This window comes from Osmia lignaria, unplaced genomic scaffold, assembly GCF_051020975.1.
Source record: "Osmia lignaria lignaria isolate PbOS001 unplaced genomic scaffold, iyOsmLign1 scaffold0006, whole genome shotgun sequence".
NCBI classification, from domain to species: domain Eukaryota; kingdom Metazoa; phylum Arthropoda; class Insecta; order Hymenoptera; family Megachilidae; genus Osmia; species Osmia lignaria.
Genome location: NW_027478163.1, coordinates 14,608,704 through 14,680,792, shown reverse-complemented (window position 1 = coordinate 14,680,792; position 72,089 = coordinate 14,608,704).

The following is a 72,089-nucleotide window of genomic DNA, read 5'->3' as shown; positions in this document are numbered from 1 at the left end:
AGCTGTGCAGAGGAAGAACAACAAGAAGAAGGAATATCTCGAAATATGTCCGTCAGGCCAGTTCCTTTGAGCTGAATCTGCAAATATCTCGGAAACGAAGCGAGCTATGGCAAAATGTTAAGAGACGTTTTTTGTAGAGAATTATGTTTCCTACAATTTATGTTCTATGATATTTTTTGATCAGAAGCGTAGTTTTCGAGATATATCGAGATATTTAAAAGTTCCGAAGCCGCACGAACATAATAGAGATACAGAAACACCGTGGCCCCTTTCTTTGAGATAACTCTGCACTAGTGCGAGCCGCAAATGCCACTTCCAGCTTAGCTGTGCAGAACAAGAACAACAAGAAGAAGAAATATCTCCAAATATGTCCGTCAGGCACCTTCCCTTGAGATAAATCTGCAAATATCTCGGAAACGAAGCGAGCTATTGCAAAATGTTAAGAGACCTTTTTTGTAGAGAATTGAGTTTCCTACTTTTTATGTTCTATGATATTTTTTGATCAGATGCGTAGTTCTCGAGATATATCAAGATATTTAAAAGTTCCGAAGCCGCACCAACATAATAGAGATACAGAAACACCGTGGCCCCTTTCTTTCAGATAACTATGCACTATTGCGAGCTGCAAATGCCACTTCCAGCTTAGCTGTGCAGAAGCAGAACAACAAGAAGAAGAAATATCCCGAAATATGTCCGTCAGGCCCCTTACCTTGAGATAAATCTGCAAATATCTCGGAAACGAAGCGAGCTATTGCAAAATGTTAAGAGACCTTTTTTGTAGAGAATTGAGTTTCCTACTTTTTATGTTCTATGATATTTTTTGATCAGATGCGTAGTTCTCGAGATATATCAACATATTTAAAAGTTCCGAAGCCGCACCAACATAATGGAGATACAGAAACACCGTGGCCCCTTTCTTTGAGATAACTCTGCACTATTGCGAGCTGCAAATGCCACTTCCAGCTTAGCTGTGCAGAGGAAGAACAACAAGAAGAAGGAATATCTCGAAATATGTCCGTCAGGCCAGTTCCTTTGAGCTGAATCTGCAAATATCTCGGAAACGAAGCGAGCTATGGCAAAATGTTAAGAGACGTTTTTTGTAGAGAATTATGTTTCCTACAATTTATGTTCTATGATATTTTTTGATCAGAAGCGTAGTTTTCGAGATATATCGAGATATTTAAAAGTTCCGAAGCCGCACCAACATAATAGAGATACAGAAACACCGTGGCCCCTTTCTTTCAGATAACTATGCACTATTGCGAGCTGCAAATGCCACTTCCAGCTTAGCTGTGCAGAAGCAGAACAACAAGAAGAAGAAATATCTCGAAATATGTCCGTCAGGCCAGTTCCTTTGAGCTGAATCTGCAAATATCTCGGAAACGAAGCGAGCTATGGCAAAATGTTAAGAGACGTTTTTTGTAGAGAATTATGTTTCCTACAATTTATGTTCTATGATATTTTTTGATCAGAAGCGTAGTTTTCGAGATATATCGAGATATTTAAAAGTTCCGAAGCCGCACGAACATAATAGAGATACAGAAACACCGTGGCCCCTTTCTTTGAGATAACTCTGCACTAGTGCGAGCCGCAAATGCCACTTCCAGCTTAGCTGTGCAGAACAAGAACAACAAGAAGAAGAAATATCTCGAAATATGTCCGTCAGGCACCTTCCCTTGAGATATATCTGCAAATATCTCGGAAACGAAGCGAGCTATTGCAAAATGTTAAGAGACCTTTTTTGTAGAGAATTGAGTTTCCTACTTTTTATGTTCTATGATATTTTTTGATCAGATGCGTAGTTCTCGAGATATATCAAGATATTTAAAAGTTCCGAAGCCGCACCAACATAATAGAGATACAGAAACACCGTGGCCCCTTTCTTTCAGATAACTATGCACTATTGCGAGCTGCAAATGCCACTTCCAGCTTAGCTGTGCAGAAGCAGAACAACAAGAAGAAGAAATATCTCGAAATATGTCCGTCAGGCCCCTTACCTTGAGATAAATCTGCAAATATCTCGGAAACGAAGCGAGCTATTGCAAAATGTTAAGAGACCTTTTTTGTAGAGAATTGAGTTTCCTACTTTTTATGTTCTATGATATTTTTTGATCAGATGCGTAGTTCTCGAGATATATCAACATATTTAAAAGTTCCGAAGCCGCACCAACATAATGGAGATACAGAAACACCGTGGCCCCTTTCTTTGAGATAACTCTGCACTATTGCGAGCTGCAAATGCCACTTCCAGCTTAGCTGTGCAGAGGAAGAACAACAAGAAGAAGGAATATCTCGAAATATGTCCGTCAGGCCAGTTCCTTTGAGCTGAATCTGCAAATATCTCGGAAACGAAGCGAGCTATGGCAAAATGTTAAGAGACGTTTTTTGTAGAGAATTATGTTTCCTACAATTTATGTTCTATGATATTTTTTGATCAGAAGCGTAGTTTTCGAGATATATCGAGATATTTAAAAGTTCCGAAGCCGCACCAACATAATAGAGATACAGAAACACCGTGGCCCCTTTCTTTCAGATAACTATGCACTATTGCGAGCTGCAAATGCCACTTCCAGCTTAGCTGTGCAGAAGCAGAACAACAAGAAGAAGAAATATCTCGAAATATGTCCGTCAGGCCCCTTACCTTGAGATAAATCTGCAAATATCTCGGAAACGAAGCGAGCTATTGCAAAATGTTAAGAGACCTTTTTTGTAGAGAATTGAGTTTCCTACTTTTTATGTTCTATGATATTTTTTGATCAGATGCGTAGTTCTCGAGATATATCAACATATTTAAAAGTTCCGAAGCCGCACCAACATAATAGAGATACAGAAACACCGTGGCCCCTTTCTTTCAGATAACTATGCACTATTGCGAGCTGCAAATGCCACTTCCAGCTTAGCTGTGCAGAAGCAGAACAACAAGAAGAAGAAATATCTCGAAATATGTCCGTCAGGCCCCTTACCTTGAGATAAATCTGCAAATATCTCGGAAACGAAGCGAGCTATTGCAAAATGTTAAGAGACCTTTTTTGTAGAGAATTGAGTTTCCTACTTTTTATGTTCTATGATATTTTTTGATCAGATGCGTAGTTCTCGAGATATATCAACATATTTAAAAGTTCCGAAGCCGCACCAACATAATAGAGATACAGAAACACCGTGGCCCCTTTCTTTCAGATAACTATGCACTATTGCGAGCTGCAAATGCCACTTCCAGCTTAGCTGTGCAGTGGAAGAACAACAAGAAGAAGAAATATCTCGAAATATGTCCGTCAGGCCAGTTCCTTTGAGCTGAATCTGCAAATATCTCGGAAACGAAGCGAGCTATGGCAAAATGTTAAGAGACGTTTTTTGTAGAGAATTATGTTTCCTACAATTTATGTTCTATGATATTTTTTGATCAGAAGCGTAGTTCTCGAGATATATCAAGATATTTAAAAGTTCCGAAGCCGCACCAACATAATAGGGATACAGAAACACCGTGGCCCCGTTCTTTGAGATAACTCTGCACTAGTGCGAGCCGCAAATGCCACTTCCAGCTTAGCTGTGCAGAAGAAGAACAACAAGAAGAAGAAATATCTCGAAATATGTCCGTCAGGCCCCTTCCCTTGAGATAAATCTGCAAATATCTCGGAAACGAAGCGAGCTATGGCAAAATGTTAAGAGACCTTTTTTGTAGAGCATTAAGTTTCCTACTTTTTATGTTCTATGATATTTTTTGATCAGATGCGTAGTTCTCGAGATATATCAAGATATTCAAAAGTTCCGAAGCCGCACCAACATAATAGAGATACAGAAACACCGTGGCCCCTTTCTTTGAGATAACTCTGCACTATTGCGAGCTGCAAATGCCACTTCCAGCTTAGCTGTGCAGAGGAAGAACAACAAGAAGAAGGAATATCTCGAAATATGTCCGTCAGGCCAGTTCCTTTGAGCTGAATCTGCAAATATCTCGGAAACGAAGCGAGCTATGGCAAAATGTTAAGAGACGTTTTTTGTAGAGAATTATGTTTCCTACAATTTATGTTCTATGATATTTTTTGATCAGAAGCGTAGTTTTCGAGATATATCGAGATATTTAAAAGTTCCGAAGCCGCACCAACATAATAGAGATACAGAAACACCGTGGCCCCTTTCTTTGAGATAACTCTGCACTAGTGCGAGCCGCAAATGCCACTTCCAGCTTAGCTGTGCAGAACAAGAACAACAAGAAGAAGAAATATCTCGAAATATGTCCGTCAGGCACCTTCCCTTGAGACAAATCTGCAAATATCTCGGAAACGAAGCGAGCTATTGCAAGATGTTAAGAGACCTTTTATGTAGAGAATTGAGTTTCCTACTTTTTATGTTCTATGATATTTTTTGATCAGATGCGTAGTTCTCGAGATATATCAAGATATTTAAAAGTTCCGAAGCCGCACCAACATAATAGAGATACAGAAACACCGTGGCCCCTTTCTTTCAGATAACTACGCACTATTGCGAGCTGCAAATGCCACTTCCAGCTTAGCTGTGCAGAAGAAGAACAACAAGAAGAAGAAATATCTCGAAATATGTCCGTCAGGCCCCTTACCTTGAGATAAATCTGCAAATATCTCGGAAACGAAGCGTGCTATGGCAAAATGTTAAGAGACCTTTTTTGTAGAGGATTATGTTTCCTCCAATTTATGTTCTATGATATTTTTTGATCGGATGCGTAGTTCTCGAGATATATCAAGATATTTAAAAGTTCCGAAGCCGCACCAACATAATAGGGATACAGAAACACCGTGGCCCCTTTCTTTGAGATAACTCTGCACTATTGCGAGCTGCAAATGCCACTTTCAGCTTAGCTGTACAGAAGAAGAACAACAAGAAGAAGAAATATCTCGAAATATGTCCGTCAGGCCCCTTCCCTTGAGATAAATCAGCAAATATCTCGGAAACGAAGAGAGCTATGGCAAAATGTTAGGAGACCTTTTTTGTAGAGAATTAGGTTTCCTACTTTTTATGTTCTATGATATTTTTTTATCAGATGCGTAGTTCTCGAGATATATCAAGATATTTAAAAGTTCCGAAGCCGCACCAACATAATAGAGATACAGAAACACCGTGGCCCCTTTCGTTGAGATAACTCTGCACTAGTGCGAGCCGCAAATGCCACTTCCAGCTTAGCTGTGCAGAAGAAGAACAACAAGAAGAAGAAATATCTCGAAATATGTCCGTCAGGCCCCTTCCCTTGAGATAAATCTGCAAATATCTCGGAAACGAAGCGAGCTATGGCAAAATGTTAAGAGACCTTTTTTGTAGAGCATTAAGTTTCCTACTTTTTATGTTCTATGATATTTTTTGATCAGATGCGTAGTTCTCGAGATATATCAAGATATTCAAAAGTTCCGAAGCCGCACCAACATAATAGAGATACAGAAACACCGTGGCCCCTTTCTTTGAGATAACTCTGCACTATTGCGAGCTGCAAATGCCACTTCCAGCTTAGCTGTGCAGAGGAAGAACAACAAGAAGAAGGAATATCTCGAAATATGTCCGTCAGGCCAGTTCCTTTGAGCTGAATCTGCAAATATCTCGGAAACGAAGCGAGCTATGGCAAAATGTTAAGAGACGTTTTTTGTAGAGAATTATGTTTCCTACAATTTATGTTCTATGATATTTTTTGATCAGAAGCGTAGTTTTCGAGATATATCGAGATATTTAAAAGTTCCGAAGCCGCACCAACATAATAGAGATACAGAAACACCGTGGCCCCTTTCTTTGAGATAACTCTGCACTAGTGCGAGCCGCAAATGCCACTTCCAGCTTAGCTGTGCAGAACAAGAACAACAAGAAGAAGAAATATCTCGAAATATGTCCGTCAGGCACCTTCCCTTGAGACAAATCTGCAAATATCTCGGAAACGAAGCGAGCTATTGCAAGATGTTAAGAGACCTTTTATGTAGAGAATTGAGTTTCCTACTTTTTATGTTCTATGATATTTTTTGATCAGATGCGTAGTTCTCGAGATATATCAAGATATTTAAAAGTTCCGAAGCCGCACCAACATAATAGAGATACAGAAACACCGTGGCCCCTTTCTTTCAGATAACTACGCACTATTGCGAGCTGCAAATGCCACTTCCAGCTTAGCTGTGCAGAAGAAGAACAACAAGAAGAAGAAATATCTCGAAATATGTCCGTCAGGCCCCTTACCTTGAGATAAATCTGCAAATATCTCGGAAACGAAGCGTGCTATGGCAAAATGTTAAGAGACCTTTTTTGTAGAGAATTATGTTTCCTACAATTTATGTTCTATGATATTTTTTGATCGGATGCGTAGTTCTCGAGATATATCAAGATATTTAAAAGTTCCGAAGCCGCACCAACATAATAGGGATACAGAAACACCGTGGCCCCTTTCTTTGAGATAACTCTGCACTATTGCGAGCTGCAAATGCCACTTTCAGCTTAGCTGTACAGAAGAAGAACAACAAGAAGAAGAAATATCTCGAAATATGTCCGTCAGGCCCCTTCCCTTGAGATAAATCAGCAAATATCTCGGAAACGAAGAGAGCTATGGCAAAATGTTAGGAGACCTTTTTTGTAGAGAATTAGGTTTCCTACTTTTTATGTTCTATGATATTTTTTTATCAGATGCGTAGTTCTCGAGATATATCAAGATATTTAAAAGTTCCGAAGCCGCACCAACATAATAGAGATACAGAAACACCGTGGCCCCTTTCGTTGAGATAACTCTGCACTAGTGCGAGCCGCAAATGCCACTTCCAGCTTAGCTGTGCAGGAGAAGAACAACAAGAAGAAGAAATATCTCGAAATATGTCCGTCAGGCCCCTTCCCTTGAGATAAATCTGCAAATATCTCGGAAACGAAGCGAGCTATGGCAAAATGTTAAGAGACCTTTTTTGTAGAGAATTAAGTTTCCTACTTTTTATGTTCTATGATATTTTTTGATCAGATGCGTAGTTCTCGAGATATATCAAGATATTCAAAAGTTCCGAAGCCGCACCAACATAATAGAGATACAGAAACACCGTGGCCCCTTTCTTTGAGATAACTCTGCACTATTGCGAGCTGCAAATGCCACTTCCAGCTTAGCTGTGCAGAGGAAGAACAACAAGAAGAAGGAATATCTCGAAATATGTCCGTCAGGCCAGTTCCTTTGAGCTGAATCTGCAAATATCTCGGAAACGAAGCGAGCTATGGCAAAATGTTAAGAGACGTTTTTTGTAGAGAATTATGTTTTCTACAATTTATGTTCTATGATATTTTTTGATCAGAAGCGTAGTTTTCGAGATATATCGAGATATTTAAAAGTTCCGAAGCCGCACCAACATAATAGAGATACAGAAACACCGTGGCCCCTTTCTTTGAGATAACTCTGCACTAGTGCGAGCCGCAAATGCCACTTCCAGCTTAGCTGTGCAGAACAAGAACAACAAGAAGAAGAAATATCTCGAAATATGTCCGTCAGGCACCTTACCTTGAGATAAATCTGCAAATATCTCGGAAACGAAGCGAGCTATGGCAAAATGTTAAGAGACCTTTTTTGTAGAGAATTAAGTTTCCTACTTTTTATCTTCTATGATATTTTCTGATCAGATGCGTAGTTCTCGAGATATATCAAGATATTTAAAAGTTCCGAAGCCGCACCAACATAATAGAGATACAGAAACACCGTGGCCCCTTTCTTTGAGATAACTCTGCACTATTGCGAGCTGCAAATGCCACTTTCAGCTTAGCTGTGCAGAAGAAGAACAACAAGAAGAAGAAATATCTCGAAATATGTCCGTCAGGCCCCTTTCCTTGAGATAAATCTGCAAATATCTCGGAAACGAAGCGAGCTATGGCAAAATGTTAAGAGACCTTTTTTGTAGAGAATTATGTTTCCTACAATCTATGTTCTATGATATTTTTTGATCAGAAGCGTAGTTTTCGAGATATATCGAGATATTTAAAAGTTCCGAATCCGCACCAACATAATAGAGATACAGAAACACCGTGGCCCCTTTCTTTGAGATAACTCTGCACTATTGCGAGCTGCAAATGCCACTTCCAGCTTAGCTGTGCAGTGGAAGAACAACAAGAAGAAGAAATATCTCGAAATATGTCCGTCAGGCCAGTTCCTTTGAGCTGAATCTGCAAATATCTCGGAAACGAAGCGAGCTATGGCAAAATGTTAAGAGACGTTTTTTGTAGAGAATTATGTTTCCTACAATTTATGTTCTATGATATTTTTTGATCAGAAGCGTAGTTCTCGAGATATATCAAGATATTTAAAAGTTCCGAAGCCGCACCAACATAATAGGGATACAGAAACACCGTGGCCCCGTTCTTTGAGATAACTCTGCACTAGTGCGAGCCGCAAATGCCACTTCCAGCTTAGCTGTGCAGAAGAAGAACAACAAGAAGAAGAAATATCTCGAAATATGTCCGTCAGGCCCCTTCCCTTGAGATAAATATGCAAATATCTCGGAAACGAAGCGAGCTATGGCAAAATGTTAAGCGACCTTTTTTGTAGAGAATTAAGTTTCCTACTTTTTATGTTCTATGATATTTATTGATCAGATGCGTAGTTCTCGAGATATATCAAGATATTTAAAAGTTCCGAAGCCGCACCAACATAATAGAGATACAGAAACACCGTGGCCCCTTTCTTTGAGATATCTCTGCACTATTGCGAGCTGCAAATGCCACTTCCAGCTTAGCTGCGCAGAAGAAGAACAACAAGAAGAAGAAATATCTCGAAATATGTCCGTCAGGCCCCTTCCCTTGAGATATATCTGCAAATATCTCGGAAACGAAGCGAGCTATGGCAAAATGTTAAGAGACCTTTTTTGTAGAGAATTATGTTTCCTACAATTTATGTTCTATGATATTTTTTGATCAGATGCGTAGTTCTCGAGATATACCAAGATATTTAAAAGTTCCGAAGCCGCACCAACATAATAGAGATACAGAAACACCGTGGCCCCTTTCTTTGAGATAACTCTGCACTATTGCGAGCTGCAAATGCCACTTCCAGCTTAGCTGTGCAGAGGAAGAACAACAAGAAGAAGGAATATCTCGAAATATGTCCGTCAGGCCAGTTCCTTTGAGCTGAATCTGCAAATATCTCGGAAACGAAGCGAGCTATGGCAAAATGTTAAGAGACGTTTTTTGTAGAGAATTATGTTTCCTACAATTTATGTTCTATGATATTTTTTGATCAGAAGCGTAGTTTTCGAGATATATCGAGATATTTAAAAGTTCCGAAGCCGCACGAACATAATAGAGATACAGAAACACCGTGGCCCCTTTCTTTGAGATAACTCTGCACTAGTGCGAGCCGCAAATGCCACTTCCAGCTTAGCTGTGCAGAACAAGAACAACAAGAAGAAGAAATATCTCCAAATATGTCCGTCAGGCACCTTCCCTTGAGTTAAATCTGCAAATATCTCGGAAACGAAGCGAGCTATTGCAAAATGTTAAGAGACCTTTTTTGTAGAGAATTGAGTTTCCTACTTTTTATGTTCTATAATATTTTTTGATCAGATGCGTACTCGAGATATATCAAGATATTTAAAAGTTCCGAAGCCGCACCAACATAATAGAGATACAGAAACACCGTGGCCCCTTTCTTTCAGATAACTATGCACTATTGCGAGCTGCAAATGCCACTTCCAGCTTAGCTGTGCAGAAGCAGAACAACAAGAAGAAGAAATATCTCGAAATATGTCCGTCAGGCCCCTTACCTTGAGATAAATCTGCAAATATCTCGGAAACGAAGCGAGCTATTGCAAAATGTTAAGAGACCTTTTTTGTAGAGAATTGAGTTTCCTACTTTTTATGTTCTATGATATTTTTTGATCAGATGCGTAGTTCTCGAGATATATCAACATATTTAAAAGTTCCGAAGCCGCACCAACATAATGGAGATACAGAAACACCGTGGCCCCTTTCTTTGAGATAACTCTGCACTATTGCGAGCTGCAAATGCCACTTCCAGCTTAGCTGTGCAGAGGAAGAACAACAAGAAGAAGGAATATCTCGAAATATGTCCGTCAGGCCAGTTCCTTTGAGCTGAATCTGCAAATATCTCGGAAACGAAGCGAGCTATGGCAAAATGTTAAGAGACGTTTTTTGTAGAGAATTATGTTTCCTACAATTTATGTTCTATGATATTTTTTGATCAGAAGCGTAGTTTTCGAGATATATCGAGATATTTAAAAGTTCCGAAGCCGCACCAACATAATAGAGATACAGAAACACCGTGGCCCCTTTCTTTCAGATAACTATGCACTATTGCGAGCTGCAAATGCCACTTCCAGCTTAGCTGTGCAGAAGCAGAACAACAAGAAGAAGAAATATCTCGAAATATGTCCGTCAGGCCAGTTCCTTTGAGCTGAATCTGCAAATATCTCGGAAACGAAGCGAGCTATGGCAAAATGTTAAGAGACGTTTTTTGTAGAGAATTATGTTTCCTGCAATTTATGTTCTATGATATTTTTTGATCAGAAGCGTAGTTCTCGAGATATATCAAGATATTTAAAAGTTCCGAAGCCGCACCAACATAATAGGGATACAGAAACACCGTGGCCCCGTTCTTTGAGATAACTCTGCACTAGTGCGAGCCGCAAATGCCACTTCCAGCTTAGCTGTGCAGAAGAAGAACAACAAGAAGAAGAAATATCTCGAAATATGTCCGTCAGGCCCCTTCCCTTGAGATAAATATGCAAACATCTCGGAAACGAAGCGAGCTATGGCAAAATGTTAAGCGACCTTTTTTGTAGAGAATTAAGTTTCCTACTTTTTATGTTCTATGATATTTTTTGATCAGATGCGTAGTTCTCGAGATATATCAAGATATTTAAAAGTTCCGAAGCCGCACCAACATAATAGAGATACAGAAACACCGTGGCCCCTTTCTTTCAGATAACTATGCACTATTGCGAGCTGCAAATGCCACTTCCAGCTTAGCTGTGCAGAAGAAGAACAACAAGAAGAAGAAATATCTCGAAATATGTCCGTCAGGCCCCTTACCTTGAGATAAATCTGCAAATATCTCGGAAACGAAGCGAGCTATTGCAAAATGTTAAGAGACCTTTTTTGTAGAGAATTGAGTTTCCTACTTTTTATGTTCTATGATATTTTTTGATCAGATGCGTAGTTCTCGAGATATATCAACATATTTAAAAGTTCCGAAGCCGCACCAACATAATAGAGATACAGAAACACCGTGGCCCCTTTCTTTCAGATAACTATGCACTATTGCGAGCTGCAAATGCCACTTCCAGCTTAGCTGTGCAGTGGAAGAACAACAAGAAGAAGAAATATCTCGAAATATGTCCGTCAGGCCAGTTCCTTTGAGCTGAATCTGCAAATATCTCGGAAACGAAGCGAGCTATGGCAAAATGTTAAGAGACGTTTTTTGTAGAGAATTATGTTTCCTACAATTTATGTTCTATGATATTTTTTGATCAGAAGCGTAGTTCTCGAGATATATCAAGATATTTAAAAGTTCCGAAGCCGCACCAACATAATAGGGATACAGAAACACCGTGGCCCCGTTCTTTGAGATAACTCTGCACTAGTGCGAGCCGTAAATGCCACTTCCAGCTTAGCTGTGCAGAAGAAGAACAACAAGAAGAAGAAATATCTCGAAATATGTCCGTCAGGCCCCTTCCCTTGAGATAAATATGCAAACATCTCGGAAACGAAGCGAGCTATGGCAAAATGTTAAGCGACCTTTTTTGTAGAGAATTAAGTTTCCTACTTTTTATGTTCTATGATATTTTTTGATCAGATGCGTAGTTCTCGAGATATATCAAGATATTTAAAAGTTCCGAAGCCGCACCAACATAATAGAGATACAGAAACACCGTGGCCCCTTTCTTTGAGATATCTCTGCACTATTGCGAGCTGCAAATGCCACTTCCAGCTTAGCTGCGCAGAAGAAGAACAACAAGAAGAAGAAATATCTCGAAATATGTCCGTCAGGCCCCTTCCCTTGAGATATATCTGCAAATATCTCGGAAACGAAGCGAGCTATGGCAAAATGTTAAGAGACCTTTTTTGTAGAGAATTATGTTTCCTACAATTTATGTTCTATGATATTTTTTGATCCGAAGCGTAGTTTTCGAGATATATCGAGATATTTAAAAGTTCCGAAGCCGCACCAACATAATAGGGATACAGAAACACCGTGGCCCCTTTCTTTGAGATAACTCTGCACTAGTGCGAGCTGCAAATGCCACTTCCAGCTTAGCTGTGCAGAAGAAGAACAACAAGAAGAAGAAATATCTCGAAATATGTCCGTCAGGCCCCTTACCTTGAGATAAATCTGCAAATATCTCGGAAACGAAGCGAGCTATGGCAAAATGTTAAGAGACCTTTTTTGTAGAGAATTAAGTTTCCTACTTTTTATCTTCTATGATATTTTCTGATCAGATGCGTAGTTCTCGAGATATATCGAGATATTTAAAAGTTCCGAAGCCGCACCAACATAATAGAGATACAGAAACACCGTGGCCCCTTTCGTTGAGATAACTCTGCACTAGTGCGAGCCGCAAATGCCACTTCCAGCTTAGCTGTGCAGAAGAAGAACAACAAGAAGAAGAAATATCTCGAAATATGTCCGTCAGGCCCCTTCCCTTGAGGTAAATCTGCAAATATCTCGGAAACGAAGCGAGCTATGGCAAAATGTTAAGAGACCTTTTTTGTAGAGCATTAAGTTTCCTACTTTTTACGTTCTATGATATTTTTTGATCAGATGCGTAGTTCTCGAGATATATCAAGATATTCAAAAGTTCCGAAGCCGCACCAACATAATAGAGATACAGAAACACCGTGGCCCCTTTCTTTGAGATAACTCTGCACTATTGCGAGCTGCAAATGCCACTTCCAGCTTAGCTGTGCAGAGGAAGAACAACAAGAAGAAGGAATATCTCGAAATATGTCCGTCAGGCCAGTTCCTTTGAGCTGAATCTGCAAATATCTCGGAAACGAAGCGAGCTATGGCAAAATGTTAAGAGACGTCTTTTGTAGAGAATTATGTTTCCTACAATTTATGTTCTATGATATTTTTTGATCAGAAGCGTAGTTTTCGAGATATATCGAGATATTTAAAAGTTCCGAAGCCGCACCAACATAATAGAGATACAGAAACACCGTGGCCCCTTTCTTTGAGATAACTCTGCACTAGTGCGAGCCGCAAATGCCACTTCCAGCTTAGCTGTGCAGAACAAGAACAACAAGAAGAAGAAATATCTCGAAATATGTCCGTCAGGCACCTTCCCTTGAGATAAATCTGCAAATATCTCGGAAACGAAGCGAGCTATTGCAAAATGTTAAGAGACCTTTTTTGTAGAGAATTGAGTTTCCTACTTTTTATGTTCTATGATATTTTTTGATCAGATGCGTAGTTCTCGAGATATATCAAGATATTTAAAAGTTCCGAAGCCGCACCAACATAATAGAGATACAGAAACACCGTGGCCCCTTTCTTTGAGATAACTCTGCACTATTGCGAGCTGCAAATGCCACTTCCAGCTTAGCTGCGCAGAAGAAGAACAACAAGAAGAAGAAATATCTCGAAATATGTCCGTCAGGCCCCTTCCCTTGAGATAAATCTGCAAATATCTCGGAAACGAAGCGAGCTATGGCAAAATGTTAAGAGACCTTTTTTGTAGAGAATTGAGTTTCCTACTTTTTATGTTCTATGATATTTTTTGATCAGATGCGTAGTTCTCGAGATATATCAACATATTTAAAAGTTACGAAGCCGCACCAACATAATAGAGATACAGAAACACCGTGGCCCCTTTCTTTCAGATAACTATGCACTATTGCGAGCTGCAAATGCCACTTCCAGCTTAGCTGTGCAGAAGAAGAACAACAAGAAGAAGAAATATCTCGAAATATGTCCGTCAGGCCCCTTACCTTGAGATAAATCTGCAAATATCTCGGAAACGAAGCGAGCTATGGCAAAATGTTAAGAGACCTTTTTTGTAGAGAATTAAGTTTCCTACTTTTTATCTTCTATGATATTTTCTGATCAGATGCGTAGTTCTCGAGATATATCGAGATATTTAAAAGTTCCGAAGCCGCACCAACATAATAGAGATACAGAAACACCGTGGCCCCTTTCGTTGAGATAACTCTGCACTAGTGCGAGCCGCAAATGCCACTTCCAGCTTAGCTGTGCAGAAGAAGAACAACAAGAAGAAGAAATATCTCGAAATATGTCCGTCAGGCCCCTTCCCTTGAGATAAATCTGCAAATATCTCGGAAACGAAGCGAGCTATGGCAAAATGTTAAGAGACCTTTTTTGTAGAGCATTAAGTTTCCTACTTTTTATGTTCTATGATATTTTTTGATCAGATGCGTAGTTCTCGAGATATATCAAGATATTCAAAAGTTCCGAAGCCGCACCAACATAATAGAGATACAGAAACACCGTGGCCCCTTTCTTTGAGATAACTCTGCACTAGTGCGAGCCGCAAATGCCACTTCCAGCTTAGCTGTGCAGAACAAGAACAACAAGAAGAAGAAATATCTCGAAATATGTCCGTCAGGCACCTTCCCTTGAGATAAATCTGCAAATATCTCGGAAACGAAGCGAGCTATTGCAAAATGTTAAGAGACCTTTTTTGTAGAGAATTGAGTTTCCTACTTTTTATGTTCTATGATATTTTTTGATCAGATGCGTAGTTCTCGAGATATATCAAGATATTTAAAAGTTCCGAAGCCGCACCAACATAATAGAGATACAGAAACACCGTGGCCCCTTTCTTTGAGATAACTCTGCACTAGTGCGAGCCGCAAATGCCACTTCCAGCTTAGCTGTGCAGAACAAGAACAACAAGAAGAAGAAATATCTCGAAATATGTCCGTCAGGCCCCTTACCTTGAGATAAATCTGCAAATATCTCGGAAACGAAGCGAGCTATGGCAAAATGTTAAGAGACCTTTTTTGTAGAGAATTAAGTTTCCTACTTTTTATCTTCTATGATATTTTCTGATCAGATGCGTAGTTCTCGAGATATATCGAGATATTTAAAAGTTCCGAAGCCGCACCAACATAATAGAGATACAGAAACACCGTGGCCCCTTTCGTTGAGATAACTCTGCACTAGTGCGAGCCGCAAATGCCACTTCCAGCTTAGCTGTGCAGAAGAAGAACAACAAGAAGAAGAAATATCTCGAAATATGTCCGTCAGGCCCCTTCCCTTGAGATAAATCTGCAAATATCTCGGAAACGAAGCGAGCTATGGCAAAATGTTAAGAGACCTTTTTTGTAGAGCATTAAGTTTCCTACTTTTTATGTTCTATGATATTTTTTGATCAGATGCGTAGTTCTCGAGATATATCAAGATATTCAAAAGTTCCGAAGCCGCACCAACATAATAGAGATACAGAAACACCGTGGCCCCTTTCTTTGAGATAACTCTGCACTATTGCGAGCTGCAAATGCCACTTCCAGCTTAGCTGTGCAGAGGAAGAACAACAAGAAGACGGAATATCTCGAAATATGTCCGTCAGGCCAGTTCCTTTGAGCTGAATCTGCAAATATCTCGGAAACGAAGCGAGCTATGGCAAAATGTTAAGAGACGTTTTTTGTAGAGAATTATGTTTCCTACAATTTATGTTCTATGATATTTTTTGATCAGATGCGTAGTTCTCGAGATATACCAAGATATTTAAAAGTTCCGAAGCCGCACCAACATAATAGAGATACAGAAACACCGTGGCCCCTTTCTTTGAGATAACTCTGCACTATTGCGAGCTGCAAATGCCACTTCCAGCTTAGCTGTGCAGAGGAAGAACAACAAGAAGAAGGAATATCTCGAAATATGTCCGTCAGGCCAGTTCCTTTGAGCTGAATCTGCAAATATCTCGGAAACGAAGCGAGCTATGGCAAAATGTTAAGAGACGTCTTTTGTAGAGAATTATGTTTCCTACAATTTATGTTCTATGATATTTTTTGATCAGAAGCGTAGTTTTCGAGATATATCGAGATATTTAAAAGTTCCGAAGCCGCACCAACATAATAGAGATACAGAAACACCGTGGCCCCTTTCTTTGAGATAACTCTGCACTAGTGCGAGCCGCAAATGCCACTTCCAGCTTAGCTGTGCAGAACAAGAACAACAAGAAGAAGAAATATCTCGAAATATGTCCGTCAGGCACCTTCCCTTGAGATAAATCTGCAAATATCTCGGAAACGAAGCGAGCTATTGCAAAATGTTAAGAGACCTTTTTTGTAGAGAATTGAGTTTCCTACTTTTTATGTTCTATGATATTTTTTGATCAGATGCGTAGTTCTCGAGATATATCAAGATATTTAAAAGTTCCGAAGCCGCACCAACATAATAGAGATACAGAAACACCGTGGCCCCTTTCTTTGAGATAACTCTGCACTATTGCGAGCTGCAAATGCCACTTCCAGCTTAGCTGCGCAGAAGAAGAACAACAAGAAGAAGAAATATCTCGAAATATGTCCGTCAGGCCCCTTCCCTTGAGATATATCTGCAAATATCTCGGAAACGAAGCGAGCTATGGCAAAATGTTAAGACACCTTTTTTGTAGAGAATTATGTTTCCTACAATTTATGTTCTATGATATTTTTTGATCCGAAGCGTAGTTTTCGAGATATATCGAGATATTTAAAAGTTCCGAAGCCGCACCAACATAACAGGGATACAGAAACACCGTGGCCCCTTTCTTTGAGATAACTCTGCACTAGTGCGAGCCGCAAATGCCACTTCCAGCTTAGCTGTGCAGAACAAGAACAACAAGAAGAAGAAATATCTCGAAATATGTCCGTCAGGCCCCTTCCCTTGAGATAAATCTGCAAATATCTCGGAAACGAAGCGAGCTATGGCAAAATGTTAAGAGACCTTTTTTGTAGAGAATTGAGTTTCCTACTTTTTATGTTCTATGATATTTTTTGATCAGATGCGTAGTTCTCGAGATATATCAACATATTTAAAAGTTACGAAGCCGCACCAACATAATAGAGATACAGAAACACCGTGGCCCCTTTCTTTGAGATAACTCTGCACTATTGCGAGCTGCAAATGCCACTTCCAGCTTAGCTGTGCAGAGGGAGAACAACAAGAAGAAGGAATATCTCGAAATATGTCCGTCAGGCCAGTTCCTTTGAGCTGAATCTGCAAATATCTCGGAAACGAAGCGAGCTATGGCAAAATGTTAAGAGACGTCTTTTGTAGAGAATTATGTTTCCTACAATTTATGTTCTATGATATTTTTTGATCAGAAGCGTAGTTTTCGAGATATATCGAGATATTTAAAAGTTCCGAAGCCGCACCAACATAATAGAGATACAGAAACACCGTGGCCCCTTTCTTTGAGATAACTCTGCACTAGCGCGAGCCGCAAATGCCACTTCCAGCTTAGCTGTGCAGAACAAGAACAACAAGAAGAAGAAATATCTCGAAATATGTCCGTCAGGCACCTTCCCTTGAGATAAATCTGCAAATATCTCGGAAACGAAGCGAGCTATTGCAAAATGTTAAGAGACCTTTTTTGTAGAGAATTGAGTTTCCTACTTTTTATGTTCTATGATATTTTTTGATCAGATGCGTAGTTCTCGAGATATATCAAGATATTTAAAAGTTCCGAAGCCGCACCAACATAATAGAGATACAGAAACACCGTGGCCCCTTTCTTTGAGATAACTCTGCACTAGTGCGAGCCGCAAATGCCACTTCCAGCTTAGCTGTGCAGAACAAGAACAACAAGAAGAAGAAATATCTCGAAATATGTCCGTCAGGCCCCTTACCTTGAGATAAATCTGCAAATATCTCGGAAACGAAGCGAGCTATGGCAAAATGTTAAGAGACCTTTTTTGTAGAGAATTAAGTTTCCTACTTTTTATCTTCTATGATATTTTCTGATCAGATGCGTAGTTCTCGAGATATATCGAGATATTTAAAAGTTCCGAAGCCGCACCAACATAATAGAGATACAGAAACACCGTGGCCCCTTTCGTTGAGATAACTCTGCACTAGTGCGAGCCGCAAATGCCACTTCCAGCTTAGCTGTGCAGAAGAAGAACAACAAGAAGAAGAAATATCTCGAAATATGTCCGTCAGGCCCCTTCCCTTGAGATAAATCTGCAAATATCTCGGAAACGAAGCGAGCTATGGCAAAATGTTAAGAGACCTTTTTTGTAGAGCATTAAGTTTCCTACTTTTTATGTTCTATGATATTTTTTGATCAGATGCGTAGTTCTCGAGATATATCAAGATATTCAAAAGTTCCGAAGCCGCACCAACATAATAGAGATACAGAAACACCGTGGCCCCTTTCTTTGAGATAACTCTGCACTATTGCGAGCTGCAAATGCCACTTCCAGCTTAGCTGTGCAGAGGAAGAACAACAAGAAGAAGGAATATCTCGAAATATGTCCGTCAGGCCAGTTCCTTTGAGCTGAATCTGCAAATATCTCGGAAACGAAGCGAGCTATGGCAAAATGTTAAGAGACGTTTTTTGTAGAGAATTATGTTTCCTACAATTTATGTTCTATGATATTTTTTGATCAGATGCGTAGTTCTCGAGATATACCAAGATATTTAAAAGTTCCGAAGCCGCACCAACATAATAGAGATACAGAAACACCGTGGCCCCTTTCTTTGAGATAACTCTGCACTATTGCGAGCTGCAAATGCCACTTCCAGCTTAGCTGTGCAGAGGAAGAACAACAAGAAGAAGGAATATCTCGAAATATGTCCGTCAGGCCAGTTCCTTTGAGCTGAATCTGCAAATATCTCGGAAACGAAGCGAGCTATGGCAAAATGTTAAGAGACGTCTTTTGTAGAGAATTATGTTTCCTACAATTTATGTTCTATGATATTTTTTGATCAGAAGCGTAGTTTTCGAGATATATCGAGATATTTAAAAGTTCCGAAGCCGCACCAACATAATAGAGATACAGAAACACCGTGGCCCCTTTCTTTGAGATAACTCTGCACTAGTGCGAGCCGCAAATGCCACTTCCAGCTTAGCTGTGCAGAACAAGAACAACAAGAAGAAGAAATATCTCGAAATATGTCCGTCAGGCACCTTCCCTTGAGATAAATCTGCAAATATCTCGGAAACGAAGCGAGCTATTGCAAAATGTTAAGAGACCTTTTTTGTAGAGAATTGAGTTTCCTACTTTTTATGTTCTATGATATTTTTTGATCAGATGCGTAGTTCTCGAGATATATCAAGATATTTAAAAGTTCCGAAGCCGCACCAACATAATAGAGATACAGAAACACCGTGGCCCCTTTCTTTGAGATAACTCTGCACTATTGCGAGCTGCAAATGCCACTTCCAGCTTAGCTGCGCAGAAGAAGAACAACAAGAAGAAGAAATATCTCGAAATATGTCCGTCAGGCCCCTTCCCTTGAGATATATCTGCAAATATCTCGGAAACGAAGCGAGCTATGGCAAAATGTTAAGACACCTTTTTTGTAGAGAATTATGTTTCCTACAATTTATGTTCTATGATATTTTTTGATCCGAAGCGTAGTTTTCGAGATATATCGAGATATTTAAAAGTTCCGAAGCCGCACCAACATAATAGGGATACAGAAACACCGTGGCCCCTTTCTTTGAGATAACTCTGCACTAGTGCGAGCCGCAAATGCCACTTCCAGCTTAGCTGTGCAGAACAAGAACAACAAGAAGAAGAAATATCTCGAAATATGTCCGTCAGGCCCCTTCCCTTGAGATAAATCTGCAAATATCTCGGAAACGAAGCGAGCTATGGCAAAATGTTAAGAGACCTTTTTTGTAGAGAATTGAGTTTCCTACTTTTTATGTTCTATGATATTTTTTGATCAGATGCGTAGTTCTCGAGATATATCAACATATTTAAAAGTTACGAAGCCGCACCAACATAATAGAGATACAGAAACACCGTGGCCCCTTTCTTTGAGATAACTCTGCACTATTGCGAGCTGCAAATACCACTTCCAGCTTAGCTGTGCAGAGGAAGAACAACAAGAAGAAGGAATATCTCGAAATATGTCCGTCAGGCCAGTTCCTTTGAGCTGAATCTGCAAATATCTCGGAAACGAAGCGAGCTATGGCAAAATGTTAAGAGACGTCTTTTGTAGAGAATTATGTTTCCTACAATTTATGTTCTATGATATTTTTTGATCAGAAGCGTAGTTTTCGAGATATATCGAGATATTTAAAAGTTCCGAAGCCGCACCAACATAATAGAGATACAGAAACACCGTGGCCCCTTTCTTTGAGATAACTCTGCACTAGTGCGAGCCGCAAATGCCACTTCCAGCTTAGCTGTGCAGAACAAGAACAACAAGAAGAAGAAATATCTCGAAATATGTCCGTCAGGCACCTTCCCTTGAGATAAATCTGCAAATATCTCGGAAACGAAGCGAGCTATTGCAAAATGTTAAGAGACCTTTTTTGTAGAGAATTGAGTTTCCTACTTTTTATGTTCTATGATATTTTTTGATCAGATGCGTAGTTCTCGAGATATATCAAGATATTTAAAAGTTCCGAAGCCGCACCAACATAATAGAGATACAGAAACACCGTGGCCCCTTTCTTTCAGATAACTATGCACTATTGCGAGCTGCAAATGCCACTTCCAGCTTAGCTGTGCAGAAGCAGAACAACAAGAAGAAGAAATATCTCGAAATATGTCCGTCAGGCCCCTTACCTTGAGATAAATCTGCAAATATCTCGGAAACGAAGCGAGCTATTGCAAAATGTTAAGAGACCTTTTTTGTAGAGAATTGAGTTTCCTACTTTTTATGTTCTATAATATTTTTTGATCAGATGCGTAGTTCTCGAGATATATCAACATATTTAAAAGTTCCGAAGCCGCACCAACATAATAGAGATACAGAAACACCGTGGCCCCTTTCTTTGAGATAACTCTGCACTAGTGCGAGCCGCAGATGCCACTTTCAGCTTAGCTCTGCAGAAGAAGAACAACAAGAAGAAGAAATATCTCGAAATATGTCCGTCAGGCCCCTTCCCTTGAGATAAATCTGCAAATATCTCGGAAACGAAGCGAGCTATGGCAAAATGTCAAGAGACCTTTTTTGTAGAGAATTATGTTTCCTACAATTTATGTTCTATGATATTTTTTGATCAGAAGCGTAGTTCTCGAGATATATCAAGATATTTAAAAGTTCCGAAGCCGCACCAACATAATAGAGATACAGAAACACCGTGGCCCCTTTCTTTGAGATATCTCTGCACTATTGCGAGCTGCAAATGCCACTTCCAGCTTAGCTGCGCAGAAGAAGAACAACAAGAAGAAGAAATATCTCGAAATATGTCCGTCAGGCCCCTTCCCTTGAGATATATCTGCAAATATCTCGGAAACGAAGCGAGCTATGGCAAAATGTTAAGAGACCTTTTTTGTAGAGAATTATGTTTCCTACAATTTATATTCTATGATATTTTTTGATCCGAAGCGTAGTTTTCGAGATATATCGAGATATTTAAAAGTTCCGAAGCCGCACCAACATAATAGGGATACAGAAACACCGTGGCCCCTTTCTTTGAGATAACTCTGCACTAGTGCGAGCCGCAAATGCCACTTCCAGCTTAGCTGTGCAGAAGAAGAACAACAAGAAGAAGAAATATCTCGAAATATGTCCGTCAGGCCCCTTCCCTTGAGATAAATCTGCAAATATCTCGGAAACGAAGCGAGGTATGGCAAAATGTTAAGAGACCTTTTTTGTAGAGAATTGAGTTTCCTACTTTTTATCTTCTATGATATTTTTTGCTCAGATGCGTAGTTCTCGAGATATATCAAGATATTTAAAAGTTCCGAAGCCGCACCAACATAATAGAGATACAGAAACACCGTGGCCCCTTTCTTTCAGATAACTATGCACTATTGCGAGCTGCAAATGCCACTTCCAGCTTAGCTGTGCAGAAGAAGAACAACAAGAAGAAGAAATATCTCGAAATATGTCCGTCAGGCCCCTTACCTTGAGATAAATCTGCAAATATCTCGGAAACGAAGCGAGCTATTGCAAAATGTTAAGAGACCTTTTTTGTAGAGAATTGAGTTTCCTACTTTTTATGTTCTATGATATTTTTTGATCAGATGCGTAGTTCTCGAGATATATCAACATATTTAAAAGTTCCGAAGCCGCACCAACATAATAGAGATACAGAAACACCGTGGCCCCTTTCTTTCAGATAACTATGCACTATTGCGAGCTGCAAATGCCACTTCCAGCTTAGCTGTGCAGAAGAAGAACAACAAGAAGAAGAAATATCTCGAAATATGTCCGTCAGGCCCCTTACCTTGAGATAAATCTGCAAATATCTCGGAAATGAAGCGAGCTATGGCAAAATGTTAAGAGACCTTTTTTGTAGAGAATTATGTTTCCTACAATTTATGTTCTATGATATTTTTTCATCAGAAGCGTAGTTTTCGAGATATATCGAGATATTTAAAAGTTCCGAAGCCGCACCAACATAATAGAGATACAGAAACACTGTGGCCCCTTTCGTTGAGATAACTCTGCACTAGTGCGAGCCGCAAATGCCACTTCCAGCTTAGCTGTGCAGAAGAAGATCAACAAGAAGAAGAAATATCTCGAAATATGTCCGTCAGGCCCCTTCCCTTGAGATAAATCTGCAAATATCTCGGAAACGAAGCGAGCTATGGCAAAATGTTAAGAGACCTTTTTTGTAGAGAATTAAGTTTCCTACTTTTGGTGTTCTATGATATTTTTTGATCAGATGCGTAGTTCTCGAGATATATCAAGATATTTAAAAGTTCCGAAGCCGCACCAACATAATAGAGATACAGAAACACCGTGGCCCCTTTCTTTGAGATAACTCTGCACTATTGCGAGCTGCAAATGCCACTTCCAGCTTAGTTGTGCAGAGGAAGAACAACAAGAAGAAGAAATATCTCGAAATATGTCCGTCAGGCCCCCTCCCTTGAGATAAATCTGCAAATATCTCGGAAACGAAGCGAGCTATGGCAAAATGTTAAGAGACCTTTTTTGTAGAGAATTAAGTTTCCTACTTTTTATGTTCTATGATATTTTTCGATCAGAGGAGTAGTTCTCGAGATATATCAAGATATTTAAAAGTTCCGAAGCCGCACCAACATAATAGAGATACAGAAACACCGTGGCCCCTTTCTTTGAGATAACTCTGCACTAGTGCGAGCCGCAAATGCCACTTCCAGCTTAGCTGTGCAGAAGAAGAACAACAAGAAGAAGAAATATCTCGAAATATGTCCGTCAGGCCCCTTCCCTTGAGATAAATCTGCAAATATCTCGGAAACGAAGCGAGCTATGGCAAAATGTTAAGAGACCTTTTTTGTAGAGAATTAAGTTTCCTACTCTTTATGTTCTATGATATTTTTTGATCAGATGCGTAGTTCTCGAGATATATCAAGATATTTAAAAGTTCCGAAGCCGCACCAACATAATAGAGGTACAGAAACACCGTGGCCTCTTTCTTTGAGATAACTCTGCACTATTGCGAGCTGCAAATGCCACTTCGAGCTTAGCTGTGCAGAAGAAGAACAACAAGAAGAAGAAATATCTCGAAATATGTCCGTCAGACCCCTTCCCTTGAGATGAATCTGCAAATATCTCGGAAACGAAGCGAGCTATGGCAAAATGTTAAGAGACCTTTTTTGTAGAGAATTAAGTTTCCTACTTTTTATGTTCTATGATATTTTTTGATCAGATGCGTAGTTCTCGAGATATATCAAGATATTTAAAAGTTCCGAAGCCGCACCAACATAATACAGATACAGAAACACCGTGGCCCCTTTCTTTGAGATAACTCTGCACTAGTGCGAGCTGGAAATGCCACTTCCAGTTTAGCTGTGCAGAAGAAGAACAACAAGAAGAAGAAATATCTCGAAATATGTCCGTTAAGCCCCTTCCCTTGAGATAAATCTGCAAATATCTCGGAAACGAAGCGAGCTATGGCAAAATGTTAAGAGACGTTTTTTGTAGAGAATTATGTTTCCTACAATTCATGTTCTATGATATTTTTTGATCAGAAGCGTAGTTCTCGAGATATATCAAGATATTTAAAAGTTCCGAAGCCGCACCAACATAATAGAGATACAGAAACACCGTGGCCCCTTTCTTTGAGATAACTCTGCACTAGTGCGAGCCGCAAATGCCACTTCCAGCTTAGCTGTGCAGAACAAGAACAACAAGAAGAAGAAATATCTCGAAATATGTCCGTCAGGCACCTTCCCTTGAGATAAATCTGCAAATATCTCGGAAACGAAGCGAGCTATTGCAAAATGTTAAGAGACCTTTTTTGTAGAGAATTGAGTTTCCTACTTTTTATGTTCTATGATATTTTTTGATCAGATGCGTAGTTCTCGAGATATATCAAGATATTTAAAAGTTCCGAAGCCGCACCAACATAATAGAGATACAGAAACACCGTGGCCCCTTTCTTTGAGATAACTCTGCACTAGTGCGAGCCGCCAATGCCACTTCCAGCTTAGCTGTGCAGAAGAAGAACAACAAGAAGAAGAAATATCTCGAAATATGTCCGTCAGGCCCCTTACCTTGAGATAAATCTGCAAATATCTCGGAAACGAAGCGAGCTATTGCAAAATGTTAAGAGACCTTTTTTGTAGAGAATTGAGTTTCCTACTTTTTATGTTCTATGATATTTTTTGATCAGATGCGTAGTTCTCGAGATATATCGAGATATTTAAAAGTTCCGAAGCCGCACCAACATAATAGAGATACAGAAACACCGTGGCCCCTTTCTTTCAGATAACTATGCACTATTGCGAGCTGCAAATGCCACTTCCAGCTTAGCTGTGCAGAGGAAGAACAACAAGAAGAAGAAATATCTCGAAATATGTCCGTCAGGCCCCTTCCCTTGAGATAAATCTGCAAATATCTCGGAAACGAAGCGAGCTATGGCAAAATGTTAAGAGACCTTTTTTGTAGAGAATTAAGTTTCCTACTTTTTATGTTCTATGATATTTTTCGATCAGAGGAGTAGTTCTCGAGATATATCAAGATATTTAAAAGTTCCGAAGCCGCACCAACATAATAGAGATACAGAAACACCGTGGCCCCTTTCTTTGAGATAACTCTGCACTAGTGCGAGCCGCAAATGCCACTTCCAGCTTAGCTGTGCAGAAGAAGAACAACAAGAAGAAGAAATATCTCGAAATATGTCCGTCAGGCCCCTTCCCTTGAGATAAATCTGCAAATATCTCGGAAACGAAGCGAGCTATGGCAAAATGTTAAGAGACCTTTTTTGTAGAGAATTAAGTTTCCTACTCTTTATGTTCTATGATATTTTTTGATCAGATGCGTAGTTCTCGAGATATATCAAGATATTTAAAAGTTCCGAAGCCGCACCAACATAATAGAGGTACAGAAACACCGTGGCCTCTTTCTTTGAGATAACTCTGCACTATTGCGAGCTGCAAATGCCACTTCGAGCTTAGCTGTGCAGAAGAAGAACAACAAGAAGAAGAAATATCTCGAAATATGTCCGTCAGACCCCTTCCCTTGAGATGAATCTGCAAATATCTCGGAAACGAAGCGAGCTATGGCAAAATGTTAAGAGACGTTTTTTGTAGAGAATTATGTTTCCTACAATTCATGTTCTATGATATTTTTTGATCAGAAGCGTAGTTCTCGAGATATATCAAGATATTTAAAAGTTCCGAAGCCGCACCAACATAATAGAGATACAGAAACACCGTGGCCCCTTTCTTTGAGATAACTCTGCACTAGTGCGAGCCGCAAATGCCACTTCCAGCTTAGCTGTGCAGAACAAGAACAACAAGAAGAAGAAATATCTCGAAATATGTCCGTCAGGCACCTTCCCTTGAGATAAATCTGCAAATATCTCGGAAACGAAGCGAGCTATTGCAAAATGTTAAGAGACCTTTTTTGTAGAGAATTGAGTTTCCTACTTTTTATGGTCTATGATATTTTTTGATCAGATGCGTAGTTCTCGAGATATATCAAGATATTTAAAAGTTCCGAAGCCGCACCAACATAATAGAGATACAGAAACACCGTGGCCCCTTTCTTTCAGATAACTATGCACTATTGCGAGCTGCAAATGCCACTTCCAGCTTAGCTGTGCAGAAGAAGAACAACAAGAAGAAGAAATATCTCGAAATATGTCCGTCAGGCCCCTTACCTTGAGATAAATCTGCAAATATCTCGGAAACGAAGCGAGCTATTGCAAAATGTTAAGAGACCTTTTTTGTAGAGAATTGAGTTTCCTACTTTTTATGTTCTATGATATTTTTTGATCAGATGCGTAGTTCTCGAGATATATCGAGATATTTAAAAGTTCCGAAGCCGCACCAACATAATAGAGATACAGAAACACCGTGGCCCCTTTCTTTCAGATAACTATGCACTATTGCGAGCTGCAAATGCCACTTCCAGCTTAGCTGTGCAGAAGAAGAACAACAAGAAGAAGAAATATCTCGAAATATGTCCGTCAGGCCCCTTACCTTGAGATAAATCTGCAAATATCTCGGAAATGAAGCGAGCTATGGCAAAATGTTAAGAGACCTTTTTTGTAGAGAATTATGTTTCCTACAATTTATGTTCTATGATATTTTTTCATCAGAAGCGTAGTTTTCGAGATATATCGAGATATTTAAAAGTTCCGAAGCCGCACCAACATAATAGAGATACAGAAACACTGTGGCCCCTTTCGTTGAGATAACTCTGCACTAGTGCGAGCCGCAAATGCCACTTCCAGCTTAGCTGTGCAGAAGAAGATCAACAAGAAGAAGAAATATCTCGAAATATGTCCGTCAGGCCCCTTCCCTTGAGATAAATCTGCAAATATCTCGGAAACGAAGCGAGCTATGGCAAAATGTTAAGAGACCTTTTTTGTAGAGAATTAAGTTTCCTACTTTTGGTGTTCTATGATATTTTTTGATCAGATGCGTAGTTCTCGAGATATATCAAGATATTTAAAAGTTCCGAAGCCGCACCAACATAATAGAGATACAGAAACACCGTGGCCCCTTTCTTTGAGATAACTCTGCACTATTGCGAGCTGCAAATGCCACTTCCAGCTTAGCTGTGCAGAGGAAGAACAACAAGAAGAAGAAATATCTGGAAATATGTCCGTCAGGCCCCTTCCCTTGAGATAAATCTGCAAATATCTCGGAAACGAAGCGAGCTATGGCAAAATGTTAAGAGACCTTTTTTGTAGAGAATTAAGTTTCCTACTTTTTATGTTCTATGATATTTTTCGATCAGAGGAGTAGTTCTCGAGATATATCAAGATATTTAAAAGTTCCGAAGCCGCACCAACATAATAGAGATACAGAAACACCGTGGCCCCTTTCTTTGAGATAACTCTGCACTATTGCGAGCTGCAAATGCCACTTCGAGCTTAGCTGTGCAGAAGAAGAACAACAAGAAGAAGAAATATCTCGAAATATGTCCGTCAGACCCCTTCCCTTGAGATGAATCTGCAAATATCTCGGAAACGAAGCGAGCTATGGCAAAATGTTAAGAGACCTTTTTTGTAGAGAATTAAGTTTCCTACTTTTTATGTTCTATGATATTTTTTGATCAGAAGCGTAGTTTTCGAGATATATCGAGATATTTAAAAGTTCCGAAGCCGCACCAACATAATAGAGATACAGAAACACCGTGGCCCCTTTCTTTGAGATAACTCTGCACTAGTGCGAGCTGCAAATGCCACTTCCAGCTTAGCTGTGCAGAAGAAGAACAACAAGAAGAAGAAATATCTCGAAATATGTCCGTCAGGCTCCTTCCCTTGAGATAAATCTGCAAATGTCTCGGAAACGAAGCGAGCTATGGCAAAATATTAAGAGACCTTTTTTGTAGAGAATTAAGTTTCCTACTTTTTATGTTCTATGATATTTTTTGATCAGATGCGTAGTTTTCGAGATATATCGAGATATTTAAAAGTTCCGAAGCCGCACCAACATAATAGAGATACAGAAACACCGTGGCCCCTTTCTTTGGGATAACTCTGCACTATTGCGAGCTGCAAATGCCACTTCCAGCTTAGCTGTGCAGAACAAGAACAACAAGAAGAAGAAATATCTCGAAATATGTCCGTCAGGCCACTTCCCTTGAGATAAATCTGCAAATATCTCGGAAACGAAGCGAGCTATGGCAAAATGTTAAGAGACCTTTTTTGTAGAGAATTGAGTTTCCTACTTTTTATGTTCTATGATATTTTTTGATCAGAAGCGTAGTTTTCGAGATATATCGAGATATTTAAAAGTTCCGAAGCCGCACCAACATAATAGAGATACAGAAACACCGTGGCCCCTTTCTTTGGGATAACTCTGCACTATTGCGAGCTGCAAATGCCACTTCCAGCTTAGCTGTGCAGAACAAGGACAACAAGAAGAAGAAATATCTCGAAATATGTCCGTCAGGCCCCTTCCCTTGAGATATATCTGCAAATATCTCGGAAACGAAGCGAGCTATGGCAAAATGTTAAGAGACCTTTTTTGTAGAGAATTATGTTTCCTACAATTTATGTTCTATGATATTTTTTGATCAGAAGCGTAGTTTTCGAGATATATCGAGATATTTAAAAGTTCCGAAGCCGCACCAACATAATAGAGATACAGAAACACCGTGGCCCCTTTCTTTGAGATAACTCTGCACTAGTGAGAGCCGCAAATGCCACTTCCAGCTTAGCTGTGCAGAAGAAGAACAACAAGAAGAAGAAATATCTCGAAATATGTCCGTCAGGCCCCTTCCCTTGAGATAAATCTGCAAATATCTCGGAAACGAAGCGAGCTATGGCAAAATGTTAAGAGACCTTTTTTGTAGAGAATTAAGTTTCCTACTTTTTATGTTCTATGATATTTTTTGATCAGAATTGTAGTTTTCGAGATATATCGAGATATTTAAAAGTTCCGAAGCCGCACCAACATAATAGAGATACAGAAACACCGTGGCCCCTTTCTTTGAGATAACTCTGCACTATTGCGACCTGCAAATGCCACTTCCAGCTCAGCTGTGCAGAAGAAGAACAACAAGAAGAAGAAATATCTCGAAATATGTCCGTCAGGGCCCTTCCCTTGAGATAAATCTGCAAATATCTCGGAAACGAAGCGAGCTATGGCAAAATGTTAAGAGACCTTTTTTGTAGTGAATTAAGTTTCCTACTTTTTATGTTCTATGATATTTTTTGATCAGATGCGTAGTTCTCGAGATATATCAAGATATTTAAAAGTTCCGAAGCCGCACCAACATAATAGAGATACAGAAACACCGTGGCCCCTTTCTTTGAGATAACTCTGCACTATTACGAGCTGGAAATGCCACTTCCAGTTTAGCTGTGCAGAAGAAGAACAACAAGAAGAAGAAATATCTCGAAATATGTCCGTTAGGCCCCTTCCCTTGAGATAAATCTGCAAATATCTCGGAAACGAAGCGAGCTATGGCAAAATGTTAAGAGACCTTTTTTGTAGAGAATTATGTTTCCTACAATTTAGGTTCTATGATATTTTTTGATCAGAAGCGTAGTTTTCGAGATGTATCGAGATATTTAAAAGTTCCGAAGCCGCACCAACATAATAGAGATACAGAAACACCGTGGCCCCTTTCTTTGAGATAACTCTGCACTATTGCGAGCTGTAAATGCCACTTCCAGCTTAGCTGTGCAGAAGAAGAACAACAAGAAGAAGAAATATCTCGAAATATGTCCGTCAGGCCCCTTCCCTTGAGATATATCTGCAAATATCTCGGAAACGAAGCGAGCTATGGCAAAATGTTAAGAGACCTTTTTTGTAGAGAATTATGTTTCCTACAATTTATGTTCTATGATATTTTTTGATCAGAAGCGTAGTTTTCGAGATATATCGAGATATTTAAAAGTTCCGAAGCCGCACCAACATAATAGAGATACAGAAACACCGTGGCCCCTTTCTTTGAGATAACTCTGCACTATTGCGAGCTGCAAATGCCACTTCCAACTTAGCTGTGCAGAGGAAGAACAACAAGAAGAAGAAATATCTCGAAATATGTCCGTCAGGCCAGTTCCTTTGAGCTGAATCTGCAAATATCTCGGAAACGAAGCGAGCTATGGCAAAATGTTAAGAGACGTTTTTTATAGAGAATTATGTTTCCTACAATTTATGTTCTATGATATTTTTTGATCAGAAGCGTAGTTTTCGAGATATATCGAGATATTTAAAAGTTCCGAAGCCGCACCAACATAATAGGGATACAGAAACACCGTGGCCCCTTTCTTTGAGATAACTCTGCACTAGTGCGAGCCGCAAATGCCACTTCCAGCTTAGCTGTGCAGAAGAAGAACAACAAGAAGAAGAAATATCTCGAAATATGTCCGTCAGGCCCCTTCCCTTGAGATATATCTGCAAATATCTCGGAAACGAAGCGAGCTATGGCAAAATGTTAAGAGACCTTTTTTGTAGAGAATTATGTTTCCTACAATTTATGTTCTATGATATTTTTTGATCAGAAGCGTAGTTTTCGAGATATATCGAGATATTTAAAAGTTCCGAAGCCGCACCAACATAATAGAGATACAGAAACACCGTGGCCCCTTTCTTTGAGATAACTCTGCACTAGTGCGAGCCGCAAATGCCACTTCCAGCTTAGCTGTGCAGAAGAAGAACAACAAGAAGAAGAAATATCTCGAAATATGTCCGTCAGGCCCCTTCCCTTGAGATAAATCTGCAAATATCTCGGAAACGAAGCGAGCTATGGCAAAATGTTAAGAGACCTTTTTTGTAGAGAATTAAGTTTCCTACTTTTTATGTTCTATGATATTTTTTGATCAGATGCGTAGTTCTCGAGATATATCAAGATATTTAAAAGTTCCGAAGCCGCACCAACATAATAGAGATACAGAAACACCGTGGCCCCTTTCTTTGAGATAACTCTGCACTATTGCGAGCTGTAAATGCCACTTCCAGCTTAGCTGTGCAGAAGAAGAATAACAAGAAGAAGAAATATCTCGAAATATGTCCGTCAGGCCCCTTCCCTTGAGATATATCTGCAAATATCTCGGAAACGAAGCGAGCTATGGCAAAATGTTAAGAGACCTTTTTTGTAGAGAATTATGTTTCCTACAATTTATGTTCTATGATATTTTTTGATCAGAAGCGTAGTTTTCGAGATATATCGAGATATTTAAAAGTTCCGAAGCCGCACCAACATAATAGGGATACAGAAACACCGTGGCCCCTTTCTTTGAGATAACTCTGCACTAGTGCGAGCCGCAAATGCCACTTCCAGCTTAGCTGTGCAGAAGAAGAACAACAAGAAGAAGAAATATCTCGAAATATGTCCGTCAGGCCCCTTCCCTTGAGATATATCTGCAAATATCTCGGAAACGAAGCGAGCTATGGCAAAATGTTAAGAGACCTTTTTTGTAGAGAATTATGTTTCCTACAATTTATGTTCTATGATATTTTTTCACCAGAAGCGTAGTTTTCGAGATATATCGAGATATTTAAAAGTTCCGAAGCCGCACCAACATAATAGAGATACAGAAACACCGTGGCCCCTTTCTTTGAGATAACTCTGCACTAGTGCGAGCCGCAAATGCCACTTCCAGCTTAGCTGTGCAGAAGAAGAACAACAAGAAGAAGAAATATCTCGAAATATGTCCGTCAGGCCCCTTCCCTTGAGATATATCTGCAAATATCTCGGAAACGAAGCGAGCTATGGCAAAATGTTAAGAGACCTTTTTTGTAGAGAATTATGTTTCCTACAATTTAGGTTCTATGATATTTTTTGATCAGAAGCGTAGTTTTCGAGATATATCGAGATATTTAAAAGTTCCGAAGCCGCACCAACATAATAGGGATACAGAAACACCGTGGCCCCTTTCTTTGAGATAACTCTGCACTAGTGCGAGCCGCAAATGCCACTTCCAGCTTAGCTGTGCAGAAGAAGAACAACAAGAAGAAGAAATATCTCGAAATATGTCCGTCAGGCCCCTTCCCTTGAGATAAATCTGCACATATCTCGGAAACGAAGCGAGCTATGGCAAAATGTTAAGAGACCTTTGTTGTAGAGAATTATGTTTCCTACAATTTAGGTTCTATGATATTTTTTGATCAGAAGCGTAGTTTTCGAGATGTATCGAGATATTTAAAAGTTCCGAAGCCGCACCAACATAATAGAGATACAGAAACACCGTGGCCCCTTTCTTTGAGATAACTCTGCACTATTGCGAGCCGCAAATGCCACTTCCAGCTTAGCTGTGCAGAAGAAGAACAACAAGAAGAAGAAATATCTCGAAATATGTCCGTCAGGCCCCTTCCCTTGAGATATATCTGCAAATCTCTCGGAAACGAAGCGAGCTATGGCAAAATGTTAAGAGACCTTTTTTGTAGAGAATTATGTTTCCTACAATTTATGTTCTATGATATTTTTTGATCAGAAGCGTAGTTTTCGAGATATATCGAGATATTTAAAAGTTCCGAAGGCGCACCAACATAATAGAGATACAGAAACACCGTGGCCCCTTTCTTTGAGATAACTCTGCACTATTGCGAGCCGCAAATGCCACTTCCAGCTTAGCTGTGCAGAAGAAGAACAACAAGAAGAAGAAATATCTCGAAATATGTCCGTCAGGCCCCTTCCCTTGAGATATATCTGCAAATCTCTCGGAAACGAAGCGAGCTATGGCAAAATGTTAAGAGACCTTTTTTGTAGAGAATTATGTTTCCTACAATTTATGTTCTATGATATTTTTTGATCAGAAGCGTAGTTTTCGAGATATATCGAGATATTTAAAAGTTCCGAAGCCGCACCAACATAATAGAGATACAGAAACACCGTGGCCCCTTTCTTTGAGATAACTCTGCACTAGTGCGAGCCGCAAATGCCACTTCCAGCTTAGCTGTGCAGAGGAAGAACAACAAGAAGAAGAAATATCTCGAAATATGTCCGTCAGGCCAGTTCCTTTGAGCTGAATCTGCAAATATCTCGGAAACGAAGCGAGCTATGGCAAAATGTTAAGAGACCTTTTTTGTAGAGAATTAAGTTTCCTACTTTTTATGTTCTATGATATTTTTTGATCAGATGCGTAGTTCTCGAGATATATCAAGATATTTAAAAGTTCCGAACCCGCACCAACATAATAGAGATACAGAAACACCGTGGCCCCTTTCTTTGAGATAACTCTGCACTATTGCGAGCTGCAAATGCCACTTCCAGCTTAGCTGTGCAGAGGAAGAACAACAAGAAGAAGAAATATCTCGAAATATGTCCGTCAGGCCAGTTCCTTTGAGCTGAATCTGCAAATAGCTCGGAAACGAAGCGAGCTATGGCAAAATGTTAAGAGACGTTTTTTATAGAGAATTATGTTTCCTACAATTTATGTTCTATGATATTTTTTTATCAGAAGCGTAGTTTTCGAGATATATCGAGATATTTAAAAGTTCCGAAGCCGCACCAACATAATAGGGATACAGAAACACCGTGGCCCCTTTCTTTGAGATAACTCTGCACTAGTGCGAGCCGCAAATGCCACTTCCAGCTTAGCTGTGCAGAAGAAGAACAACAAGAAGAAGAAATATCTCGAAATATGTCCGTCAGGCCCCTTCCCTTGAGATAAATCTGCAAATATCTCGGAAACGAAGAGAGCTATGGCAAAATGTTAAGAGACCTTTTTTGTAGAGAATTAAGTTTCCTACAATTTATGTTCTATGATATTTTTTGATCAGAAGCGTAGTTTTCGAGATATATCGAGATATTTAAAAGTTCCGAAGCCGCAACAACATAATAGAGATACAGAAACACCGTGGCCCCTTTCTTTGAGATAACTCTGCACTAGTGCGAGCCGCAAATGCCACTTCCAGCTTAGCTGTGCAGAAGAAGAACAACAAGAAGAAGAAATATCTCGAAATATGTCCGACAGGCCCCTTCCCTTGAGATAAATCTGCAAATATCTCGGAAACGAAGCGAGCTATGGCAAAATGTTAAGAGACCTTTTTTGTAGAGAATTAAGTTTCCTACTTTTTATGTTCTATGATATTTTTTGATCAGATGCGTAGTTCTCGAGATATATCAAGATATTTAAAAGTTCCGAAGCCGCACCAACATAATAGAGATACAGAAACACCGTGGCCCCTTTCTTTGAGATAACTCTGCACTATTGCGAGCTGCAAATGCCACTTCCAGCTTAGCTGTGCAGAGGAAGAACAACAAGAAGAAGAAATATCTCGAAATATGTCCGTCAGGCCAGTTCCTTTGAGCTGAATCTGCAAATATCTCGGAAACGAAGCGAGCTATGGCAAAATGTTAAGAGACGTTTTTTGTAGAGAATTATGTTTCCTACAATTTATGTTCTATGATATTTTTTGATCCGAAGCGTAGTTTTCGAGATATATCGCGATATTTAAAAGTTCCGAAGCCGCACCAACATAATAGGGATACAGAAACACCGTGGCCCCTTTCTTTGAGATAACTCTGCACTAGTGCGAGCCGCAAATGCCACTTCCAGCTTAGCTGTGCAGAAGAAGAACAACAAGAAGAAGAAATATCTCGAAATATGTCCGTCAGGCCCCTTCCCTTGAGATAAATCTGCTAATATCTCGGAAACGAAGCGAGCTATGGCAAAATGTTAAGAGACCTTTTTTGTAGAGAATTAAGTTTCCTACTTTTTATGTTCTATGATATTTTTTGATCAGATGCGTAGTTCTCGAAATATATCAAGATATTTAAAAGTTCCGAAGCCGCACCAACATAATAGAGATACAGAAACACCGTGGCCCCTTTCTTTGAGATAACTCTGCACTATTGCGAGCTGCAAATGCCACTTCCAGCTTAGCTGTGCAGAAGAAGAACAACAAGAAGAAGAAATATCTCGAAATATGTCCGTCAGGCCCCTTCCCTTGAGATATATCTGCAAATATCTCGGAAACGAAGCGAGCTATGGCAAAATGTTAAGAGACCTTTTTTGTAGAGAATTATGTTTCCTACAATTTATGTTCTATGATATTTTTTGATCAGAAGCGTAGTTTTCGAGATATATCGAGATATTTAAAAGCTACGAAGCCGCACCAACATAATAGAGATACAGAAACACCGTGGCCCCTTTCTTTGAGATAACTCTGCACTATTGCGAGCTGTAAATGCCACGTCCAGCTTAGCTGTGCAGAAGAAGAACAACAAGAAGAAGAAATATCTCGAAATATGTCCGTCAGGCCCCTTCCCTCGAGATAAATCTGCAAATATCTCGGAAACGAAGAGAGCTATGGCAAAATGTTAAGAGACCTTTTTTGTAGAGAATTAAGTTTCCTACTTTTTATGTTCTATGATATTTTTTGATCGGATGCGTAGCTCTCGAGATATATCAAGATATTTAAAAGTTCCGAAGCCGCACCAACATAATAGAGATACAGAAACACCGTGGCCCCTTTCTTTGAGATAACTCTGCACTATTGCGAGCTGCAAATGCCACTTCCAGCTTAGCTGTGCAGAAGAAGAACAACAAGAAGAAGAAATATCTCGAAATATGTCCGTCAGGCCCCTTCCCTTGAGATATATCTGCAAATATCTCGGAAACGAAGCGAGCTATGGCAAAATGTTAAGAGACCTTTTTTGTAGAGAATTATGTTTCCTACTTTTTATGTTCTATGATATTTTTTGATCAGATGCGTAGTTCTCGAGATATATCAAGATATTTAAAAGCTCCGAACCCGCACCAACATAATAGAGATACAGAAACACCGTGGCCCCTTTCTTTGAGATAACTCTGCACTATTGCGCGCTGCAAATGCCACTTCCAGCTTAGCTGTGCAGAAGAAGAACAACAAGAAGAAGAAATATCTCGAAATATGTCCGTCAGGCCCCTTCCCTTGAGATAAATCTGCAAATATCTCGGAAACGAAGCGAGCTATGGCAAAATGTTAAGAGACCTTTTTTGCAGAGAATAATGTTTCCTACAATTTACCTTCTATGATATTTTTTGATCAGAAGCGTAGTTTTCGAGATATATCGAGATATTTAAAAGTTCCGAAGCCGCACCAACATAATAGAGATACAGAAACACCGTGGCCCCTTTCTTTGAGATAACTCTGCACTATTGCGACGTGCAAATGCTACTTCCAGCTCAGCTGTGCAGAAGAAGAACAACAAGAAGAAGAAATATCTCGAAATATGTCCGTCAGGCCCCTTCCCTTGAGATAAATCTGCAAATATCTCGGAAACGAAGCGAGCTATGGCAAAATGTTAAGAGACCTTTTTTGTAGAGAATTAAGTTTCCTACTTTTTATGTTCTGTGATATTTTTTGATCAGATGCGTAGTTCTCGAGATATATCAAGATATTTAAAAGTTCCGAAGCGGCACCAACATAATAGAGATACAGAAACACCGTGGCCCCTTTCTTTGAGATAACTCTGCACTATTGCGAGCTGCAAATGCCACTTCCAGCTTAGCTGTGCAGAAGAAGAACAACAAGAAGAAGAAATATCTCGAAATATGTCCGTCAGGCCCCTTCCCTTGAGATAAATCTGCAAATATCTCGGAAACGAAGCGAGCTATGGCAAAATGTTTAGAGACCTTTCTTGTAGAGAATTAAGTTTCCTACTTTTTATGTAGTATGATATTTTTTGATCAGATGCGTAGTTCTCGAGATATATCAAGATATTTAAAAGTTCCGAAGCCGCACCAACATAATAGAGATACAGAAACACCGTGGCCCCTTTCTTTGAGATAACTCTGCACTATTGCGACCTGCAAATGCCACTTCCAGCTTAGCTGTGCAGAGGAAGAACAACAAGAAGAAGAAATATCTCGAAATATGTCCGTCAGGCCCCTTCCCTTGAGATAAATCTGCAAATATCTCGGAAACGAAGCGAGCTATGGCAAAATGTTTAGAGACCTTTCTTGTAGAGAATTAAGTTTCCTACTTTTTATGTAGTATGATATTTTTTGATCAGATGCGTAGTTCTCGAGATATATCAAGATATTTAAAAGTTCCGAAGCCGCACCAATATAATAGAGATACAGAAACACCGTGGCCCCTTTCTTTGAGATAACTCTGCACTATTGCGCGCTGCAAATGCCACTTCCAGCTTAGCTGTGCAGAAGAAGAACAACAAGAAGAAGAAATATCTCGAAATATGTCCGACAGGCCCCTTCCCTTGAGATAAATCTGCAAATATCTCGGAAACGAAGCGAGCTATGGCGAAATGTTAAGAGACCTTTTTTGTAGAGAATAATGTTTCCTACAATTTACGTTCTATGATATTTTTTGATCAGAAGCGTAGTTTTCAAGATATATCGAGATATTTAAAAGTTCCGAAGCCGCACCAACATAATAGAGATACAGAAACACCGTGGCCCCTTTCTTTGAGATAACTCTGCACTATTGCGACCTGCAAATGCCACTTCCAGCTCAGCTGTGCAGAAGAAGAACAACAAGAAGAAGAAATATCTCGAAATATGTCCGTCAGGCCCCTTCCCTTGAAATAAATCTGCAAATATCTCGGAAACGAAGCGAGCTATGGCAAAATGTTAAGAGACCTTTTTTGTAGAGAATTAAGTTTCCTACTTTTTATGTTCTATGACATTTTTTGATCAGATGCGTAGTTCTCGAGATATATCAAGATATTTAAAAGTTCCGAAGCCGCACCAACATAATAGAGATACAGAAACACCGTGGCCCCTTTCTTTGAGATAACTCTGCACTATTGCGCGCTGCAAATGCCACTTCCAGCTTAGCTGTGCAGAAGAAGACCAACAAGAAGAAGAAATATCTCGAAATATGTCCGTCAGGCCCCTTCCCTTGAGATAAATCTGCAAATATCTCGGAAACGAAGCGAGCTATGGCAAAATGTTAAGAGACCTTTTTTGTAGAGAATTCAGTTTCCTACTTTTTATGTTCTATGATATTTTTCGATCAGAGGCGTAGTTCTCGAGATATATCGAGATATTTAAAAGTTCCGAAGCCGCACCAACATAATAGAGATACAGAAACACCGTGGCCCCTTTCTTTGAGATAACTCTGCACTAGTGCGAGCCGCAAATGCCACTTCCAGCTTAGCTGTGCAGAAGAAGAACAGGAAGAAGAAGAAATATCTCGAAATATGTCCGTCAGGCCCCTTCCCTTGAGATAAATATGCAAATATCTCGGAAACGAAGCGAGCTATGGCAAAATGTTAAGAGACCTTTTTTGTAGAGAATTAAGTTTGCTACTTTTTATGTTCTATGATATTTTTTGATCAGATGCGTAGTTCTCGAGATATATCAAGATATTTAAAAGTTCCGAAGCCGCACCAACATAATAGAGATACAGAAACACCGTGGCCCCTTTCTTTGAGATAACTCTGCACTATTGCGACCTGCAAATGCCACTTCCAGCTTAGCTGTGCAGAGGAAGAACAACAAGAAGAAGAAATATCTCGAAATATGTCCGTCAGGCCAGTTCCTTTGAGCTGAATCTGCAAATATCTCGGAAACGAAGCGAGCTATGGCAAAATGTTAAGAGACGTTTTTTGTAGAGAATTATGTTTCCTACAATTTATGTTCTATGATATTTTTTGATCAGAAGCGTAGTTTTCAAGATATATCGAGATATTTAAAAGTTCCGAAGACGCACCAACATAATAGAGATACAGAAACACCGTGGCCCCTTTCTTTGAGATAACTGTGCACTAGTGCGAGCCGCAAATGCCACTTCCAGCTTAGCTGTGCAGAAGAAGAACAACAAGAAGAAGAAATATCTCGAAATATGTCCGTCAGGCCCCTTCCCTTGAGATATATCTGCAAATATCTCGGAAACGAAGCGAGCTACGGCAAAATGTTAAGAGACCTCTTTTGTAGAGAATTAAGTTTCCTACTTTTCATGTTCTATGATATTTCTTGATCAGATGCGTAGTTCTCGAGATATATCAAGATATTTAAAAGTTCCGAAGCCGCACCAACATAAAAGAGATACAGAAACACCGTGGCCCCTTTCTTTGAGATAAGTCTGCACTAGTGCGAGCCGCAAATGCCACTTCCAGCTTAGCTTGCAGAAGAAGAACAACAAGAAGAAGAAATATCTCGAAATATGTCCGTCAGGCCCCTCCCCTTGAGATAAATCTGCAAATATCTCGGAAACGAAGCGAGCTATGGCAAAATGTTAAGAGACCTTTTTTGTAGAGAATTAAGTTTCCTGCTTTTTATGTTCTATGATATTTTTTGATCAGATGCGTAGTTCTCGAGATATATCAAGATATTTAAAAGTTCCGAAGCCGCACCAACATAATAGAGATACAGAAACACCGTGGCCCCTTTCTTTGAGATAACTCTGCACTATTGCGACCTGCAAATGCCACTTCCAGCTTAGCTGTGCAGAGGAAGAACAAAAAGAAGAAGAAATATCTCGAAATATGTCCGTCAGGCCAGTTCCTTTGAGCTGAATCTGCAAATATCTCGGAAACGAAGCGAGCTATGGCAAAATGTTAAGAGACGTTTTTTGTAGAGAATTATGTTTCCTACAATTTATGTTCTATGATATTTTTTGATCAGAAGCGTAGTTTTCGAGATGTATCGAGATATTTAAAAGTTCCGAAGCCGCACCAACATAATAGAGATACAGAAACACCGTGGCCCCTTTCTTTGAGATAACTCTGCACTATTGCGAGCCGCAAATGCCACTTCCAGCTTAGCTGTGCAGAAGAAGAACAACAAGAAGAAGAAATATCTCGAAATATGTCCGTCAGGCCCCTTCCCTTGAGATAAATCTGCAAATATCTCGGAAACGAAGAGAGCTATGGCAAAATGTTAAGAGACCTTTTTTGTAGAGAATTAAGTTTCCTACAATTTATGTTCTATGATATTTTTTGATCAGAAGCGTAGTTTTCGAGATATATCGAGATATTTAAAAGTTCCGAAGCCGCAACAACATAATAGAGATACAGAAACACCGTGGCCCCTTTCTTTGAGATAACTCTGCACTAGTGCGAGCCGCAAGTGCCACTTCCAGCTTAGCTGTGCAGAAGAAGAACAACAAGAAGACGAAGTATCTCGAAATATGTCCGACAGGCCCCTTCCCTTGAGATAAATCTGCAAATATCTCGGAAACGAAGCGAGCTATGGCAAAATGTTAAGAGACCTTTTTTGTAGAGAATTAAGTTTCCTACTTTTTATGTTCTATGATATTTTTTGATCAGATGCGTAGTTCTCGAGATATATCAAGATATTTAAAAGTTCCGAAGCCGCACCAACATAATAGAGATACAGAAACACCGTGGCCCCTTTCTTTGAGATAACTCTGCACTATTGCGAGCTGCAAATGCCACTCCCAGCTTAGCTGTGCAGAGGAAGAACAACAAGAAGAAGAAATATCTCGAAATATGTCCGTCAGGCCAGTTCCTTTGAGCTGAATCTGCAAATATCTCGGAAACGAAGCGAGCTATGGCAAAATGTTAAGAGACGTTTTTTGTAGAGAATTATGTTTCCTACAATTTATGTTCTATGATATTTTTTGATCCGAAGCGTAGTTTTCGAGATATATCGAGATATTTAAAAGTTCCGAAGCCGCACCAACATAATAGGGATACAGAAACACCGTGGCCCCTTTCTTTGAGATAACTCTGCACTAGTGCGAGCCGCAAATGCCACTTCCAGCTTAGCTGTGCAGAAGAAGAACAACAAGAAGAAGAAATATCTCGAAATATGTCCGTCAGGCCCCTTCCCTTGAGATAAATCTGCTAATATCTCGGAAACGAAGCGAGCTATGGCAAAATGTTAAGAGACCTTTTTTGTAGTGAATTAAGTTTCCTACTTTTTATGTTCTATGATATTTTTTGATCAGATGCGTAGTTCTCGAAATATATCAAGATATTTAAAAGTTCCGAAGCCGCACCAACATAATAGAGATACAGAAACACCGTGGCCCCTTTCTTTGAGATAACTCTGCACTATTGCGAGCTGCAAATGCCACTTCCAGCTTAGCTGTGCAGAAGAAGAACAACAAGAAGAAGAAATATCTCGAAATATGTCCGTCAGGCCCCTTCCCTTGAGATATATCTGCAAATATCTCGGAAACGAAGCGAGCTATGGCAAAATGTTAAGAGACCTTTTTTGTAGAGAATTATGTTTCCTACAATTTATGTTCTATGATATTTTTTGATCAGAAGCGTAGTTTTCGAGATATATCGAGATATTTAAAAGTTACGAACCCGCACCAACATAATAGAGATACAGAAACACCGTGGCCCCTTTCTTTGAGATAACTCTGCACTATTGCGCGCTGCAAATGCCACTTCCAGCTTAGCTGTGCAGCAGAAGAACAACAAGAAGAAGAAATATCTCGAAATATGTCCGTCAGGCCCCTTCCCTTGAGATAAATCTGCAAATATCTCGGAAACGAAGCGAGCTATGGCAAAATGTTAAGAGACCTTTTTTGTAGAGAATAATGTTTCCTACAATTTACGTTCTATGATATTTTTTGATCAGAAGCGTAGTTTTCGAGATATATCGAGATATTTAAAAGTTCCGAAGCCGCACCGACATAATAGAGATACAGAAACACCGTGGCCCCTTTCTTTGAGATAACTCTGCACTATTGCGACGTGCAAATGCCACTTCCAGCTCAGCTGTGCAGAAGAAGAACAACAAGAAGAAGAAATATCTCGAAATATGTCCGTCAGACCCCTTCCCTTGAGATAAATCTGCAAATATCTCGGAAACGAAGCGAGCTATGGCAAAATGTTAAGAGACCTTTTTTGTAGAGAATTAAGTTTCCTACTTTTTATGTTCTGTGATATTTTTTGATCAGATGCGTAGTTCTCGAGATATATCAAGATATTTAAAAGTTCCGAAGCCGCACCAACATAATAGAGATACAGAAACACCGTGGCCCCTTTCTTTGAGATAACTCTGCACTATTGCGAGCTGCAAATGCCACTTCCAGCTTAGCTGTGCAGAAGAAGAACAACAAGAAGAAGAAATATCTCGAAATATGTCCGTCAGGCCCCTTCCCTTGAGATAAATCTGCAAATATCTCGGAAACGAAGCGAGCTATGGCAAAATGTTAAGAGACCTTTTTTGTAGAGAATTAAGTTTCCTACTTTTTATGTTCTATGACATTTTTTGATCAGATGCGTAGTTCTCGAGATATATCAAGATATTTAAAAGTTCCGAAGCCGCACCAACATAATAGAGATACAGAAACACCGTGGCCCCTTTCTTTGAGATAACTCTGCACTATTGCGAGCTGCAAATGCCACTTCCAGCTTAGCTGTGCAGAAGAAGAACAACAAGAAGAAGAAATATCTCGAAATATGTCCGTCAGGCCCCTTCCCTTGAGATAAATCTGCAAATATCTCGGAAACGAAGCGAGCTATGGCAAAATGTTAAGAGACCTTTTTTGTAGAGAATTAAGTTTCCTACTTTTTATGTTCTATGACATTTTTTGATCAGATGCGTAGTTCTCGAGATATATCAAGATATTTAAAAGTTCCGAAGCCGCACCAACATAATAGAGATACAGAAACACCGTGGCCCCTTTCTTTGAGATAACTCTGCACTATTGCGCGCTGCAAATGCCACTTCCAGCTTAGCTGTGCAGAAGAAGACCAACAAGAAGAAGAAATATCTCGAAATATGTCCGTCAGGCCCCTTCCCTTGAGATAAATCTGCAAATATCTCGGAAACGAAGCGAGCTATGGCAAAATGTTAAGAGACCTTTTTTGTAGAGAATTCAGTTTCCTACTTTTTATGTTCTATGATATTTTTCGATCAGAGGCGTAGTTCTCGAGATATATCGAGATATTTAAAAGTTCCGAAGCCGCACCAACATAATAGAGATACAGAAACACCGTGGCCCCTTTCTTTGAGATAACTCTGCACTAGTGCGAGCCGCAAATGCCACTTCCAGCTTAGCTGTGCAGAAGAAGAACAAGAAGAAGAAGAAATATCTCGAAATATGTCCGTCAGGCCCCTTCCCTTGAGATAAATATGCAAATATCTCGGAAACGAAGCGAGCTATGGCAAAATGTTAAGAGACCTTTTTTGTAGAGAATTAAGTTTCCTGCTTTTTATGTTCTATGATATTTTTTGATCAGATGCGTAGTTCTCGAGATATATCAAGATATTTAAAAGTTCCGAAGCCGCACCAACATAATAGAGATACAGAAACACCGTGGCCCCTTTCTTTGAGATAACTCTGCACTATTGCGAGCTGCAAATGCCACTTCCAGCTTAGCTGTGCAGAGGAAGAACAAAAAGAAGAAGAAATATCTCGAAATATGTTCGTCAGGCCAGTTCCTTTGAGCTGAATCTGCAAATATCTCGGAAACGAAGCGAGCTATGGCAAAATGTTAAGAGACGTTTTTTGTAGAGAATTATGTTTCCTACAATTTATGTTCTATGATATTTTTTGATCAGAAGCGTAGTTCTCGAGATATATCGAGATATTTAAAAGTTCCGAAGCCGCACCAACATAATAGGGATACAGAAACACCGTGGCCCCTTTCTTTGAGATAACTCTGCACTAGGGCGAGCCGCAAATGCCACTTCCAGCTTAGCTGTGCAGAAGAAGAACAACAAGAAGAAGAAATATCTCGAAATATGTCCGTCAGGCCCCTTCCCTTGAGATAAATCTGCAAATATCTCGGAAACGAAGAGAGCTATGGCAAAATGTTAAGAGACCTTTTTTGTAGAGAATTAAGTTTCCTACTTTTCATGTTCTATGATATTTTTTGATCAGATGCGTAGTTCTCGAGATATATCAAGATATTTAAAAGTTCCGAAGCCGCACCAACATAATAGAGATACAGAAACACCGTGACCCCTCTCTTTGAGATAACTCTGCACTATTGCGAGCTGGAAATGCCACTTCCAGTTTAGCTGTGCAGAAGAAGAACAACAAGAAGAAGAAATATCTCGAAATATGTCCGTTAGGCCCCTTCCCGTAAGATAAATCTGCAAATATCTCGGAAACGAAGCGAGCTATGGCAAAATGTTAAGAGACCTTTTTTGTAGAGAATTATGTTTCCTACAATTTATGTTCTATGATATTTTTTGATCAGAAGCGTAGTTCTCGGGATATATCGAGATATTTAAAAGTTCCGAAGCCGCACCAACATAATAGGGATACAGAAACACCGTGGCCCCTTTCTTTGAGATAACTCTGCACTAGTGCGAGCCGCAAATGCCAGTTCCAGCTTAGCTGTGCAGAAGAAGAACAACAAGAAGAAGAAATATCTCGAAATATGTCCATCAGGACCCTTCCCTTGAGATAAATCTGCAAATGTCTCGGAAACGAAGCGAGCTATGGCAAAATGTTAAGAGACCTTTTTTGTAGAGAATTATGTTTCCTACAATTTATGTTCTATGATATTTTTTGATCAGAAGCGTAGTTTTCGAGATATATCGAGATATTTAAAAGTTCCGAAGCCGCACCGACATAATAGAGATACAGAAACACCGTGGCCCCTTTCTTTGAGATAACTCTGCACTATTGCGACGTGCAAATGCCACTTCCAGCTCAGCTGTGCAGAAGAAGAACAACAAGAAGAAGAAATATCTCGAAATATGTCCGTCAGACCCCTTCCCTTGAGATAAATCTGCAAATATCTCGGAAACGAAGCGAGCTATGGCAAAATGTTAAGAGACCTTTTTTGTAGAGAATTAAGTTTCCTACTTTTTATGTTCTGTGATATTTTTTGATCAGATGCGTAGTTCTCGAGATATATCAAGATATTTAAAAGTTCCGAAGCCGCACCAACATAATAGAGATACAGAAACACCGTGGCCCCTTTCTTTGAGATAACTCTGCACTATTGCGAGCTGCAAATGCCACTTCCAGCTTAGCTGTGCAGAAGAAGAACAACAAGAAGAAGAAATATCTCGAAATATGTCCGTCAGGCCCCTTCCCTTGAGATAAATCTGCAAATATCTCGGAAACGAAGCGAGCTATGGCAAAATGTTAAGAGACCTTTTTTGTAGAGAATTAAGTTTCCTACTTTTTATGTTCTATGACATTTTTTGATCAGATGCGTAGTTCTCGAGATATATCAAGATATTTAAAAGTTCCGAAGCCGCACCAACATAATAGAGATACAGAAACACCGTGGCCCCTTTCTTTGAGATAACTCTGCACTATTGCGAGCTGCAAATGCCACTTCCAGCTTAGCTGTGCAGAAGAAGAACAACAAGAAGAAGAAATATCTCGAAATATGTCCGTCAGGCCCCTTCCCTTGAGATAAATCTGCAAATATCTCGGAAACGAAGCGAGCTATGGCAAAATGTTAAGAGACCTTTTTTGTAGAGAATTAAGTTTCCTACTTTTTATGTTCTATGACATTTTTTGATCAGATGCGTAGTTCTCGAGATATATCAAGATATTTAAAAGTTCCGAAGCCGCACCAACATAATAGAGATACAGAAACACCGTGGCCCCTTTCTTTGAGATAACTCTGCACTATTGCGCGCTGCAAATGCCACTTCCAGCTTAGCTGTGCAGAAGAAGACCAACAAGAAGAAGAAATATCTCGAAATATGTCCGTCAGGCCCCTTCCCTTGAGATAAATCTGCAAATATCTCGGAAACGAAGCGAGCTATGGCAAAATGTTAAGAGACCTTTTTTGTAGAGAATTCAGTTTCCTACTTTTTATGTTCTATGATATTTTTCGATCAGAGGCGTAGTTCTCGAGATATATCGAGATATTTAAAAGTTCCGAAGCCGCACCAACATAATAGAGATACAGAAACACCGTGGCCCCTTTCTTTGAGATAACTCTGCACTAGTGCGAGCCGCAAATGCCACTTCCAGCTTAGCTGTGCAGAAGAAGAACAAGAAGAAGAAGAAATATCTCGAAATATGTCCGTCAGGCCCCTTCCCTTGAGATAAATATGCAAATATCTCGGAAACGAAGCGAGCTATGGCAAAATGTTAAGAGACCTTTTTTGTAGAGAATTAAGTTTCCTGCTTTTTATGTTCTATGATATTTTTTGATCAGATGCGTAGTTCTCGAGATATATCAAGATATTTAAAAGTTCCGAAGCCGCACCAACATAATAGAGATACAGAAACACCGTGGCCCCTTTCTTTGAGATAACTCTGCACTATTGCGAGCTGCAAATGCCACTTCCAGCTTAGCTGTGCAGAGGAAGAACAAAAAGAAGAAGAAATATCTCGAAATATGTTCGTCAGGCCAGTTCCTTTGAGCTGAATCTGCAAATATCTCGGAAACGAAGCGAGCTATGGCAAAATGTTAAGAGACGTTTTTTGTAGAGAATTATGTTTCCTACAATTTATGTTCTATGATATTTTTTGATCAGAAGCGTAGTTCTCGAGATATATCGAGATATTTAAAAGTTCCGAAGCCGCACCAACATAATAGGGATACAGAAACACCGTGGCCCCTTTCTTTGAGATAACTCTGCACTAGGGCGAGCCGCAAATGCCACTTCCAGCTTAGCTGTGCAGAAGAAGAACAACAAGAAGAAGAAATATCTCGAAATATGTCCGTCAGGCCCCTTCCCTTGAGATAAATCTGCAAATATCTCGGAAACGAAGAGAGCTATGGCAAAATGTTAAGAGACCTTTTTTGTAGAGAATTAAGTTTCCTACTTTTCATGTTCTATGATATTTTTTGATCAGATGCGTAGTTCTCGAGATATATCAAGATATTTAAAAGTTCCGAAGCCGCACCAACATAATAGAGATACAGAAACACCGTGACCCCTCTCTTTGAGATAACTCTGCACTATTGCGAGCTGGAAATGCCACTTCCAGTTTAGCTGTGCAGAAGAAGAACAACAAGAAGAAGAAATATCTCGAAATATGTCCGTTAGGCCCCTTCCCGTAAGATAAATCTGCAAATATCTCGGAAACGAAGCGAGCTATGGCAAAATGTTAAGAGACCTTTTTTGTAGAGAATTATGTTTCCTACAATTTATGTTCTATGATATTTTTTGATCAGAAGCGTAGTTCTCGGGATATATCGAGATATTTAAAAGTTCCGAAGCCGCACCAACATAATAGGGATACAGAAACACCGTGGCCCCTTTCTTTGAGATAACTCTGCACTAGTGCGAGCCGCAAATGCCAGTTCCAGCTTAGCTGTGCAGAAGAAGAACAACAAGAAGAAGAAATATCTCGAAATATGCCCGTCAGGCCCCTTCCCTTGAGATATATCTGCAAATATCTCGGAAAGGAAGCGACCTATGGCAAAATGTTAAGAGACCTTTTTTGTCGAGAATTATGTTTCCTACAATTTATGTTCTATGATATTTTTTGATCAGAAGCGTAGTGGTCGAGATATATCGAGATATTTAAAAGTTCCGAAGCCGCACCAACATAATAGAGATACAGAAACACCGTGGCCCCTTTCTTTGAGATAACTCTGCACTATTGCGAGCTGGAAATGCCACTTCCAGTTTAGCTGTGCAGAAGAAGAACAACAAGAAGAAGAAATATCTCGAAATATGTCCGTTAGGCCCCTTCCCTTGAGATAAATCTGCAAATATCTCGGAAACGAAGCGAGCTATGGCAAAATGTTAAGAGACCTTTTTTGTAGAGAATTAAGTTTCCTACTCTTTATGTTCTATGATATTTTTTGATCAGATGCGTAGTGGTCGAGATATATCGAGATATTTAAAAGTTCCGAAGCCGCACCAACATAATAGAGATACAGAAACACCGTGGCCCCTTTCTTTGAGATAACTCTGCACTATTGCGAGCTGGAAATGCCACTTCCAGTTTAGCTGTGCAGAAGAAGAACAACAAGAAGAAGAAATATCTCGAAATATGTCCGTTAGGCCCCTTCCCTTGAGATAAATCTGCAAATATCTCGGAAACGAAGCGAGCTATGGCAAAATGTTAAGAGACCTTTTTTGTAGAGAATTAAGTTTCCTACTTTTTATGTTCTATGATATTTTTTGATCAGATGCGTAGTTCTCGAGATATATCAAGATATTTAAAAGTTCCGAAGCTGCACCAACATAATAGAGATACAGAAACACCGTGGCCCCTTTCTTTGAGATAACTCTGCACTATTGCGCGCTGCAAATGCCACTTCCAAGTTAGCTGTGCAGAAGAAGAACAACAAGAAGTAGAAATATCTCGAAATATGTCCGTCAGGCCCCTTCCCTTGAGATAAATCTGCAAATATCTCGTAAACGAAGCGAGCTATGGCAAAATGTTAAGAGACCTTTTTTGTAGAGAATTAAGTTTCCTACTTTTTATGTTCTATGATATTTTTTGATCAGATGCGTAGTTCTCGAGATATATCAAGATATTTAAAAGTTCCGAAGCCGCACCAACATAATAGAGATACAGAAACACCGTGGCCCCTCTCTTTGAGATAACTCTGCACTATTCCGAGCTGTAAATGCCACTTCCAGCTTAGCTGTGCAGAAGAAGAACAACAAGAAGAAGAAATATCTCGAAATATGTCCGTCAGGCCCCTTCCCTTGAGATATATCTGCAAATATCTCGGAAAGGAAGCGAGCTATGGCAAAATGTTAAGAGACCTTTTTTGTAGAGAATTATGTTTCCTACAATTTATGTTCTATGATATTTTTTGATCAGAAGCGTAGTTCTCGAGATATATCGAGATATTTAAAAGTTCCGAAGCCGCACCAACATAATAGGGATACAGAAACACCGTGGCCCCTTTCTTTGAGATAACTCTGCACTAGTGCGAGCCGCAAATGCCACCTCCAGCTTAGCTGTGCAGAAGAAGAACAACAAGAAGAAGAAATATCTCGAAATATGTCCGTCAGGCCCCTTCCCTTGAGATAAATCTGCAAATATCTCGGAAACAAAGCGAGCTATGGCAGAATGTTAAGAGACGTTTTTTGTAGAGAATTATGTTTCCTACAATTTATGTTCTATGATATTTTTTGATCAGAAGCGTAGTTTTCGATATATATCGGGATATTTAAAAGTTCCGAAGCCGCACCAACATAATAGAGATACAGAAACACCGTGGCCCCTTTCTTTGAGATAACTGTGCACTAGTGCGAGCCACAAATGCCACTTCCAGCTTAGCTGTGCAGAAGAAGAACAACAAGAAGAAGAAATATCTCGAAATATGTCCGTCAGGCCCCTTCCCTTGAGATAAATCTGCAAATATCTCGGAAACGAAGCGAGCTATGGCAAAATGTTAAGAGACGTTTTTTGTAGAGAATTATGTTTCCTACAATTTATGTTCTATGATATTTTTTGATCAGAAGCGTAGTTTTCGATATATATCGAGATATTTAAAAGTTCCGAAGCCGCACCAACATAATAGAGATACAGAAACACCGTGGCCCCTTTCTTTGAGATAACTGTGCACTAGTGCGAGCCACAAATGCCACTTCCAGCTTAGCTGTGCAGAAGAAGAACAACAAGAAGAAGAAATATCTCGAAATATGTCCGTCAGGCCCCTTCCCTTTAGATAAATCTGCAAATATCTCGGAAACCAAGCGAGCTATGGCAAAATGTTCAGAGACCTTATTTGTAGAGAATTAAGTTTCCTACTTTTTATGTTCTACGATATTTTTTGATCAGATGCGTAGTTCTCGAGATATATCAAGATATTTAAAAGTTCCGAAGCCGCACCAACATAATAGAGATACAGAAACACCGTGGCCCCTTTCTTTGAGATAACTCTGCACTATTGCGAGCTGCAAATGCCACTTCCAGCTTAGCTGTGCAGAAGAAGAACAACAAGAAGAAGAAATATCTCGAAATATGTCCGTCAGGCCCCTTCCCTTGAGATAAATCTGCAAATATCTCGGAAACGAAGCGAGCTATGGCAAAATGTTAAGAGACCTTTTTTGTACAGAATTAAGTTTCCTACTTTTTATGTTGTATGATATTTTTCGATCAGAGGCGTAGTTCTCGAGATATATCAAGATATTTAAAAGTTCCGAAGCCGCACCAACATAATAGAGATACAGAAACACCGTGGCCCCTTTCTTTGAGATAACTCTGCACTATTGCGAGCTGGAAATGCCACTTCCAGTTTAGCTGTGCAGAAGAAGAACAACAAGAAGAAGAAATATCTCGAAATATGTCCGTCAGGACCCCTCCCTTGAGATAAATCTGCAAATATCTCGGAAACGAAGCGAGCTATTGCAAAACGTTAAGAGACCTTTTTTGTAAGGAATTAGGTTTCCTACTTTTTATGTACTATGATATTTTTTGATCAGATGCGTAGTTCTCGAGATATATCAAGATATTTAAAAGCTCCGAAGCTGCACCAACATAATAGAGGTACAGAAACACCGTGGCCCCTTTCTTTGAGATAACTCTGCACTATTGCGAGCTGCAAATGCCACTTCCAGCTTAGCTGTGCAGAAGAAGAACAACAAGAAGAAGAAGTATCTCGAAATATGTCCGTCAGGCCCCTTCCCTTTAGATAAATCTGCAAATATCTCGGAAACCAAGCGAGCTATGGCAAAATGTTCAGAGACCTTATTTGTAGAGAATTAAGTTTCCTACTTTTTATGTTCTACGATATTTTTTGATCAGATGCGTAGTTCTCGAGATATATCAAGATATTTAAAAGTTCCGAAGCCGCACCAACATAATAGAGATACAGAAACACCGTGGCCCCTTTCTTTGAGATAACTCTGCACTATTGCGAGCTGCAAATGCCACTTCCAGCTTAGCTGTGCAGAAGAAGAACAACAAGAAGAAGAAATATCTCGAAATATGTGCGTCAGGCCCCTTCCCTTGAGATATATCTGCAAATATCTCGGAAACGAAGCGAGCTATGGCAAAATGTTAAGAGACCTTTTTTGTACAGAATTAAGTTTCCTACTTTTTATGTTGTATGATATTTTTCGATCAGAGGCGTAGTTCTCGAGATATATCAAGATATTTAAAAGTTCCGAAGCCGCACCAACATAATAGAGATACAGAAACACCGTGGCCCCTTTCTTTGAGATAACTCTGCACTATTGCGAGCTGGAAATGCCACTTCCAGTTTAGCTGTGCAGAAGAAGAACAACAAGAAGAAGAAATATCTCGAAATATGTCCGTCAGGACCCCTCCCTTGAGATAAATCTGCAAATATCTCGGAAACGAAGCGAGCTATTGCAAAACGTTAAGAGACCTTTTTTGTAAGGAATTAGGTTTCCTACTTTTTATGTACTATGATATTTTTTGATCAGATGCGTAGTTCTCGAGATATATCAAGATATTTAAAAGCTCCGAAGCTGCACCAACATAATAGAGGTACAGAAACACCGTGGCCCCTTTCTTTGAGATAACTCTGCACTATTGCGAGCTGCAAATGCCACTTCCAGCTTAGCTGTGCAGAAGAAGAACAACAAGAATAAGAAATATTTCGAAATATGTCCGTCAGGCCCCTTCCCTTGAGATAAATCTGCAAATATCTCGGAAACGAAGCGAGCTATGGCAAAATGTTAAGAGACCTTTTTTGTACAGAATTATCTTTCCTACAATTTACGTTCTCCGATATTTTTTGATCAGAAGCGTAGTTTTCGAGATATATCGAGATATTTAAAAGTTCCGAAGCCGCACCAACATAATAGAGATACAGAAACACCGTGGCCCCTTTCTTTGAGATAACTCTGCACTATTGCGAGCTGCAAATGCCACTTCCAGCTTAGCTGTGCAGAGGAAGAACAACAAGAAGAAGAAATATCTCGAAATATGTCCGTCAGGCCCCTTCCCTTGAGATAAATCTGCAAATATCTCGGAAACGAAGCGAGCTATGGCAAAATGTTAAGAGACGTTTTTTGTAGAGAATTATGTTTCCTACAATTTATGTTCTATGATATTTTTTGATCAGAAGCGTAGTTTTCGATATATATCGAGATATTTAAAAGTTCCGAAGCCGCACCAACATAATAGAGATACAGAAACACCGTGGCCCCTTTCTTTGAGATAACTGTGCACTAGTGCGAGCCACAAATGCCACTTCCAGCTTAGCTGTGCAGAAGAAGAACAACAAGAAGAAGAAATATCTCGAAATATGTCCGTCAGGCCCCTTCCCTTGAGATAAATCTGCAAATATCTCGGAAACGAAGCGAGCTATGGCAAAATGTTAAGAGACCTCTTTTGTAGAGAATTAAGTTTCCTACTTTTTATGTTCTATGATATTTTTCGATCAGATGCGTAGTTTTCGAGATATATCGAGATATTTAAAAGTTCCGAAGCCGCACCAACATAATAGAGATACAGAAACACCGTGGCCCCTTTCTTTGAGATAACTCTGCACTATTGCGAGCTGCAAATGCCACTTCCAGCTTAGCTGTGCAGAGGAAGAACAACAAGAAGAAGAAATATCTCGGAATATGTCCGTCAGGCCCCTTCCCTTGAGATAAATCTGCAAATATCTCGGAAACCAAGCGAGCTATGGCAAAATGTTAAGAGACCTTATTTGTAGAGAATTAAGTTTCCTACTTTTTATGTTCTACGATATTTTTTGATCAGATGCGTAGTTCTCGAGATATATCAAGATATTTAAAAGTTCCGAAGCCGCACCAACATAATAGAGATACAGAAACACCGTGGCCCCTTTCTTTGAGATAACTCTGCACTATTGCGAGCTGCAAATGCCACTTCCAGCTTAGCTGTGCAGAAGAAGAACAACAAGAAGAAGAAATATCTCGAAATATGTCCGTCAGGCCCCTTCCCTTGAGATAAATCTGCAAATATCTCAGAAACGAAGCGAGCTATGGCAAAATGTTAAGAGACCTTTTTTGTACAGAATTAAGTTTCCTACTTTTTATGTTGTATGATATTTTTCGATCAGAGGCGTAGTTCTCGAGATATATCAAGATATTTAAAAGTTCCGAAGCCGCACCAACATAATAGAGATACAGAAACACCGTGGCCCCTTTCCTTGAGATAACTCTGCACGATTGCGAGCTGGAAATGCCACTTCCAGTTTAGCTGTGCAGAAGAAGAACAACAAGAAGAAGAAATATCTCGAAATATGTCCATCAGGACCCTTCCCTTGAGATAAATCTGCAAATATCTCGGAAACGAAGCGAGCTATGGCAAAATGTTAAGAGACCTTTTTTGTAGAGAATTATGTTTCCTACAATTTATGTTCTATGACATTTTTTGATCAGAAGCGTAGTTTTCGAGATATATCGAGATATTTAAAAGTTCTGAAGCCGCACCAACATAATAGAGATACAGAAACAGCGTGGCCCCTTTCTTTGGGATAACTCTGCACTATTGCGAGCTGGAAATGCCACTTCCAGTTTAGCTGTGCAGAAGAAGAACAACAAGAAGAAGAAATATCTCGAAATATGTCCGTCAGGACCCCTCCCTTGAGATAAATCTGCAAATATCTCGGAAACGAAGCGAGCTATTGCAAAACGTTAAGAGACCTTTTTTGTAAGGAATTAGGTTTCCTACTTTTTATGTACTATGATATTTTTTGATCAGATGCGTAGTTCTCGAGATATATCAAGATATTTAAAAGTTCCGAAGCCGCACCAACATAATAGAGATACAGAAACACCGTGGCCCCTTTCTTTGAGATAACTCTGCACGATTGCGAGCTGGAAATGCCACTTCCAGTTTAGCTGTGCAGAAGAAGAACAACAAGAAGAAGAAATATCTCGAAATATGTCCATCAGGACCCTTCCCTTGAGATAAATCTGCAAATGTCTCGGAAACGAAGCGAGCTATGGCAAAATGTTAAGAGACCTTTTTTGTAGAGAATTATGTTTCCTACAATTTATGTTCTATGACATTTTTTGATCAGAAGCGTAGTTTTCGAGATATATCGAGATATTTAAAAGTTCCGAAGCCGCACCAACATAATAGAGATACAGAAACACCGTGGCCCCTTTCTTTGAGATAACTGTGCACTAGTGCGAGCCGCAAATGCCACTTCCAGCTTAGCTGTGCAGAAGAAGAACAACAAGAAGAAGAAATATCTCGAAATATGTCCGTTAGTCCCCTTCCCTTGAGATAAATCTGCAAATATCTCGGAAACGAAGCGAGCTATGGCAAAATGTTAAGAGACCTTTTTTGTAGAGAATTAAGTTTCCTACTTTTTATGTTCTATGATATTTTTTGATCAGATGCGTAGTTCTCGAGATATATCAAGATATTTAAAAGTTCCGAAGCCGCACCAACATAATAGAGATACAGAAACACCGTGGCCCCTTTCTTTGAGATAACTCTGCACTATTGCGCGCTGCAAATGCCACTTCCAGTTTAGCTGTGCAGAAGAAGAACAACAAGAAGAAGAAATATCTCGAAATATGTCCGTTAGTCCCCTTCCCTTGAGATAAATCTGCAAATATCTCGGAAACGAAGCGAGCTATGGCAAAATGTTAAGAGACCTTTTTTGTAGAGAATTAAGTTTCCTACTTTTTATGTTCTATGATATTTTTTGATCAGATGCGTAGTTCTCGAGATATATCAAGATATTTAAAAGTTCCGAAGCCGCACCAACATAATAGAGATACAGAAACACCGTGGCCCCTTTCTTTGAGATAACTCTGCACTATTGCGCGCTGCAAATGCCACTTCCAGCTTAGCTGTGCAGAAGAAGAACAACAAGAAGAAGAAATATCTCGAAATATGTCCGTCAGGCCCCTTCCCTTGAGATATATCTGCAAATATCTCGGAAAGGAAGCGAGCTATGGCAAAATGTTAAGAGACCTTTTTTGTCGAGAATTAAGTTTCCTACTTTTTATGTTCTATGATATTTTTTGATCAGATGCGTAGTTCTCGAGATATATCAAGATATTTAAAAGTTCCGAAGCCGCACCAACATAATAGAGATACAGAAACACCGTGGCCCCTTTCTTTGAGATAACTCTGCACTATTGCGCGCTGCAAATGCCACTTCCAGTTTAGCTGTGCAGAAGAAGAACAACAAGAAGAAGAAATATCTCGAAATATGTCCGTTAGTCCCCTTCCCTTGAGATAAATCTGCAAATATCTCGGAAACGAAGCGAGCTATGGCAAAATGTTAAGAGACCTTTTTTGTAGAGAATTAAGTTTCCTACTTTTTATGTTCTATGATATTTTTTGATCAGATGCGTAGTTCTCGAGATATATCAAGATATTTAAAAGTTCCGAAGCCGCACCAACATAATAGAGATACAGAAACACCGTGGCCCCTTTCTTTGAGATAACTCTGCACTATTGCGCGCTGCAAATGCCACTTCCAGCTTAGCTGTGCAGAAGAAGAACAACAAGAAGAAGAAATATCTCGAAATATGTCCGTCAGGCCCCTTCCCTTGAGATATATCTGCAAATATCTCGGAAAGGAAGCGAGCTATGGCAAAATGTTAAGAGACCTTTTTTGTCGAGAATTACGTTTCCTACAATTTATGTTCTATGATATTTTTTGATCAGAAGCGTAGTGGTCGAGATATATCGAGATATTTAAAAGTTCCGAAGCCGCACCAACATAATAGAGATACAGAAACACCGTGGCCCCTTTCTTTGAGATAACTCTGCACTATTGCGAGCTGGAAATGCCACTTCCAGCTTAGCTGTGCAGAAGAAGAACAACAAGAAGAAGAAATATCTCGAAATATGTCCGTCAGGCCCCTTCCCTTGAGATATATCTGCAAATATCTCGGAAACGAAGCGAGCTATGGCAAAATGTTAAGAGACCTTTTTTGTAGAGAATTATGTTTCCTACAATTTATGTTCTATGATATTTTTTGATCAGAAGCGTAGTTCTCGAGATATATCGAGATATTTAAAAGTTCCGAAGCCGCACCAACATAATAGGGATACAGAAACACCGTGGCCCCTTTCTTTGAGATAACTCTGCACTAATGCGAGCCGCAAATGCCACTTCCAGCTTAGCTGTGCAGAAGAAGAACAACAAGAAGAAGAAATATCTCGAAATATGTCCATCAGGCCCCTTCCCTTGAGATATATCTGCAAATATCTCGGAAAGGAAGCGAGCTATGGCAAAATGTTAAGAGACCTTTTTTGTCGAGAATTATGTTTCCTACAATTTATGTTCTATGATATTTTTTGATCAGAAGCGTAGTGGTCGAGATATATCGAGATATTTAAAAGTTCCGAAGCCGCACCAACATAATAGAGATACAGAAACACCGTGGCCCCTTTCTTTGAGATAACTCTGCACTATTGCGAGCTGGAAATGCCACTTCCAGTTTAGCTGTGCAGAAGAAGAACAACAAGAAGAAGAAATATCTCGAAATATGTCCGTTAGGCCCCTTCCCTTGAGATAAATCTGCAAATATCTCGGAAACGAAGCGAGCTATGGCAAAATGTTAAGAGACCTTTTTTGTAGAGAATTAAGTTTTCTACTTTTTATGTTCTATGATATTTTTTGATCAGATGCGTAGTTCTCGAGATATATCAAGATATTTAAAAGTTCCGAAGCCGCACCAACATAATAGAGATACAGAAACACCGTGGCCCCTTTCTTTGAGATAACTCTGCACTATTGCGCGCTGCAAATGCCACTTCCAAGTTAGCTGTGCAGAAGAAGAACAACAAGAAGTAGAAATATCTCGAAATATGTCCGTCAGGCCCCTTCCCTTGAGATAAATCTGCAAATATCTCGGAAACGAAGCGAGCTATGGCAAAATGTTAAGAGACCTTTTTTGTAGAGAATTAAGTTTCCTACTTTTTATGTTCTATGATATTTTTTGATCAGATGCGTAGTTCTCGAGATATATCAAGATATTTAAAAGTTCCGAAGCCGCACCAACATAATAGAGATACAGAAACACCGTGGCCCCTCTCTTTGAGATAACTCTGCACTATTCCGAGCTGTAAATGCCACTTCCAGCTTAGCTGTACAGAAGAAGAACAACAAGAAGAAGAAATATCTCGAAATATGTCCGTCAGGCCCCTTCCCTTGAGATATATCTGCAAATATCTCGGAAAGGAAGCGAGCTATGGCAAAATGTTAAGAGACCTTTTTTGTAGAGAATTATGTTTCCTACAATTTATGTTCTATGATATTTTTTGATCAGAAGCGTAGTTCTCGAGATATATCGAGATATTTAAAAGTTCCGAAGCCGCACCAACATAATAGAGATACAGAAACACCGTGGTCCCTTTCTTTGAGATAACTCTGCACCATTGCGACCTGCAAATGCCACTTCCAGCTTAGCTGTGCAGAAGAGGAACAACAAGAAGAAGAAATATCTCGGAATATGTCCGTCAGGCCCCTTCCGTTGAGATAAATCTGCAAATATCTCGGAAACCAAGCGAGCTATGGCAAAATGTTAAGAGACCTTATTTGTAGAGAATTAAGTTTCCTACTTTTTATGTTCTACGATATTTTTTGATCAGATGCGTAGTTCTCGAGATATATCAAGATATTTAAAAGTTCCGAAGCCGCACCAACATAATAGAGATACAGAAACACCGTGGCCCCTTTCTTTGAGATAACTCTGCACTATTGCGAGCTGCAAATGCCACTTCCAGCTTAGCTGTGCAGAAGAAGAACGACAAGAAGAAGAAATATCTCGAAATATGTCCGTCAGGCCCCTTCCCTTGAGATAAATCTGCAAATATCTCGGAAACGAAGCGAGCTATGGCAAAATGTTAAGAGACCTTTTTTGTACAGAATTAAGTTTCCTACTTTTTATGTTGTATGATATTTTTCGATCAGAGGCGTAGTTCTCGAGATATATCAAGATATTTAAAAGTTCCGAAGCCGCACCAACATAATAGAGATACAGAAACACCGTGGCCCCTTTCTTTGAGATATCTCTGCACGATTGCGAGCTGGAAATGCCACTTCCAGTTTAGCTGTGCAGAAGAAGAACAACAAGAAGAAGAAATATCTCGAAATATGTCCATCAGGACCCTTCCCTTGAGATAAATCTGCAAATATCTCGGAAACGAAGCGAGCTATGGCAAAATGTTAAGAGACCTTTTTTGTAGAGAATTATGTTTCCTACAATTTATGTTCTATGACATTTTTTGATCAGAAGCGTAGTTTGCGAGATATATCGAGATATTTAAAAGTTCTGAAGCCGCACCAACATAATAGAGATACAGAAACAGCGTGGCCCCTTTCTTTGGGATAACTCTGCACTATTGCGAGCTGCAAATGCCACTTCCAGCTTAGCTGTGCAGAAGAAGAACAACAAGAATAAGAAATATTTCGAAATATGTCCGTCAGGCCCCTTCCCTTGAGATAAATCTGCAAATATCTCGGAAACGAAGCGAGCTATGGCAAAATGTTAAGAGACCTTTTTTGTACAGAATTATCTTTCCTACAATTTACGTTCTCCGATATTTTTTGATCAGAAGCGTAGTTTTCGAGATATATCGAGATATTTAAAAGTTCCGAAGCCGCACCAACATAATAGAGATACAGAAACACCGTGGCCCCTTTCTTTGAGATAACTCTGCACTATTGCGACCTGCAAATGCCACTTCCAGCTTAGCTGTGCAGAAGAAGAACAACAAGAAGAAGAAATATCTCGAAATATGTCCGTCAGGCCCCTTCCCTTGAGATAAATCTGCAAATATCTCGGAAACGAAGCGAGCTATGGCAAAATGTTAAGAGACCTTTTTTGTAGAGAATTAAGTTTCCTACTTTTTATGTTGTATGATATTTTTCGATCAGAGGCGTAGTTCTGGAGATATATCAAGATATTTAAAAGTTCCGAAGCCGCACCAACATAATAGAGATACAGAAACACCGTGGCCCCTTTCTTTGAGATAACTCTGCACGATTGCGAGCTGGAAATGCCACTTCCAGTTTAGCTGTGCAGAAGAAGAACAACAAGAAGAAGAAATATCTCGAAATATGTCCATCAGGACCCTTCCCTTGAGATAAATCTGCAAATGTCTCGGAAACGAAGCGAGCTATGGCAAAATGTTAAGAGACCTTTTTTGTAGAGAATTATGTTTCCTACAATTTATGTTCTATGACATTTTTTGATCAGAAGCGTAGTTTTCGAGATATATCGAGATATTTAAAAGTTCCGAAGCCGCACCAACATAATAGAGATACAGAAACAGCGTGGCCCCTTTCTTTGGGATAACTCTGCACTATTGCGAGCTGGAAATGCCACTTCCAGTTTAGCTGTGCAGAAGAAGAACAACAAGAAGAAGAAATATCTCGAAATATGTCCGTCAGGCCCCTTCCCTTGAGATAAATCTGCATATATCTCGGAAACCAAGCGAGCTATGGCAAAATGTTGAGAGACCTTTTTTGTAGAGAATTAAGTTTTCTACTTTTTATGTTCTATGATATTTTTTGATCAGATGCGTAGTTCTCGAGATATATCAAGATATTTAAAAGTTCCGAAGCCGCACCAACATAATAGAGATACAGAAACACCGTGGCCCCTTTCTTTGAGATAACTCGGCACTACTGCGAGCTGGAAATGCCACTTCCAGTTTAGCTGTGCAGAAGAAGAACAACAAGAAGAAGAAATATCTCGAAATATGTCCGTCAGGCCCCTTCCCTTGAGATAAATCTGCAAGTATCTTGGAAACGAAGCGAGCTATGGCAAAATGTTGAGAGACCTTTTTTGTAGAGAATTAAGTTTCCTACTTTTTATGTTCTATGATATTTTTTGATCGGATGCGTAGCTCTCGAGATATATCAAGATATTTAAAAGTTCCGAAGCCGCACCAACATAATAGAGATACAGAAACACCGTGGCCCCTTTCTTTGAGATAACTCTGCACTATTGCGAGCTGCAAATGCCACTTCCAGCTTAGCTGTGCAGAAGAAGACCAACAAGAAGAAGAAATATCTCGAAATATGTCCGTCAGGCCCCTTCCCTTGAGATAAATCTGCAAATATCTCGGAAACGAAGCGAGCTATGGCAAAATGTTAAGAGACCTTATTTGTGGAGAATTAAGTTTCCTACTTTCTATGTTCTATGGTATTATTTGATCAGATGCGTAGTTCTCGAGATATATCAAGATATTTAAAAGTTCCGAAGCCGCACCAACGTAATAGAGATACAGAAACACCGTGGCCCCTTTCTTTGAGATAACTCTGCACTATTGCGAGCTGCAAATGCCACTTCCAGCTTAGCTGTGCAGAAGAAGAACAACAAGAAGAAGAAATATCTCGAAATATGTCCGTCAGGCCCCTTCCCTTGAGATAAATCTGCATATATCTCGGAAGCGAAGCGAGCTATGGCAAAATGTTAAGAGACCTTTTTTGTAGAGAATTATGTTTCCTACAATTTATGTTCTATGATATTTTTTGATCAGAAGCGTAGTTTTCGAGATATATCAAGATATTTAAAAGTTCCGAAGCCGCACCAACATAATAGAGATACAGAAACACCGTGGCCCCTTTCTTTCAGATAACTCTGCACTATTGCGAGCTGGAAATGCCACTTCCAGTTTAGCTGTGCAGAAGAAGAACAACAAGAAGAAGAAATATCTCGAAATATGTCCGTCAGGCCCCTTCCCTTGAGATAAATCTGCATATATCTCGGAAACGAAGCGAGCTATGGCAAAATGTTGAGAGACCTTTTTTGTAGAGAATTAAGTTTTCTACTTTTTATGTTCTATGATATTTTTTGATCAGATGCGTAGTTCTCGAGATATATCAAGATATTTAAAAGTTCCGAAGCCGCACCAACATAATAGAGATACAGAAACACCGTGGCCCCTTTCTTTGAGATAACTCGGCACTACTGCGAGCTGGAAATGCCACTTCCAGTTTAGCTGTGCAGAAGAAGAACAACAAGAAGAAGAAATATCTCGAAATATGTCCGTCAGGCCCCTTCCCTTGAGATAAATCTGCAAGTATCTTGGAAACGAAGCGAGCTATGGCAAAATGTTAAGAGACCTTTTTTGTAGAGAATTAAGTTTCCTACTTTTTATGTTCTATGATATTTTTTGATCAGATGCGTAGTTCTCGAGATATATAAAGATATTTTAAAGTTCCGAAGCCGCACCATCATAATAGAGATACAGAAACACCGTGGCCCCTTTCTTCGAGATAACTCTGCACTATTGCGAGCTGCAAATGCCACTTCCAGCTTAGCTGTGCAGAAGAAGAACAACAAGAAGAAGAAATATCTCGAAAAATGTCCGTCAGGCCCCTTCCCTTGAGATAAATCTGCAAATATCTCGGAAACGAAGCGAGCTATGGCAAAATGTTAAGAGACCTTATTTGTAGAGAATTACGTTTCCTACTTTTTATGTTCTATGATATTTTTTGATCAGATGCGTAGTTCTCGAGATATATCAAGATATTTAAAAGTTCCGAAGCCGCACCAACATAATAGAGATACAGAAACACCGTGGCCCCTTTCTTTCAGATAACTCTGCACTATTGCGAGCTGTAAATGCCACGTCCAGCTTAGCTGTGCAGAAGAAGAACAACAAGAAGAAGAAGTATCTCGAAATATGTCCGTCAGGCCCCTTCCCTCGAGATAAATCTGCAAATATCTCGGAAACGAAGCGAGCTATGGCAAAATGTTAAGAGACCTTTTTTGTAGAGAATTATGTTTCCTACTTTTTATGTTCTATGATATTTTTTGATCGGATGCGTAGCTCTCGAGATATATCAAGATATTTAAAAGTTCCGAAGCCGCACCAACATAATAGAGATACAGAAACACCGTGGCCCCTTTCTTTGAGATAACTCTGCACTATTGCGAGCTGCAAATGCCACTTCCAGCTTAGCTGTGCAGAAGAAGAACAACAAGAAGAAGAAATATCTCGAAATATGTCCGTCAGGCCCCTTCCCTTGAGATAAATCTGCAAATATCTGGGAAACGAAGCGAGCTATGGCAAAATGTTAAGCGACTTTATTTGTAGAGAATTAAGTTTCCTACTTTTTACGTTCTATGATATTTTTTAATCAGATGCGTAGTTCTCGAGATATATAAAGATATTTTAAAGTTCCGAAGCCGCACCAACATAATAGAGATACAGAAACACCGTGGCCCCTTTCTTCGAGATAACTCTGCACTATTGCGAGCTGCAAATGCCACTTCCAGCTTAGCTGTGCAGAAGAAGAACAACAAGAAGAAGAAATATCTCGAAATATGTCCGTCAGGCCCCTTCCCTTGAGATAAATCTGCAAGTATCTTGGAAACGAAGCGAGCTATGGCAAAATGTTAAGAGACCTTTTTTGTAGAGAATTAAGTTTCCTACTTTTTATGTTCTATGATATTTTTTGATCAGATGCGTAGTTCTCGAGATATATCAAGATATTTAAAAGTTCCGAAGCCGCACCAACATAATAGAGATACAGAAACACCGTGGCCCCTTTCTTTGAGATAACTCGGCACTACTGCGAGCTGGAAATGCCACTTCCAGTTTAGCTGTGCAGAAGAAGAACAACAAGAAGAAGAAATATCTCGAAATATGTCCGTCAGGCCCCTTCCCTTGAGATAAATCTGCAAATATCTCGGAAACGAAGCGAGCTATGGCAAAATGTTAAGAGACCTTTTTTGTAGAGAATTAAGTTTCCTACTTTTTATGTTCTATGATATTTTTCGATCAGAGGCGTAGTTCTCGAGATATATCAAGATATTTAAAAGTTCCGAAGCCGCACCAACATAATAGAGATACAGAAACACCGTGGCCCCTTTCTTTGAGATAACTCTGCACGATTGCGAGCTGGAAATGCCACTTCCAGTTTAGCTGTGCAGAAGAAGAACAACAAGAAGAAGAAATATCTCGAAATATGTCCATCAGGACCCTTCCCTCGAGATAAATCTGCAAATATCTCGGAAACGAAGCGAGCTATGGCAAAATGTTAAGAGACCTTTTTTGTAGAGCATTATGTTTCCTACAATTTATGTTCTATGATATTTTTTGATCAGAAGCGTAGTTTTCGAGATATATCGAGATATTTAAAAGATCCGAAGCTGCACCAACATAATAGAGATACAGAAACACCGTGGCCCCTTTCTTTGAGATAACTCTGCACTAGTGCGAGCCGCAAATGCCGCTTCCAGCTTAGCTGTGCAGAAGAAGAACAACAAGAAGAAGAAATATCTGGAAATATGTCCGTCAGGCCCCTTCCCTTGAGATAAATCTGCCAATATCTCGGAAACGAAGCGAGCTACGGCAAAATGTTAAGAGACCTTTTTTGTAGAAAATTAGGATTCCTACTTTTTATGTTCTATGATATTTTTTGATCAGATGCGTAGTTCTCGAGATATATCAAGATATTTAAAAGTTCCGAAGCCGCACCAACATAATAGAGATACAGAAACACCGTGGCCCCTTTCTTTGAGATAACTCTGCACTACTGCGAGCTGCAAATGCCACTTCCAGCTTAGCTGTGCAGAAGAAGAACAACAAGAAGAAGAAATATCTCGAAATATGTCCGTCAGGCCCCTTCCCTTGAGATAAATCTGCAAATATCTCGGAAACGAAGCGAGCTATGGCAAAATGTTAAGAGACCTGTTTTGTAGAGAATTAAGTTTCCTACTTTTTATGTTCTATGATATTTTTCGATCAGATGCGTAGTTCTCGAGATATATCAAGATATTTAAAAGTTCCGAAGCCGCACCAACATAATAGAGATACAGAAACACCGTGGCCCCTTTCTTTGAGATAACTCTGCACTATTGCGAGCTGCAAATGCCACTTCCAGCTTAGCTGTGCAGAAGAAGAACAACAAGAAGAAGAAATATCTCGAAATATGTCCGTCAGACCCCTTCCCTTGAGATAAATCTGCAAATATCTCGGAAACAAAGCGAGCTATTGCAAAACGTTAAGAGACCTTTTTTGTAGAGAATTAAGTTTCCTACTTTTTATGTTCTATGATATTTTTTGATCAGATGCGTAGTTCTCGAGATATATCAAGATATTTAAAAGCTCCGAAGCTGCACCAACATAATAGAGGTACAGAAACACCGTGGCCCCTTTCTTTGAGATAACTCTGCACTATTGCGAGCTGCAAATGCCACTTCCAGCTTAGCTGTGGAGAAGAAGAACAACAAGAATAAGAAATATTTCGAAATATGTCCGTCAGGCCCCTTCCCTTGAGATAAATCTGCAAATATCTCGGAAACGAAGCGAGCTACGGCAAAATGTTAAGAGACCTTTTTTGTAGAAAATTAGGTTTCCTACTTTTTATGTTCTATGATATTTTTTGATCAGATGCGTAGTTCTCGAGATATATCAAGATATTTAAAAGTTCCGAAGCCGCACCAACATAATAGAGATACAGAAACACCGTGGCCCCTTTCTTTGCGATAACTCTGCACTATTGCGAGCTGCAAATGCCACTTCCAGCTTAGCTGTGCAGAAGAAGAACAACAAGAAGAAGAAATATCTCGAAATATGTCCGTCAGGCCCCGTCCCTTGAGATAAATCTGCAAATATCTCGGAAACGAAACGAGCTATGGCAAAATGTTAAGAGACCTTTTTTGTAGAGCATTATGTTTCCTACAATTTATGTTCTATGATATTTTTTGATCAGAAGCGTAGTTTTCGAGATATATCGAGATATTTAAAAGATCCGAAGCTGCACCAACATAATAGAGATACAGAAACACCGTGGCCCCTTTCTTTGAGATAACTCTGCACTAGTGCGAGCCGCAAATGCCGCTTCCAGCTTAGCTGTGCAGAAGAAGAACAACAAGAAGAAGAAATATCTCGAAATATGTCCGTCAGGCCCCTTCCCTTGAGGTAAATCTGCAAATATCTCTGAAACGAAGCGAGCTATGCCAAAATGTTAAGAGACCTTATTTGTAGAGAATTAAGTTTCCTACTTTTTATGTTCTATGATATTTTTTGATCAGATGCGTAGTTCTCGAGATATATCGAGATATTTAAAAGTTCCGAAGCCGCACCAACATAATAGAGATACAGAAACACCGTGGCCCCTTTCTTTGAGATAACTGTGCACTATTGCGAGCTGCAAATGCCACTTCCAGCTTAGCTGTGCAGAAGAAGAACAACAAGAAGAAGAAATATCTCGAAATATGTCCGTCAGGCCCCGTCCCTTGAGATAAATCTGCAAATATCTCGGAAACGAAGCGAGCTATGGCAAAATGTTAAGAGACCTTTTTTGTAGAGAATTAAGTTTCCTACTTTTTATCTTCTATGATATTTTCTGATCAGATTCGTAGTTCTCGAGATATATCAAGATATTTAAAAGTTCCGAAGCCGCACCAACATAATAGAGATACAGAAACACCGTGGCCCCTCTCTTTGAGATAACTCTGCACAATTGCGAGCTGCAAATGCCACTTCCAGCTTAGCTGTGCAGAAGAAGAACAACAAGAAGAAGAAATATCTCGAAATATGTCCGTCAGGCCCCTTCCCTTGAGATAAATCGGCAAGTATCTCGGAAACGAAGCGAGCTATGGCAAAATGTTGAGAGACCTTTTTTGTAGAGAATTAAGTTTCCTACTTTTTATGTTCTATGATATTTTTTGATCAGAGGCGTAGTTCTCGAGATATATCAAGATATTTAAAAGTTCCGAAGCCGCACCAACATAATAGAGATACAGAAACACCGTGGCCCCTTTCTTTGCGATAACTCTGCACTATTGCGAGCTGCAAATGCCACTTCCAGCTTAGCTGTGCAGAAGAAGAACAACAAGAAGAAATATCTCGAAATATGTCCGTCAGGCCCCTTCCCTTGAGATAAATCTGCAAATATCTCGGAAACGAAGCGAGCTATGGCAAAATGTTAAGAGACCTTTTTTGTAGAGAACTAAGTTTCCTACTTTTTATGTTCTATGATATTTTTCGATCACAGGCGTAGTTCTCGAGATATATCAAGATATTTAAAAGTTCCGAAGCCGCACCAACATAATAGAGATACAGAAACACCGTGGCCCCTTTCTTTGAGATAACTCTGCACGATTGCGAGCTGGAAATGCCACTTCCAGTTTAGCTGTGCAGAAGAAGAACAACAAGAAGAAGAAATATCTCGAAATATGTCCATCAGGACCCTTCCCTTGAGATAAATCTGCAAATATCTCGGAAACGAAGCGAGCTATTGCAAAACGTTAAGAGACCTTTTTTGTAGAGAATTAAGTTTCCTACTTTTTATGTTCTATGATATTTTTTGATCAGATGCGTAGTTCTCGAGATATATCAAGATATTTAAAAGCTCCGAAGCTGCACCAACATAATAGAGGTACAGAAACACCGTGGCCCCTTTCTTTGAGATAACTCTGCACTATTGCGAGCTGCAAATGCCACTTCCAACTTAGCTGTGGAGAAGAAGAACAACAAGAATAAGAAATATTTCGAAATATGTCCGTCAGGCCCCTTTCCTTGAGATAAATCTGCAAATATCTCGGAAACGAAGCGAGCTACGGCAAAATGTTAAGAGACCTTTTTTGTAGAAAATTAGGTTTCCAACTTTTTATGTTCTATGATATTTTTTGATCAGATGCGTAGTTCTCGAGATATATCAAGATATTTAAAAGTTCCGAAGCCGCACCAACATAATAGAGATACAGAAACACCGTGGCCCCTCTCTTTGAGATAACTCTCCACAATTGCGAGCTGCAAATGCCACTTCCAGCTTAGCTGTGCAGAAGAAGAACAACAAGAAGAAGAAATATCTCGAAATATGTCCGTCAGGCCCCTTCCCTTGAGATAAATCTGCAAATATCTCGGAAACGAAGCGAGCTATTGCAAAATGTTAAGAGACCTTTTTTGTAGAGAATTGAGTTTGCTACTTTTTATGTTCTATGATATTTTTTGATCAGATGCGTAGTTCTCGAGATATATCAAGATATTTAAAAGTTAAGAAGCCGCACCAACATAATAGAGATACAGAAACACCGTGGCCCCTTTCTTTGAGATAACTCTGCACTAATGCGAGCTGCAAATGCCACTTCCAGCTTAGCTGTGCAGAAGAAGAACAACAAGAAGAAGAAATATCTCGAAATATGTCCGTCAGGCCCCTTCCCTTGAGATAAATCTGCAAATATCTCGGAAACGAAGAGAGCTATGGCAAAATGTTAAGAGACCTTTTTTGTAGAGAATTATGTTTCCTACTTTTTATGTTCTATGATATTTTTTGATCAGATGCGTAGTTCTCGAGATATATCAAGATATTTAAAAGTTCCGAAGCCGCACCAACATAATAGAGATACAGAAACACCGTGGCCCCTTTCTTTGAGATAACTCTGAACTATTGCGAGCTGGAAATGCCACTTCCAGTTTAGCTGTGCAGAAGAAGAACAACAAGAAGAAGAAATATCTCGAAATATGTCCGTTAGGCCCCTTCCCTTGAGATAAATCTGCAAATATCTCGGAAACGAAGCGAGCTATGGCAAAATGTTAAGAGACGTTTTTTGTAGAGAATTATGTTTCCTACAATTTATGTTCTATGATATTTTTTGATCAGAAGCGTAGTTTTCGAGATATATCGAGATATTTAAAAGTTCCGAAGCAGCACCAACATAATAGAGATACAGAAACACCGTGGCCCCTTTCTTTGAGATAACTCTGCACTAGTGCGAGCCGCAAATGCCACTTCCAGCTTAGCTGTGCAGAAGAAGAACAACAAGAAGAAGAAATATCTCGAAATATGTCCGTCAGGCCCCTTCCCTTGAGATAAATCTGCAAATATCTCGGAAACGAAGCGAGCTATTGCAAAATGTTAAGAGACCTTTTTTGTAGAGAATTGAGTTCCCTACTTTTTATGTTCTATGATATTTTTTGATCAGATGCGTAGTTCTCGCGATATATCAAGATATTTAAAAGTTCCGAAGCCGCACCAACATAATAGAGATACAGAAACACCGTGGCCCCTTTCTTTCAGATAACTATGCACTATTGCGAGCTGTAAATGCCACTTCCAGCTTAGCTGTGCAGAAGAAGAACAACAAGAAGAAGAAATATCTCGAAATATGTCCGTCAGGCCCCTTACCTTGAGATAAATCTGCAAATATCTCGGAAACGAAGCGAGCTATGGCAAAATGTTAAGAGACCTTTTTTGTAGAGAATTAAGTTTCCTACGTCTTATGTTGTATGATATTTTCTGATCAGATGCGTAGTTCTCGAGATATATCAAGATATTTAAAAGTTCCGAAGCCGCACCAACATAATAGAGATACAGAAACACCGTGGCCCCTCTCTTTGAGATAACTCTGCACTATTGCGAGCTGGAAATGCCACTTCCAGTTTAGCTGTGCAGAAGAAGAACAACAAGAAGAAGAAATATCTCGAAATATGTCCGTTAGGCCCCTTCCCTTGAGATAAATCTGCAAATATCTCGGAAACGAAGCGAGCTATGGCAAAATCTTACCAGACTTTTTTGTAGAGAATTAAGTTTCCTACTTTTTATGTTCTATGATATTTTTTGATCAGATGCGTAGTTCTCGAGATATATCAAGATATTTAAAAGTTCCGAAGCCGCACCAACATAATAGAGATACAGAAACACCGTGGCCCCTTTCTTTGAGATAACTCTGCACTATTGCGAGCTGCAAATGCCACTTCCAGCTTAGCTGTGCAGAACAAGAACAACAAGAAGAAGAAATATCTCGAAATGTGTCCGTCAGGCCCCTTCCCTTGAGATAAATCTGCAAATATCTCGGAAACGAAGCGAGCTATGGCAAAATGTTAAGAGACCTTTTTTGTAGAGAATTAAGTTTCCTACTTTTTATGTTCTATGATATTTTTTGATCAGATGCGTAGTTCTCGATATATATCAAGATATTTAAAAGTTCCGAAGCCGCACCAACATAATAGAGATACAGAAACACCGTGGCCCCTATCTTTGAGATAACTCTGCACTATTGCGAGCTGTAAATGCCACTTCCAGCTTAGCTGTGCAGAAGAAGAACAACAAGAAGAAGACATATCTCGAAATATGTCCGTCAGGCCCCTTCCCTTGAGATATATCTGCAAATATCTCGAAAACGAAGCGAGCTATGGCAAAATGTTAAGAGACCTTTTTTGTAGAGAATTATGTTTCCTACAATTTAGCTTCTATGATATTTTTTGATCAGAAGCGTAGTTTTCGAGATATATCGAGATATTTAAAAGTTCCAAAGCCGCACCAACACAATAGAGATACAGAAACACCGTGGCCCCTTTCTTTGAGATAACTCTGCACTAGTGCGAGCCGCAAATGCCACTTCCAGCTTAGCTGTGCAGAAGAAGAACAACAAGAAGAAGAAATATCACGAAATATGTCCGTTAGGCCCCTTCCCTTGAGATAAATCTGCAAATATCTCGGAAACGAAGCGAGCTATGGCAAAATGTTAACAGACCTTTTTGTAGCGAATTAAGTTTCCTACTTTTTATGTTCTATGATATTTTTTGATCAGATGCGTAGTTCTCGAGATATATCAAGATATTCAAAAGTTCCGAAGCCGCACCAACATAATAGAGATACAGAAACACCGTGGCCCCTTTCTTTGAGATAACTCTGCACTAGTGCGAGCCGCAAATGCCACTTCCAGCTTAGCTGTGCAGAAGAAGAACAACAAGAAGAAGAAATATCTCGAAATATGTCCGTCAGGCCCCTTCCCTTGAGATAAATCTGCAAATATCTCGGAAACGAAGCGAGCTATGGCAAAATGTTAAGAGACCTTTTTTGTAGAGAATTAAGTTTCCTACTTTTTATCTTCTATGATATTTTCTGATCAGATTCGTAGTTCTCGAGATATATCAAGATATTTAAAAGTTCCGAAGCCGCACCAACATAATAGAGATACAGAAACACCGTGGCCCCTCTCTTTGAGATAACTCTGCACAATTGCGAGCTGCAAATGCCACTTCCAGCTTAGCTGTGGAGAAGAAGAACAACAAGAATAAGAAATATTTCGAAATATGTCCGTCAGGCCCCTTCCCTTGAGATAAATCTGCAAATATCTCGGAAACGAAGCGAGCTACGGCAAAATGTTAAGAGACCTTTTTTGTAGAAAATTAGGTTTCCTACTTTTTATGTTCTATGATATTTTTTGATCAGATGCGTAGTTCTCGAGATATATCAAGATATTTAAAAGTTCCGAAGCCGCACCAACATAATAGAGATACAGAAACACCGTGGCCCCTTTCTTTGCGATAACTCTGCACTATTGCGAGCTGCAAATGCCACTTCCAGCTTAGCTGTGCAGAAGAAGAACAACAAGAAGAAGAAATATCTCGAAATATGTCCGTCAGGCCCCTTCCCTTGAGGTAAATCTGCAAATATCTCTGAAACGAAGCGAGCTATGCCAAAATGTTAAGAGACCTTATTTGTAGAGAATTAAGTTTCCTACTTTTTATGTTCTATGATATTTTTTGATCAGATGCGTAGTTCTCGAGATATATCGAGATATTTAAAAGTTCCGAAGCCGCACCAACATAATAGAGATACAGAAACATCGTGGCCCCTTTCTTTGAGATAACTGTGCACTATTGCGAGCTGCAAATGCCACTTCCAGCTTAGCTGTGCAGAAGAAGAACAACAAGAAGAAGAAATATCTCGAAATATGTCCGTCAGGCCCCGTCCCTTGAGATAAATCTGCAAATATCTCGGAAACGAAGCGAGCTATGGCAAAATGTTAAGAGACCTTTTTTGTAGAGAATTAAGTTTCCTACTTTTTATCTTCTATGATATTTTCTGATCAGATTCGTAGTTCTCGAGATATATCAAGATATTTAAAAGTTCCGAAGCCGCACCAACATAATAGAGATACAGAAACACCGTGGCCCCTCTCTTTGAGATAACTCTGCACAATTGCGAGCTGCAAATGCCACTTCCAGCTTAGCTGTGCAGAAGAAGAACAACAAGAAGAAGAAATATCTCGAAATATGTCCGTCAGGCCCCTTCCCTTGAGATAAATCGGCAAGTATCTCGGAAACGAAGCGAGCTATGGCAAAATGTTGAGAGACCTTTTTTGTAGAGAATTAAGTTTCCTACTTTTTATGTTCTATGATATTTTTTGATCAGAGGCGTAGTTCTCGAGATATATCAAGATATTTAAAAGTTCCGAAGCCGCACCAACATAATAGAGATACAGAAACACCGTGGCCCCTTTCTTTGCGATAACTCTGCACTATTGCGAGCTGCAAATGCCACTTCCAGCTTAGCTGTGCAGAAGAAGAACAACAAGAAGAAATATCTCGAAATATGTCCGTCAGGCCCCTTCCCTTGAGATAAATCTGCAAATATCTCGGAAACGAAGCGAGCTATGGCAAAATGTTAAGAGACCTTTTTTGTAGAGAACTAAGTTTCCTACTTTTTATGTTCTATGATATTTTTCGATCAGAGGCGTAGTTCTCGAGATATATCAAGATATTTAAAAGTTCCGAAGCCGCACCAACATAATAGAGATACAGAAACACCGTGGCCCCTTTCTTTGAGATAACTCTGCACGATTGCGAGCTGGAAATGCCACTTCCAGTTTAGCTGTGCAGAAGAAGAACAACAAGAAGAAGAAATATCTCGAAATATGTCCATCAGGACCCTTCCCTTGAGATAAATCTGCAAATATCTCGGAAACGAAGCGAGCTATTGCAAAACGTTAAGAGACCTTTTTTGTAGAGAATTAAGTTTCCTACTTTTTATGTTCTATGATATTTTTTGATCAGATGCGTAGTTCTCGAGATATATCAAGATATTTAAAAGCTCCGAAGCTGCACCAACATAATAGAGGTACAGAAACACCGTGGCCCCTTTCTTTGAGATAACTCTGCACTATTGCGAGCTGCAAATGCCACTTCCAGCTTAGCTGTGGAGAAGAAGAACAACAAGAATAAGAAATATTTCGAAATATGTCCGTCAGGCCCCTTTCCTTGAGATAAATCTGCAAATATCTCGGAAACGAAGCGAGCTACGGCAAAATGTTAAGAGACCTTTTTTGTAGAAAATTAGGTTTCCAACTTTTTATGTTCTATGATATTTTTTGATCAGATGCGTAGTTCTCGAGATATATCAAGATATTTAAAAGTTCCGAAGCCGCACCAACATAATAGAGATACAGAAACACCGTGGCTCCTTTCTTTTAGATAACTCTGCACTATTGCGACCTGGAAATGCCACTTCCAGTTTAGCTGTGCAGAAGAAGAACAACAAGAAGAAGAAATATCTCGAAATAAGTCCGTTAGGCCCCTTCCCTTGAGATAAATCTGCAAATATCTCGGAAACGAAGAGAGCTATGGCAAAATGTTAAGAGACCTTTTTTGTATGGAATTATGTTTCCTACTTTTTATGTTCTATGATATTTTTTGATCAGATGCGTAGTTCTCGAGATATATCAAGATATTTAAAAGTTCCGAAGCCGCACCAACATAATAGAGATACAGAAACACCGTGGCCCCTCTCTTTGAGATAACTCTGCACAATT